The 72,089-nt window shown below is 45.0% G+C and overlaps 4 protein-coding genes across 4 annotated transcripts; all 4 read left to right on the forward strand.

The window, feature by feature from the left end:
- Window positions 1-11,240: 11,240 nt before the first annotated feature.
- Window positions 11,241-12,503, forward strand: LOC103972544 (uncharacterized). The gene has a single exon (XM_065194173.1). It carries the CDS (start codon window positions 11,241-11,243, stop codon window positions 12,501-12,503), a length of 1,263 nt encoding a protein of 420 aa, XP_065050245.1.
- An 11,791-nt stretch (window positions 12,504-24,294) lies between these two features.
- LOC135680292 (uncharacterized) lies at window positions 24,295-25,050 on the forward strand. Its single transcript, XM_065194174.1, has one exon. It carries the CDS (start codon window positions 24,295-24,297, stop codon window positions 25,048-25,050), a length of 756 nt encoding a protein of 251 aa, XP_065050246.1.
- A 9,264-nt stretch (window positions 25,051-34,314) lies between these two features.
- LOC103995026 (uncharacterized) lies at window positions 34,315-36,774 on the forward strand. The gene has a single exon (XM_065194175.1). The coding sequence runs from the start codon at window positions 34,315-34,317 to the stop codon at window positions 36,772-36,774; it is 2,460 nt and encodes an 819-aa protein (XP_065050247.1).
- Window positions 36,775-50,010: 13,236 nt separating this feature from the next.
- On the forward strand, window positions 50,011-52,399 carry LOC135587558 (amine oxidase [copper-containing] gamma 1-like). The gene is made up of 5 exons (XM_065079117.1): window positions 50,011-50,496; window positions 50,580-50,693; window positions 51,178-51,627; window positions 51,705-51,802; window positions 51,895-52,399. Exons 1-5 carry the CDS (start codon window positions 50,104-50,106, stop codon window positions 52,106-52,108), a joined length of 1,269 nt encoding a protein of 422 aa, XP_064935189.1. The 5' UTR covers window positions 50,011-50,103; the 3' UTR covers window positions 52,109-52,399.
- Window positions 52,400-72,089: the final 19,690 nt, after the last annotated feature.

Below are 72,089 nucleotides of genomic sequence, written 5' to 3' on the forward strand. Positions count from 1 at the left end.
CCCTACGGCAGTTCGGTTCTCCACGCAACGTCAATAGCAATGTCAGACACAATCTGAGGTACGATCCTACCTCCCGTAGGCAGGCACATCAGGTAATACTAAACTGCCCTATAAATACCCCCGAGTTCTAAACGAGGAGGGGACACTTCTTCACTAAGAAAAATTGCTTCCACATCATCTAACTTGATCGTCGGAGGGGTCGGGCCGAGCTTCCGACCCGACCTGTGTGCAGGAACAAGGGCGAGGTTGCACCTTCCCAGCGCCGCGGCGAGGCTTCACTCCCGACTACAACGTCCTGACCGGACCACCGTAACCGGCCACCCCAACTGTCCCGAGGAACGCCGCGCAAGATCCTCGCGCATTCGGACCCGAACCAAGCCGCGTCGGCCCTGAGGCCATGGCATACAGTTGTTTCCCGCAAAATTTTGGCGCTAGAAGGAGGGCCCCGAATGTCGAGCGATCAGCAGATCCACTCTAGCGAACCCGCAGCTATGGGGTTGCATCAGGTCAACACCCCAGAATAACATCCCCTACGTGATGAACCCCGAGACGAACGCCCCGCCACAACGTCGAAGCGCTACTGGCGGCTGTTCAACGACCCGGGTTTGTCGCCACCCGACGCCCCCGTCGGCCCGCCGCCTGTCTCGCCCGAAGCCTTCCACGATCTCGCTCACCAAGTCCGAGCACTGGCGGGCGTGGTGCAGACTATCATCCCACTTGTCTCCCAACCGACGCCCCCGCATGCAACCCAGCCTTTGCAACAGCGTGAGCCCCCTGCCCGGACGCATGCGCCGCTCCCCGAGCGCCCTATTTCGCCTCGAAACCAAACGGCCCAGCCCGGGGATTGAGAGGCGGAATGCACGTCGAGTCGCCCAGAGCCCGAGGCGCTATCCGCGGACTCGACGAACGCCCTGCGAGCCCGGTTGCGCCTCTTCAATCAACGCCTCGACGAAGTACAGCAGGAGGTTCGCAGGTCAAAGGGGGAGCTCGGAGCGGACGGACACCAAGGGTCCCTGTTTGCACCCGAAATACAAGATCAAGTGATTCCACCACACTTCCGACTCCTGTCGCTGGACGCCTATGACGGCGCCACTGACCCCGCGGATCACGTAGCTACATTTCGCGCCCAAATGGCGCTATATGGGACTTCTGACGCCTTGATGTACAGGGCGTTCCCAACGACCTTGAGGGGACCGGCCCGCGCGTGGTACAGCGGCCTGAAGACCGGGACCATCTCTTCCTTCGATCAGCTCGCCTGAGACTTCGAGCTCAACTTCCTGGCCTACGCCCGTCCGAAGCCATCCTTGGTGTTGCTCCTCGGACTCAATCAAAGGGAGGATGAGCCCCTCTCCTATTTTGTGAACCATTTTACGATGCAGATCCGAGGGTTCTAAGACGCTCACCCTTCTCTATTGATGCAGGCATTCATGATAGGCCTATGGCCTTCCTGTCACGCCCCCCTGAATTATCGCATTCAGGAAGTGTGACCCTGTCTAAAAATCAATAATATTATAATTGATCATCAATTCAATCCAGGATCCAATCTAACAATTTGAGGATACTAAGAATCATTCAAAAATCAATATTCACAATTCATAAACATGTACATTACATAAATCATAATCCACTTCACTTAGAGATTCACAAAATCCAAAGACAAGTCAACTAAACATCAACCACAACACAAATCCATAATTATAGAAGTATATACAATCACAAAAAGATAATTATTTACCATGAGTTCTTATCCTTACACATCTTAAACTTATCATTCCATACACATGAGCGGTCCTTTGACATTTTACAACACATAAGTATCAACAGATCCTTAACATTACATCAGAAGTAAAGTTTACTATACAACAAAAACCATCATCCAACAAAGATTAGCTTAAACATCTTCTAGCCTTTCACTGCTTTAACCCAATTCTAGCTTTTCAGTGCGTGACAAGCTACCCTGAAAAATTTATATAGCAACGGGGTGAGCATAAAGAGCTCAGCAAGCGTCTAACATATCCATGGCAATAGGAGAAGTTCAAGCAAGCTTAGTATCAAGATACAAAAGTATAAATACAAGTGTTCATTTGAAGTCATCTCTTTTGATATAAAATCACAAAGGTTTACCTCGTTCAAAAACAGGCATTAGACATAACAATAGGAGAAAGGAAATTAGAGCATTTCATTGGCAAAGGAAGCATTTAGGCATGTATCAAATGGCACATGAAGTATTTAGGTGCATATCCAAAGGTATAAGAGTGTTTGGGGGCATAATAATAACAAACGAAACACTTCAAAGTATAACAAGTGAACCGAATAATAAACACAAGCTTGTATGTCATTCTTGATGTAGCATGCATTCCATTTTTATCCAAAGCATAATATGAACTCATAAACAAAACTTTGGATATCATATCAATGAGCATAGATGGCGCTGTGGGACCACATACATAATGTGATTCATCCATTTCTGGATGACCACCAAGCATAAGTCTCCCACGTCTGGGAGTTCCATCCACCCACGTCTGAGTGAAGTCAATGGGGCCGGCAGAGCAATCGCGGGCTCTAAGCATAACTCCCTTTACCATTTCTGGCAAAGGTTCACAATATCCCACAAGACACCAGAGTACAAAAGGGTAGTATGAACAATAACATTGACACATATCAGAAACACATGCGGAACAACGAAGATATGCATGTGCCTTATCAAACAAGGAAATGCAAACAAAGCATTACATAATAAATTTCAGTTATACAATAATTTCAGGATGAACAATACAAGAACTTCAAAGGACTAATATAAAGCTCAATTGAAGAAGAATTTAGTAGAAATCATATTTACAATAGGATGAAAATTGAATAGGCAAAACCCAACAAAGTTTTCAACTATGACAGAATTTGAATGGTACGTTTTCTGAATTGTTCGAGTGACCAAACATACTCCAAATCACTAAAAATAGGTGTCATTGGAAAGCTGTTTCAATCTATTTTCAGATAAACTCAGATTCATAATTTTTTTGAGTTCTTAACAGGAAGTTACAACAAATAGAGTAAAGGAAGGTCAGAATTGATCATCCCTGTTTTGCAGACTTGATAGAATCGATTTAAATAGAAGTTTTAGAAGGCAAACATACTTCAAAATTTCCAACTAGGTGTCAAAAGAAAGATACACGAATCTAGTTTCCAAGGAACTAAGTTTTACTTAATTCAGAATTTTCTCTAGAGAGTTATGAGCAATTTAGTAACAGAAGGTCAGAAATTTCAATCCCTATTTTGCAGAATCTGTAGGGTTAATTGAAACAGAAGTCTTAGTAGTCATTTAAACTCCGAATCATTCAATCTTAGTGTCAAAATAAAGATATTTGAGTCTACTTTCAAATGGAATAGGTTTTGTCTAAATCAGAGTTTATTACAAAATGTTATGACCGAAATATTGAATAGAGGTCAGATTACCAAAAAAATTTCAGATTCATGGATTTGTATCAAAAGGAAAGAACGGTTTGGTACTAAGCTGAAATCTTTTGCATTATGAAGAATTAAAAGGAAAACAAAGATTAGGAGTTCTGTAGGAAGAGGTTAGAACACTTGCCTTAAACAAATTTGATTCCCAAATGGGGGGAGTTGATGCAAAACCTCAATCAAATCTTCTTCTTCAATTCCTCTTCTTCTTCTTCTTCCCTTCTCTTCTCTTCTTAAACTCACGTTGGATGCATCTGAAGGTTACATTTAGTTTCTCCTTTAATCTCTTACTTAATTACTTTTTGTTAACACAAGAGTTGTAAAGTTTCAAGGTGGCAAGCATGCATGAAAAGTGCTAGGTGTCATCCTTAGAGCAAACTTAGGTGGCACCATTAGGCTAGCTAGTGACACATGTCCACTAAATTTTTTTTTTTTTTTATAACTTAAATCTGAAACTTTCATAAATCATATTAAACTTCTATTATAATATTATTTAATATAAAAAATTATTAAATAATCCTCATATTTACAAATAAGCATTTATTAAATTTTTAAAAATGGGGGATATTACACTCTCCCCTTCTTAAAAGAAAATTTAGTCCTCTAAATTTATCATACCTCATTCATCGAAAAGATGAGGATAACCTTTCTTCATTTCTTCCTCTAGCTCCCAGGTCGTTTCATTTGTAGAATGATGCTTCCAAATTACTTTAACCAGAGTAATGATTCTATTTCTTAAGATCTTCTCTTTTTTATCAATAATCCGAATGGGCTCTTCCTTGTAAAATAAGTCTTTCTCAATCACAATCGGCTCATACTCAATGACATGAGAGGGATCAGGTATATACTTTCTGAGCATTGACACATGAAATATATCATGAATATGACACATCGATGGTGGTAAGGCAATCTTGTAAGCGACAGAGCCAATTCTTTCAAGGATCTCAAAAGGTCCAATGAACCTTGGGTTTAACTTTCCTTTCTTTCCAAATCTTGCAACGCCTTTGGAAGGGGAGACCTTTAGGAATACAAAATCCCCTACTTGGAACTCGATATCTCGTCTTCTGTTATCAGCATAGCTCTTTTGCCGACTCTGAGCAGCCTTTAGCCTTTTTATGATAACCTGAATCTTTTCAGTAGTCTCTTGTACTTTATCTGGTGCTAACAACTTCCTATCACCAACTTCTTCCCAACATATAGGCGTTCTGCATTTTCGCCCATACAATGCCTCATAAGGAGCCATCTGAATGCTCGAATGGTAACTATTATTGTAAGTGAACTCAATAAGAGAAATATCTTTATCCCATTCACCTCTCCAATCTATAACATAGGCTCTAAGCAAATCCTCAAGTACTTGAATTGTTCTTTCAGATTGACCATCGGTCTGAGGGTGATAGGCAGTGCTAAACTTTACTTTGGTGCCCATAGAATCTTGTAATCTCCTCCACAATCTAGAAAGAAATCTGGAGTCTCTATCTGAGATAATCTCCTTCGGGACACCATGAAGTCTTACTATTTCATCAACATACAAATCTGCAAGCTTATCAAGAGAATAAGTCATATTGATTGGTAAGAAATGTGCAGATTTGGTTAACCTATCAACAATGATCCAAATAACATCGTGCTTTCTAGAGGTTCTGGGTAGTCCTGAAACAAAGTCCATAGTAATGCATTCCCATTTCCATTCAGGAATATCTAAGGGCTGTAACAAACCTCCAGGTCTCTGGTGTTCTGCTTTGATTTGCTGACAAGTCAAACACCTTGAAACATATATTGCAATCTCCTTCTTCATGCCTTTCCACCAATAATGACTTTGGAGATCTCTGTACATTTTTGTGCTACCAGGATGCATAGTGTACTTTGAATTGTGGCCTTCGTTCAAAATTTGGTTCTTGATATCTGAGTCATTTGGAACACATATTCTATCCCCAAATCTCAATAGGCCATCATCTGAAATTTGAAAATTCAACTTCAATCCCTTTTCAACTTCATTCCTCAAGTATATTAAATGTGGATCTCGTAGTTGTCCTTCTTTAATTTGTTGAATGAGATCAGTTTGCACCTGGATAGAGGCCATCAACATTATTGAGTCTTGCCCTTTCCTTATTACATTTGAATCATAATTTCTTTCTAATAGCTTCCATTGCTTCACAACTAGACTAGCCATAAAACTTGTAGATTTTCTACTAAGTGCATCAGCTACAACATTTGCTTTACCTGGGTGATAACGGATGGTACAATCATAATCCTTCAGAAGTTCTATCCATCTTCGCTGCCTCATATTTAACTCCTTCTGTGTAAAAATATACTTTAAACTCTTGTGATCAGTGAAGATATCAAATGTCCGCCCATACAAGTAATGTCTCCAAATCTTTAGAGCAAAGATGATTGCTGCCAATTCCAAATCATGAGTCGGATAATTCAATTCATAATTCTTTAGCTGCCTTGAAGCATAAGCAATTACTTTCCCTTCTTGCATCAAAACACTTCCAAGGCCTTTTCTTGAAGCATCAGTATAAACTACAAATCCTTCATTACCACTTGGAATAGTGAGAATAGGGGCACTAGTTAATCTTCTTTTTAATTCTTGGAAACTTTGCTCACAATCACCACTCCATTCAAATTTCGCATTCTTTTGAGTCAGTTTGGTAAGGGGATGAGCAATTTGAGAAAATCCCTCCACAAATCTCCTGTAATAACCTGCCATGCCCAAGAAACTTCTAATTTCTGTTACATTTGTTGGCACTTCCCAATTAACTACTGCTTCCACCTTCTTTGGATCAACAGATATGCCCCTTCCTGAAATCACGTGGCCTAAGAAAGCAATTTCCTTCAACCAAAATTCACATTTGCTGAACTTTGCATACAGCTTCTTTTCTCTTAGTATAGATAATACATCTCTCAAGTGTTTATCATGCTCTTGATTACTTCTTGAATATACTAATATGTCATCAATGAATACAATTACACAATCATCTAAGAGTGGCTGAAATATTCTATTCATCAGTTCCATAAAAGCTGCAGGAGCATTAGTCAAGCCAAAAGGCATAACTAAAAATTCGTAGTGACCATATCGAGTCCTAAAGGCTGTTTTTGGAATATCCTCCTTCTTGACCTTCAACTGATAGTAACCTGATCTTAGATCAATCTTGGAGAATACTTGTGCACCCTGCAATTGATCAAACAAGTCATCAATCCTGGGTAGGGGATACTTGTTTTTTATGGTCACTTGATTCAACTGTCTATAATCAATACAAAGCCTCAACGTCCCATCCTTCTTCTTAACTAATAGCACTGGAGCACCCCACGGTGAGACGCTGGGTCGAATGAAACCCTTATCTAACAATTCTTGTATTTGCTTCTTCAATTCCTCGAGCTCGAGTGGTGCCATTCTGTAGGGTGGCTTAGATATTGGGGCTGTCCCAGGGACCAAATTAATAGCAAATTCTCCCTCTCTATCTGGAGATAAACCAGGCAATTCATCTGGAAATACATCAGGGAACTCTTTGACCACTGTAATTTCATTTAGGTGAGTTTCTTGATTTGAATGCTCCTTTACACACACAATGTAACAAAAACAACCTTTCTGCATAAGACGATAAGCTTGAAGTGTTGATATCAAGCAAGGAGGCAAATCATGCCTAATACCCTCAAAGTAAAATATAGGCTGATCTGGTATGCAGAAAGTAATTATTTTTGTATAGCAATCAATACTAGCATGATAGGAAGATAGCCAATCCATGCCAAGTATAATATCAAAACCTTGGATTTCTAGGAGTATCAAATTGGCAAGGAGTTCATGTTCTCCAATAGAAATCAAACAAGATGGATAAACCAGATTTGTAGTCAAGGAATCCCCAACAGCAGTAGTTACGTGTAGCAAATAATCTAGTGGTTTAGGTTGAATGCCCAAGTAACAAGCAAAATATTGTGAAACAAAAGACAAGTTGGAGCCAGGATCAAACAAAACTTTTGCATTTCTATTAGAAACATGTAGAATACCTTCAACCACTGATTTAGAGGCTCTGGAATCTTGTTCTGTGATAGCATATACTCTAGCATGGGCTGTCGGCTTAGGGAGTAGCGGCTCTTTCTTCTTGTTTAGTGGGCAGTCTCTGACTTTATGATCTAACTTTCCACAAGCAAAACAGGCTCCAGTCACCCGAAAACACTCACTTGTTTCATGATTACGTCCACATTTTGTACACGATAGAGTTCTTTGCGATGAAGTTCCTTCCTCAAATCTAGGTACCTTTACCTTCTTGTTACTTCTTTCTGCTTCATTTCCTCTCTTACTTTTACCAACAAACTTATCCTTGCTATTCTTGTCCCTGATTTCTTGGATCTCCTCCAAGTCTTTTTCAAGTATGAAAGCTCTTTCTACTACATCAGTGTATACTTGGAGTTTTAAAACTGATATCCGGCTTCTTATTGTCGGCCTTAATCCTCTTTCAAATCTTCTTGCTTTCCTATATTCATCATCAATCATATGTGTGGCAAATCTAGAGAGCTCGGTGAATTTAGACTCATATTTGGCTACTGTCAAATTTCCCTGGATGAGATTCAGGAATTCCAATTCTTTCTGCTCTCTGATACAATCTGGAAAATATTTATCATTGAACTTCTCTGTAAATACCTTCCAAGTGATTGGCTCCTGTCGAGCTTCAGAAATCCTCTTCATAGTTCGCCACCAGTGCTCAGCCTCTCCTTCTAGCATGAAGGTAGCAAGAGAAACCTTCTTATCATCTGGGCAATTTAAAACATCAAATATTTTCTCCATCCGCATCATCCATTGTTCTGCTACCATTGGATCAGGCTCACCACCAAAACTGGGAGGACTAAGCTTTTTAAACTGTTCAATTCCCAACCCAGTCTGGTTTGAATTCCCACCTTCATCATTTCTTCCCTGTCGGACTTGTTGTTGCATTACTTGTGTCATCGCCTCTAGAGTTTTCATAATTCTACTCAATTGATCAGAAGTAGATGCAACAGGAGAACCAGATGACCTTGTCATCCTTGCTTCCTAAAAATAACAAAAAAAAAACTTTTGATCAGTCTCTAAATAAAAATCACTAAACCTCAAAATTTATTACACATCTAGCATATCAAAATTCTTAGAAATCCTCAAATCATGCTCTGATACCAACTATGTCACGCCCCCCTGAATTATCGCATTCAGGAAGTGTGACCCTGTCTAAAAATCAATAATATTATAATTGATCATCAATTCAATCCAGGATCCAATCTAACAATTTGAGGATACTAAGAATCATTCAAAAATCAATATTCACAATTCATAAACATGTACATTACATAAATCATAATCCACTTCACTTAGAGATTCACAAAATCCAAAGACAAGTCAACTAAACATCAACCACAACACAAATCCATAATCATAGAAGTATATACAATCACAAAAAGATAATTATTTACCATGAGTTCTTATCCTTACACATCTTAAACTTATCATTCCATACACATGAGCGGTCCTTTGACATTTTACAACACATAAGTATCAACAGATCCTTAACATTACATCAGAAGTAAAGTTTACTATACAACAAAAACCATCATCCAACAAAGATTAGCTTAAACATCTTCTAGCCTTTCACTGCTTTAACCCAATTCTAGCTTTTCAGTGCGTGACAAGCTACCCTGAAAAATTTATATAGCAACGGGGTGAGCATAAAGAGCTCAGCAAGCGTCTAACATATCCATGGCAATAGGAGAAGTTCAAGCAAGCTTAGTATCAAGATACAAAAGTATAAATACAAGTGTTCATTTGAAGTCATCTCTTTTGATATAAAATCACAAAGGTTTACCTCGTTCAAAAACAGGCATTAGACATAACAATAGGAGAAAGGAAATTAGAGCATTTCATTGGCAAAGGAAGCATTTAGGCATGTATCAAATGGCACATGAAGTATTTAGGTGCATATCCAAAGGTATAAGAGTGTTTGGGGGCATAATAATGACAAACGAAACACTTCAAAGTATAACAAGTGAACCGAATAATAAACACAAGCTTGTATGTCATTCTTGATGTAGCATGCATTCCATTTTTATCCAAAGCATAATATGAACTCATAAACAAAACTTTGGATATCATATCAATGAGCATAGATGGCACTGTGGGACCACATACATAATGTGATTCATCCATTTCTGGATGACCACCAAGCATAAGTCTCCCACGTCTGGGAGTTCCATCCACCCACGTCTGAGTGAAGTCAATGGGGCCGGCAGAACAATCGCGGGCTCTAAGCATAACTCCCTTTACCATTTCTGGCAAAGGTTCACAATATCCCACAAGACACCAGAGTACAAAAGGGTAGTATGAACAATAACATTGACACATATCAGAAACACATGCGGAACAACGAAGATATGCATGTGCCTTATCAAACAAGGAAATGCAAACAAAGCATTACATAATAAATTTCAGTTATACAATAATTTCAGGATGAACAATACAAGAACTTCAAAGGACTAATATAAAGCTCAATTGAAGAAGAATTTAGTAGAAATCATATTTACAATAGGATGAAAATTGAATAGGCAAAACCCAACAAAGTTTTCAACTATGACAGAATTTGAATGGTACGTTTTCTGAATTGTTCGAGTGACCAAACATACTCCAAATCACTAAAAATAGGTGTCATTGGAAAGCTGTTTCAATCTATTTTCAGATAAACTCAGATTCATAATTTTTTTGAGTTCTTAACAGGAAGTTACAACAAATAGAGTAAAGGAAGGTCAGAATTGATCATCCCTGTTTTGCAGACTTGATAGAATCGATTTAAACAGAAGTTTTAGAAGGCAAACATACTTCAAAATTTCCAACTAGGTGTCAAAAGAAAGATACACGAATCTAGTTTCCAAGGAACTAAGTTTTGCTTAATTCAGAATTTTTTCTAGAGAGTTATGAGCAATTTAGTAACAGAAGGTCAGAAATTTCAATCCCTATTTTGCATAATCTGTAGGGTTAATTGAAACAGAAGTCTTAGTAGTCATTTAAACTCCGAATCATTCAATCTTAGTGTCAAAATAAAGATATTTGAGTCTACTTTCAAATGGAATAGGTTTTGTCTAAATCAGAGTTTACTACAAAATGTTATGACCGAAATATTGAATAGAGGTCAGATTACCAAAAAAATTTCAGATTCATGGATTTGTATCAAAAGGAAAGAACGGTTTGGTACTAAGCTGAAATCTTTTGCATTATGAAGAATTAAAAGGAAAACAAAGATTAGGAGTTCTGTAGGAAGAGGTTAGAACACTTGCCTTAAACAAATTTGATTCCCAAATGGGGGGAGTTGATGCAAAACCTCAATCAAATCTTCTTCTTCAATTCCTCTTCTTCTTCTTCTTCCCTTCTCTTCTCTTCTTAAACTCACGTTGGATGCAGCATCTGAAGGTTACATTTAGTTTCTCCTTTAATCTCTTACTTAATTACTTTTTGTTAACACAAGAGTTGTAAAGTTTCAAGGTGGCAAGCATGCATGAAAAGTGCTAGGTGTCATCCTTAGAGCAAACTTAGGTGGCACCATTAGGCTAGCTAGTGACACATGTCCACTAAATTTTTTTTTTTTTTATAACTTAAATCTGAAACTTTCATAAATCATATTAAACTTCTATTATAATATTATTTAATATAAAAAATTATTAAATAATCCTCATATTTACAAATAAGCATTTATTAAATTTTTAAAAATGGGGGATATTACACTTCCAGGTTCTTCTGGTCTCTAGTGGAGCGACCCCCCACGACGGTACCCGAGATGCTCCAGCGGGCGAGCCAGTTCGTCGCCGCAGAGACATGGATGGCCGGGAGGCGCGAAGAGCACAAGAGGGTCAAGCCGGAGCCGCCCCGGCAGCAGCAACCCGCTGCGTCTCGGCGTAGGTTGGACAGATCCGACCCGCCGACATCGAGGCCCCCTCTCCCTGCCTTGAACTCGTCCCGAACGGAAATATTCCTCCACATAAGGGAGAAGGGACTGCTCAAAGAGCCCTACCCGATGAGGAGTCCGCGGGCGCTGACGGACCAATCGAAGTACTGCCGCTTCCACCGGCAACATGGGCATGACACTGAACACTGTCGGGAGTTAAAAAGGCAGATCGAGAAGCTCATTCATAAGGGACACCTCGACCAGTACCTTCGGCCGAGTAAGGAACTTTCACCGCGCCCGGAGGGTCCCATCGAACGACACATCGACGTGATAGCTGGCGGCCCCGCATCTGGCGGGGATTCCATGACTAGAAGAAAGGCGTACGCCCAAGCTGCTCCGGCCGAAGCTCCCAGGCACGGGCCCGAGCCTGAGGTTACTTTCCCGGCCGGAACATCCGAACAAATCGAGCACGACGATGCGCTCGCGATATCGGCCAGGATTGCCAATGCACAAGTAAGAAGGATCATGGTCGATACCGGGAGCTCGGCCGACATACTCTACTTCGACGCCTTCCAAAAGCTTAGTTTATCCGGAGATAACATGAAGCCGATATTCTCGGCACTCACCAGATTCACCAGTGATTCAATCTCACCGCTGGGGGCGATCACTTTACCCTTGACCCTGGGAGCCCCACCGAGGTCGAAGACAGTGATGACCACCTTCTTAGTGATTGACCTCCCCGCTGCATACAACGTCATTCTCGGCCGGCCGACCCTCAACAAAATCAGAGTCGTCGTCTCAACCTACTACCAAACCGTGAAGTTCCTGACCCACGCCGGGACTGGGGAGGTCGCGGGAAGCCCCCGAGAATCCAGGCGCTGCTACCTGACCGTCGTCTCGTTACATAAGAGAGCAAGGGTCGAACCACCATTGGCGGACCCCCGGGAGGCGAAGAAGCCAGCCCCCTATCCTGAGCCGAGGGGGTCCACCATCGACTTGTCGCTGCTAGAGGGTCAGCCAGACCAAACGATCAAGATCGGATCGGAGCTACCCGAGCAGGAACAAAGGCAGCTCGTCGGCTTCTTGCAAGAAAACGTCGATGTCTTTGCCTGGTCACCATCAAACATGACTGGTGTCGACCCGGAGGTTGCGTAGCACCACCTCAATATCTCACCTGACGCTCGCCCGATAAAGCAAAAACCTAGACGGCAGGCCCCTGATCGGCAGCTCGCCATACGAGAAGAAGTGGGCCGACTTTTAGCGGCAGACTTCATAGAAGAAGTCAGATATCCCCGATGGCTATCCAATGTAGTCCTCGTCAAGAAACCTAATGGAAGCTGGAGGATATGCGTTGATTACACCAGTCTCAACAATGCATGCCCAAAGGATTGCTACCCCCTCCCAAAGGTCGACCAGTTGGTCGACGCTACAGCCGGACACACCCGCCTCTCATTTATGGACGCCTTCAAGGGATACAACCAGATCAGAATGGCACCCGAAGACCAAGAGCATACGACCTTTCTCACCGATCAAGGGGTTTACTTTTATAAGGTCATGCCCTTCGGATTGAAGAACGCCGGGGCTACATACCAGAGAACGGTGAACAAGATATTCGCTCACCAGATCGGGCGAAACATGGAAGTTTACGTCGACGACATGATTGTGAAAAGCCAAGAAGCAGGAGCTCATCTTACCGATCTGGCCGAGGCATTCGCCACGCTACGCGAGTTCGGCATGCGACTCAACCCCGCGAAGTGTGCCTTCGGCGTCACCTCGGGGAAGTTCCTCGGGTTCATCATACACGAGAGAGGAATTGACGCCAACCCGGAGAAAGTCCAGGCGATCATCAATATGCAGTCACCTCGGACGATCAAAGACCTACAACGCCTTAACGGGAGGCTCGTCGCCATGTCCCATTTACTTGCCCGATCAGGTGATCGCTACCTCCCCTTCTTCAGAGCACTGAAGAACCCGAAAAATTTTCAATGGACGGCAGAATGCTAGGCCTCTACCTTCAGTCCTGGTCAAGGAAGATTCCGACGAACAGCTTCCAGTCTACTACGTCAGCCACGTCTTGAACGGGCCAGAGGAACGATACCCACTGATTGAGAAGCTGGCACTTGCGCTCATGCTGTCAGCCCGGAAGCTACGCCCCTACTTCCAGGCTCACCCGATGGAGGTCATTACTGACCAGCCGCTTCGGCAGATCTTGTCTAAATTTGATGTTGCAGGACGTCTTCTCAAATGGGCGGTGGAGCTCGGCGAGCATGACATACAATACGTGCCCAGGACCGCTATCAAAGCCCAGTCCGTGGCCGACTTCATCGCAGAATTAACCCAGATCGGGGACGAGGGTCTCGAACAACCTCCCAAAGCCTGGGTCCTGCACGTCGACGGATCGGTCAACTCAAAAGGCGCTGGCGCGGGGCTAGTGCTGCAAGCTCCCGACGGGCAGTCGTTCGAACGTTCCCTCCGCTTTGGGTTCCAGGCCACTAACAACGAGGCGGAATACGAGGCGCTCCTAGCATGCCGCAGGCGGATAGACCGCGCAGGCGTGGTCGCAATGGTCATGCGGCTGAGTAGCATGACGCAGGCGGACAGACCGTGTAGGCGTGGTCGTGATGGTCATGCGGCCGAGTAGCACGACGCAGGCGGACAGACCGCGCAGGGGTGGTCGTGATGGTCATGCGGCCGAGTAGCACGACGCAGGCGGATAGACCGTGCAGGCGTGGTCTCGGGCATCATGCGGCCGAGTAGGCCGAGTAGCACGACACGGTCTAGCGGCCCGAAAAGCCACTTGTGTTTCTTTCCCTCCTTGCCTACTTAGTAGTAGCGGGAGTCGAAAAGCTATCGTATTTGATTTCCTTTCTGAGGGGACTGGTTACTTTTGCCGCATGCTTTCGGGCATTGAGATCGAGGCGCTAGGGCATTGCCGCTTCAGCGGGGCTGCCACGTCAGGCCCTCATTAAGGCGGGTCGTCTTTTGGCGTTTCTAACGTGACGATTACGCGCGTGCATGGGTGGGCTGCCGCCCATTCTCGGGAGGTGAAGGGGCGTTTGTTCTGGCGGGATATCCTCTTTAAATAGCGAACGCCCAGCTTCGCTTTTATCTTTCGCCGCTGAGTCTCCTTCTTCAAGTCTTGCCGTCCCCTTTCCAGTTTTCTTCCCCGCTTCCTGGGTCGTCCTCCCTTTCCTCATAGCTCCTCCTTGTTAAGGTCAGTGGAGATGTCATCCTCTTCTCCCTCTCCTTCTTCCCCTTCCTGTGTAGCTGAGGGGGGGCGTCCCCAACGTCTCCCGTGGAATCCTCTAACGGGGAAGCGACGCAGGCCTTGGAGGCCTTGATGTGGCCGCACGACAATGACTCCACTGTGAGTGGGTCACTGTTGGGGGGGCTCCGGGAGCGTTATAGCATCCCGGAGGACCACATCCTTAGTGCCCCTGAACTAGGACAGCGGGCATACGACCCGGTCCCGAAGGGTTTCGCGCTGACCTTAGACGCCCTGGAGGTGGGTCTGTGCTTTCCCCTCCACCCCCTCATTGTATCTTGTATCTCTTTCTGGCGAATTTCGTCGTCCCAGGTGGCGTCGAACTCCTGGCGTTACCTAGTGGTATTCCTGGGGGAATGCCACCATGCCAACATCACCCCTACCCTCAACCTATTTCTCTCCTGCTATCGCCTCTCCAAAGGTTCGGGGGGTTACTTCCTATCTGTCCAGACGGGCTTTCGAGTCGGGGGGGCTCCCTCCAATAATAAAGGATGGAAGGGGAGGTTTTTTTACATTAGCCGCGTAAAGGACTGGGGTTTTGGGGTTCGGTGGTCCGCGAGGGCGGTCAACAACACCACCCCAAGCTTGAGTGAAGCAGAGCGCCAAGACCTGGGGAGGCTCAGGGAGATTCTCCCCATCTCCCAGGCCCTCTGGAACATGACCGAGCAGTGGCTAGTTGAGGCGGGTCTCAGCCCGATGCCACTGGGTACGTCAGTAACGTTTGGTTCGGGTATTTGCGCGACTTACTCCTGGTACTAATATCTTTCCTATTTCTTGTAGAAATGGTGAACCTCCGATCGCTTCTGGGGGGTAATGTGCCGCAAGCTCCTCCCCCAGCATTGCCAGCCGACCTGTAGCTCGGCTCGAAGGACGCTCCGCTGGAGGTCGAGGCCGGGCGCCCTCGGAAGAAGACAAATGCAGCACCTTCAAAGGGGGCTGAAGCGGGCCCCCGTCGGGTCGGAGGCCGGGCCTAGTCGACGGACGGCTGGGCAGGGTCCACGCCCTTTCTCCGTACGTGACTTATGCCGGCTGCCTGCTGGGGACGAGGAGTCGTTCCTGGTGCGGCTGGTGGTCGAGATCCCGATCGGGGAGGCCAGCGACCCCTTGGTCGCCCGCTGGGGAGGCCTGTCCCGGGGGGATAGGGTGTGGGCCGGAGGAGATTCCTCCGCGACCTTCCTTCGAGGTGCGCTTCATCCTGACATGGCTCGGGATTTGTACACCCTGCCCTCGGAGGCTCTGCTCAACAAGTCCGCTTAGTCCCTGACCTGGGTAAGCGCTTCTCCTTCTTCTCGTTTGGGCTTGTTTCTCGACGCTGTTCTTCCTGACCCGTCTTTTTCTTATAGGGCCTTCACTATGCAACGGCCCTGATGGATAGGGTGCGTGACGCTGGCCGGGTCATCGGGGGCCTCGTCAGCCGTAATGCCGAGCTCCGCCGTCAGGTCGAGGAGGCCGGGGCCGGTCCGGAGGTAGTGGCGGCTGCCGAGAAGCACGCGGCGGACTTGGATGCAGAGGCGGCTCGCCTTAGGTCAGAGCTCGAGGCCTCCAAGAAATCGAGTGAGGAGCTCCAGCAGATCCTAAGGGTGGAGCGGACCGAGCTCCGTCTATTGAAGACGGAGGCGAGCGCCCTCAGCAAAAAGCTGGATGAGGCGAAGGCGGAGATGAGAGCGGCCTCGAAAACGCTGGCAGAAGAGGCGCGTCTCCGACCCATCAAGGACAGGGAGCTCATCGAGTCGTACAAGAAGTCCGAGGGGTTCGAACTCGGGCTGACGCGGACGGGGCGGGTGTCCTTTGAATACGGATACTGAATCGCCACGTCCCGCTTCCGCGCTCGTCACCCCGGCCTCGAGGTGGAGGAGGATCCCTTCACTCCCCACCCCGAGGATCTGGAGGTAGACATGCCCGAGGATGTCCCCTTTGACGACCGCCTGGACGTCCCCCTGTAACAAAGAAAAGTCCTGTATTTTTGTTTTTCTAAGGTGTTAGTCGATTTTGTAAGTCGGGGTCGAGTCTTGTAAGTTGGTTTCCTCTTGAAATAAAAGAAAACTTTTTCTCTTCTCGTGCATTGCTCAGCTTCTTTTTTTAGCGCAAGCGAAAAGCTTCTTCTTCCTTGGACGAGAAACTTCCTCTTTCCTAGACGAAAAACTTCTTTTTCCTCGGACGAAAAAACTTTTTCTTCCCTTAGGCCAAAGAAAGAAACTCCTTCAAAGAAACTCCTTTCTTAGACGAAGAATTTCTTAAGGTTCTGGACGTTCCAGGTTCTCGGTAAAGGAGAACCGTCCATTGTCACGAGCCGGTATGTACCCGGTCGGATTACCTCGACAACCCGATAAGGTCCCTCCCATTTTGGGGCCAGCTTCCCCCTCGCTCGGGTCGGGTCACTGACCTCGGTCTTGCGCAGGACTAGGTCACTTAACTTAATTGGTCGGGGTCGTACCTTCCTGTTGTTGACCCTTGCGACGGCTCTTTTATAAGAGAGGGCCTTCAAGTGTGCATCGGCGCGTCGCTCCTCGAGCACGTCGAGGCTGGCTCGAAGTCCTTCATTCGAGACTTTCTCGTCATAGCTTCTTGTCCGAAGGGTGGTAATGGCTACCTCGGGCGGCAGGACAGCTTCGGTTCCGAACGCGAGGCTGTAAGGGGACTCTCCAGTCGCGGTCTTGGGGGTGGTGCATAGTGACCATAAGATGCTCGGGAGTTCGTCCGTCCAAGCCGATCGGGCTGCGGATACTCTTCTTTTGAGCCCGTCCAGAATGGACTGATTGGTTACCTCTGCTAGCCCGTTCGTCTGAGGCTAAGCCACCGAGCTGAACTTTAGCTGGATTCTGTGGTTCGCGCAGAACTCCTAGAACCTTCTGCCGGTGAACTGGGGCCCGTTGTCTGTGATGATGGTTTTGGGCAAGCCAAACCGAGTCACCAGGTTCCTCCAGACGAACTTTTCTATTTGCCGCTCCGTGATCGTCGCCAGTGGTTCGGCCTCGACCCACTTTGTGAAATAATCCACACCTACGACGATGTACTTTCGCTATCCCGAGGCTGGGGGTAAAGGTCCGAGCAGGTCCAGACCCCATTGCGCGAACGACCATGCGCAGTCGATGGGGGTGAGCGGGACCGCGGGCTGCCGGGGCGTGCGGGCGTGTTCTTGGCACGAACTACACCGTTGCACGTGGGCCTTCACATCCCGGCACATGGTCGGCCAGTAGTAACCTTAGCGAAGTATTTTGTGTGCTAGGGTTCGCCCGTCGATGTGTTCCCCGCAGACTCCCTTATGGACCTTAGCCAGAACTGTTTGAGCTTCGTCGGGCTCCAAGCACCGTAGGAGGGGGTATGTGAAGGATCGCTTGTAGAGCCGTCCACTCACCTCGGTATACCATGCATGCGTGCGACGTAGGCGCCGAACCGTCGCTTCGTCGGGCCGCATGACCATCGCGACAACGCCCGCACGGTTTGTTCGCCCGCGTCGTGATCCTCGGCCGCATAATGCCCGAGACCACACCTGCGCGGCCAGCCCGCCTGTGTCGTGCTCCCTGGCCTCATGTTCCCGAGACACACCTGTGCGGCCAGTCCGCCTGCGTCGTGCTCCTTGGCGCCATGTTCCCGAGACACACCTGCGTGGCCAGCCCACCTACGTCGTGCTCCTTGGCCCCATGCTCCCCGAGACACGCCTGCGCAGCCAGCCCGCCTGCGTTGTGCTCCTCGGCCCTATGCTCCCTAAGACACGCCTGCGCGGCCAGCCCGCCTGCGTCGTGCTCCGCGACCCTATGCTTCCCGAGACATGCATGCGCGGTCAGCCCGCTTGCGTCGTGCTCCTCGGCTCTATGCTCCCACTTGCCCGCCCGAGGCGAGCTCGACCTCATGTCGCCTAAGACTACTGCGGCACCAAAGGACAAAGCCATGCCTCGAACTCCCCCCAATTGCAATAACCGACGCATAGCTTCTTCCGGGGGGAGAGGGGGGGGGGGAATATGATAGGGGTAATAATGGCGACATGACGTGTCGCCTCGTCGGCCTCACCTAGGCGCCACTCTGCCCAAGGAGGAGGGCAATAATGCTGACTCGACATGCGCTGACGTCATCCGCTCTCAGACAACGACTTCATCGTTGTCTGACCTCGCGCGCTTAATCGAGGCAGAGGAGGACGACGACCGATCCTCGCCTATACCTTGCGGCAGTTCGGTTCTCCACGCAACGTCAATAGCAATGTCAGACGCCATCTGAGGTACGATCCTGCCTCCCATAGGCAGGCACATCAGGTAATACTAAACTGCCCTATAAATACCCTCGAGTTCTAAACGAGGAGGGGACACTTCTTCACTAAGAAAAACTGCTTCCACATCATCTAACTTGATCGTCGGAGGGGTCGGGCCGAGCTTTCGACCCGACCTGTGTGCAGGAACAAGGGCGAGGTTGCACCTTCCCAGCACCGCGGCGAGGCTTCACTCTCGACTACAACATCCCGACCGGACCACCGTAACCGGCCACCCCAGTTGTCCCGAGGAACACCGCGCAAGATCCTCGCGCATTCGGACCTGAACCAAGCTGCGTCGGCCCCGAGGCTACGGCATATAGTTGTTTCTCGCAACAATTACAACAAGAATCGACTATAAATATAATCTAACTTGAGGTGACAATACTGTCTGGATGATTGAGAATAATCTTGTCTGGATGATTGAGAATAATCTTTTTATTGTCATTGTCTTCTTCCCTTTTCTTTTTCTCTTATTTTTCTATCCTCAATTACCATTACTGCTTTTTTCTTTTTCGCAATCACCACTACCCTTTTTTTTTTACCCTAGTCATCATACCTTTGTTAAAAGAAAAAGGAGTTTAAGTTGAAATGGGCTATGAATTATTAAAACCTATTATGGGCTGAATAATGGACTATCTGCCCAATATTTAGCACTCTTATTAAGTAAGTGAACAAATATCATATTAAACAGGACAAACAAGCATACGCGTAATGCTTGAGAAATTTGAGATATTTTTGAGATCCTTTACTTAATTTTAGTTAAGTAAATTAACTAAAATTTACTTAATTTTAGTTAAAATTAAAATTTTTAGTTACTCTCAAGAAATTTGAGATATTTTAGTTGATTTGAGAAATTAAAATTTACTTAATTTTAGAAATTAAAATTTGAGAAATTTGAGATATTTTAGTTAGTTTGAAAATTTTAAGAAATTAAAATTTACTTAATTTTTAGTTAAAATTAAAACAAGCAAACGAACTAAAATTTTAGTTACTCTCGAGAAATTTGAGATATTTTTCATGTTCGAACTAATTTCACTGACTTTAGACTCTTCCATATTGATAGCGAGGATAATAATTATGCAAATTATCTCATTAAATTCGTCAAAACCAATAGATCATCTTTTGTATGACACGATGATGAACGGTTGTGTTTCCTTGATTTATTGTGTGATGATCTCCTCGGGACAGATTGTAACTGTATTAATAGATTTACTTTAAAAAAATCTAATCTGGAGTTAATTAAATAACCCAAAACTGTGTACATTGTGAACAAATTTAAATTCGATTAATTGGATTCAAAGTCGTCGTAAAAATTGAAATAAGAGTCACACATATCGCCACATCCCACTTGCTTGCATGCATGAAACCCTTTAATTAGATGGCATTTACTGGTGCTTAGCTTCCTTAGAGTATAATAATTATTTAGAGATCCAATGAGGATATTAACTAATTTAATTGGTAAAGAATATGATAGTTTATTGTAATAATGTCTCGTAGCTTTACTAATGATTGTCGTAATCACATAAATTATTACCCAAAAAAATACAATTGTAAAATAAAATCGATTATTACCAAAGAAAATGCAATTACCAAAGCTTCTATCTAATCCGGAATTAATAAAGTAGCCCAAATTTTGAGCAAAATTAAATTCGACTAATTTGACTGAATTGTTTGCAAAAAATGGAACTAATAGTCATACATTCTGAACCATTCCTCGTGCTATAACTCGTGAATAATGCAATCGACACTTATCGTGAAAAATGAAGTGCTGGAGATCGATCATATCCGCATACACATAGGAAGAAAGAGATAGGAAATGAACGTCTCAGATCACGTTTTACAAGTGGCCGATAGTGATAGGCTTGTGCTTTCGCGGTGTGGCTCAAATCTCATGTTCCACAATTGTATCTGCATTTCTAAGAGATCACAAAGTTTTAAGAACGTGTGTGTATATATATATATATATATACAATAAATTTTAGAGAAAAACTTAATCTTTATTAAAAATTCTAACAGTATTTTTTTGTTAATACCTAAAATATTTTTAGTCGTTGAACCTTTTTTTCTCATTTTCCTATGGATTGATCTATAAAATGAAGCGGTCGAGTTATAGCACGTTACGATATTTATGATAATATAAAAATATTAGAATATAATATTTTTTGATAAATTATAATGTGTTCTTGGTATATATAGATATTATATACAGTAAATTCCGAAGAAAAGCTTAATTTTTTTAAACTAAAATTAGTAATAGTATCTTTTTTTAACTAATAAAATACCTTTAGTCATATATTTCTTTTTTCTTATTTTTATATGGATCAGTCCATAGGATGAATTGATCCAATTATAATATTTTTATACTGTATTACAATATTTTTTATAATATAAAATATTATAGTATAATATTTTGTGATAAATTATAATGTATTCTTGGTATTGCTGAAAACAATATAACATAATGTAGAAAAAACTATAACGTAGTATAAAATACTATAATACTATGTTTATGTACTAAGTCATAGTGTTTTCTCGATCTTACTTAAAACATTATAACTGGATATAGATTGGTAAAAAAGGAATAATTAATTGACTATCAAATCAAGAATATTATAAATACTAGATAAAAATGACCACATATTATTTTTTAACAAAAAAATAAATAATGTAGATACATTCGATTCGAATTCAGACCCTATAATAAAATTTCAAGTTATGTATTAGATAAGCTAATTAATATATTTTACATATATTTTTTTAACATTATAAAAAAAAATCATATATTATGCCCGTTTACTATAGGAAATTAACATGATGGAATATCATATCTTTTTAATTTGAGATTTTAAGGGGGATGTGAAAGAATTAGATGTACACAACGTGTGAGAATTCAAATGATTCCTCGGAATCGTGATCCACGTGCCTCGGCACGACGCCGTCACCGAAATCGTTGTCCCTATTGGATTATGGCACGAGTCCCAATTGCATAACCCAAAAGTCGGTTCTATAATTTCTAATGATGTCGACGGTTGAAGACTCGGTAACGAAATCGATTCCGATGCCGGACCGAATGATGAGCCTCGATCAATAGCGCTCGTGAATCTCCAACATCTCGACGATTCCACACGCCTCTCTTTTCCTTCCCCTGAGCAAATTAGGATTCCTCCGTGCCTTCTTCCCTCCCGTTTCTCCTGTCATTATATAAGCCCTCGTGCCGTGTTGCCCTCTTCGTCTTCGACACACACAGCGCTTCCTCGCCTCGACTACGCTCGTGCATACTGACCTTATGGCCGCTCCGAAAACACAGTGGTTCAGCTCTCTTATTAGCTCGACGGGGAGCTTCTTCTTCGCCGGCGAAGGGAAGGCCCGAGGAGGAGGGTTCGGGAAGAAGGACAAGGAAGAAGAGAACAGAGATGAGAGCAACGAGTCCGGCCTCGCTCCGCCGAACAATGAGTTGCAGCCGCAGCGGAGGGCAGCACGGTTTGCTGTGGAACTCGACGGGCTTAACTGCTTCGAGACCGTTGTGCTCCACTGAGGAATCAACGTTCGCAGTACAAAATCCTCGGTAGGGTAGAAGATTGTTTTACTACTTTGGCTATTATGTCATAGAAAGATGCAACCATCAGATCGATAGGAAAGTCCAATTAAGATATGCTGTTTTCTTTCTCTTCGTAATTGTCAGGCTCCTGTCGAATATGCTGCATCTGCTTTTTTTTCCCTTCTTCCATCGTCTCTTTCTTGAGGCAACCATCATTCTCGTAAAGATACCGAAATCTATACCAAATTAATAAGCAGCATAGAGTACATAACCAAAATAATTATGCTCTTGTCAATCCATCCAACCAATTAATTGGGTGGGTATGATTAGAGATTGGAAGGATACCATGTTACCTTCTTTCGAGTCCAATTCACTGGATGGGAACAGAGGAGTGGCACCCTCCTCTTAGATATCTGCTCCGTGTCGTAACGAGCTTCTTCCTTCGTCAAACATCGCCTGCACACAACGCCATGGATGGAATCACTGCCTTTAGGACTACCATTTTGTGGTTCCACTCGGAACATGTCATGGAGCAAACAGACAAAGCTGTACTGTGACTCTATTCGAGCCAAGTCATGCGATCAAACAAAGAAAGCTATATAAAGCAGAGCTTACCGTATGAAATTGTTGTCATGCATTCTCACAAACACATTGTCCCAACACAAATTCTAGCCTGTGTTTCCGATACTCTGTCATACTAACATACGTTATTCTAAGTAATATATTACACGCCTCAAGGAGGAATCTAACGCTGAGAAAATAATGACTAAAGTTCCAAACATGACATGCAGTTATCGATCGACTATAAACTCGTTAACCAATGGAAATCAAGTTGTAGGTGTGCAGTCACAACTTAATTGACCAAGCCAATAATGATTTGGAGCCGATCGAGATTTAAGTTGTGCAGTCACAACTTAATTTAGATTTGTTTCAGCTATCACCACACTCTGATGATTCCAAAATCAACCTATATACCAGTGTTATCGTCATCTTCGACGATGCCTAAGCTGTGGGGTCGAAAGGTTGGTCCTATGCTTTGAGCTGTCTTGTGAGCTTTTCACAGTGGGCTCTTAATATCATTACTCTTGTGATTAACGTCAATTATAACGTCAATGATTAGGTCATATCGAATCCAGAATATAGTGAGATCTAACTAATTTAGTTTTATGCCGAGATGTCAACCACATACTCATCACGTGGTAATGAGATACTAATCACATGGTACCAAGGTGTCAGTTATATGATGCTAAGTTGTTGACAATGTGGTGTTAAGGTATCGTCACATTCTTATCGCTCTTCATTTGCCCCACCCCCCACATACTTCTTGGCTTGTAGAGTTTGGTGAGGGCAAGTCAGGAAGTGACTCATGTTAAACAATCGATACTAAACCTAATCATAAGTTATTTAGTGCATTTGACTATCTTGGCTATGTATATCATTAAAAAATACTTTACATTGATCTGTACTTTACGTCGATACGATCGATCACGTATGTCGTCGAGATTCGTTTTAGGCCGATTAAGCTATGTCTATTGTCAAAATGAACTTTAGAATGGTTGGGTGGCACAATCATCAAAATGTACGTTAGATTAATCCGATTACGCGTGCCATCAAAATATATTTTAAATTATTCAACTGTGCATATCATTGAAATGTGTTTTAGGTTTCTTACAAAGAAAATGATTCACCAATAGTGATTCAAAAATTAATAATTCCCATGATTAGAACGTAGAGGGGCAAGTCGGAACTGCCCCGGCAACAACAACCCGCCGCATCCCGGCGTAGGTTAGATAGATCCGACCCGCCGACACCAAGGTCCCCTCTCCCTGCCTTGAACTCGTCCCGAACAGAAATATTTCTCCACATAAAGGAGAAGGGACTACTCAAATATCCTCACCCGATGAGGAGCCCGCGAGAGCTGGCAGACCGATCAAAATATTGCCGCTTCCATCGGCAGCATGGGCATGACACTGAACAGTGTCGTGAGTTAAAAAGGCAGATCGAGGAGCTCATCCATAGAGGGCATCTCGGCCAGTACCTTCGACCAGACAAGGAACTTTCGCTATGCCCGGAGGGCCCTATCGAGCGACACATCGATGTGATAGCCGACGGCACCGCGTTTGGCGGGGGCTCCATGACGGGAAGAAAGGCTTATGCTAGAGCCGCCCCGACCGAAGCTCACGGGAACGGGCTCGAACCCGAGATCACTTTCCCGACCAGAGCATCCGAACAACCCGAGCACGACGAGGCGCTTGTGATATCGGCCAGGATCGCCAACGCGCAAGTAAGGAGGATCATGGTCGATACTGGGAGCTCAGCCGACATACTTTACTACGATGTCTTCCAAAAGCTCGGCTTGGCTAGGGAGAACATGAAGCCAATGTGCTCGGTGCTCACCGGATTCACCGGAGATTCGATCTCACCGCTGGGAGCTATCACCCTGCCCTTAACCTTGGGGGCCCCGCCGAGGTCGAAGACAGTAATGACCACTTTTCTAGTGGTCGACCTCCCCACCACGTACAACGCCATCCTCGGCCGACCAACCCTCAACAAGGTCAGAGCCGTCGTCTTAACTTACTACCAAACTATTGTTGAATCTCGGATTTTGATGATGAAGTCAATTGTCATTTGTTGTCTAATCTGTATGTTGAGATAAGTGTGCAGGATTAACTACGATGAAAGTAAGACATGCAGCAGGAGTTGCACCGGAGTCATGACAATGATCACGTTGGGAGTTCGAGAGTTCGACGGAAGTTCGGACAGTCGTCGGAGGTTCTGCTGGAACAAATCCGAGAAGTCCATAAGCTTGCCAAAGAAGCTCGTCGGAACTCGCCAAGTGAATCGTCGCAAGTCCAGGAGTTTGCCGGAAGTCCGCAGGAGCATCACCGAGGGTTCATCGGATGATCGACGGAAGTTTGCCGGAAGCTCGCCGGAAGAAGCGATTGACGCACCAGAGCAAGTTGTAGTAAATGTCTTAGGGAATATCGTAGTTAGCATAATGATTAAGTTGGAAATGGGAGGTGATCCCATTAACTTAATCTTGGGGCAATTGGGCCCCTGAAAAACCCAAATTGGGTCGAATGGATCAACCCATTCGGACCCTGATTTCTACCAGGCGGTTGAACCGCCCAAGGCAGGAGGTTGCACCGCCTGGGCTCAGTCTCCGAGCGAGACTGGGAGGTGCAACCGCTCCAGCCAGGCGGTGCAACCGCCTCAGTCAGGAGGTGCAACCGCCTGAGCTCGGTCTTCGAGCACTGGCAAGAGGTGCAACCGCCCCTGACAGGAGGTAGCACCGCCCAGAGGCTCAGTCTTTGAGCTCTGTCAGGCAGTGCAACTGCTCCAGTCAGGAGGTGCAACAGCCTGATCCCGGAATTCCGGGAATTGACAGTTTTGAGCTCCAAATTTGAACTGGGTTGGGGCCTATAAATACCCTACCCATTCAGTACTGAAAGAGCATGAACTTACACTGAAATCTTGATCTTTTTCTGTGATTCTTAGAGCTCAAAATTGTTGTAAAGGCCAAAAGTTCTTCTCCCTCTTTTCTTCTAAGTTCTGAGTTGTAAAGAGAGGAGAGAAAATTCTGTAAGGGTTGTCTCCTAAGCCCGTCAAAAGGAGTGAAACTGTAAAAGGGTGGTTGGCCTTCGCCTATTGAAGGAAGGGCTCTAGTTGACGTCGGTGACCTCGTCGGTGGAGGAAGCCAAAAGTGGAGTAGGTCAAGATTGACCGAACCACTCTAAATCTCGGTTTTCATTTACTTTGAGCATCTTATCTTTACTGCAAACCTCTTCAATAGCTTACTGTCTTCTGTGTTTTTACAAACGTATTTCAAAGTTCAGTGCTTTCGGAATCAGGGTTTAAGACACAAATCAGTTTTATCGAACGAACGTCGTATTTCAATTTGCGCTTACGTTCTGATTTCCATTATAATTGCAAACTGTCTTTATATCTTTGCTTTAACTGCATCTCGCCTTATCTCAAGTTAAAGTAGTTTACGAATCAACTTTTATACCGAAATCGCTTTTATCGTACGAACGTCGTATTTCAGTTTGCGCTTATATTCTGATTTCCATCATAACTGCAAACTGCGTTCATATCTTTGCTGCGTCTCTCCTAGTCAAAAGTTGAAGTGATTTATGAATCAGCTTTCTTACCAAAATCACTTCTATCGAACGAATGCAGTTTTCGATTTTAATCGCAGAAGGTTTTCCGCTGCACTAATTCACCCCCCCCCCCTCTTAGTGCTCTTGATCCTAACAATTGGTATCAGAGCGGGGTTAACTCTCTAACGGATTAAAACCCAAGAGAGATGGCATACGCCAGAAACCAAGAGGGCCATTCTATTACACGTCCACCCATGTTCAATGGGACGGACTACACCTATTGGAAGACCCGAATGAGGATCTTTCTTATTTCTATGGATTTTGAACTTTGGAATCTTGTCGAAAACGGATTTTCGAAGTCTTCTCTTCCAATGATCGATTGGAATGAATTGGAGAAGAAGGCTTTCGCTCTTAATGCAAAGGCTATGAATGCCTTATTTTGTGCACTTGATAAAAACGAGTTTAACCGTGTTTCGACTTGTGAAACCGCATTTGATATTTGGCACACACTCGAAGTGAGTCACGAAGGCACAAGTAGAGTGAAAGAGTCAAAAATCAATCTTCTGTTACATTTGATATTTGGCGACATGTTTACCCGTTTCACGGATGTCGTCAACGGTCTAAAAGGACTCGGAAAAAGTGTTTCGGATTTTGAGCTCGTAAATAAGATTCTAAGATCCCTTCCTAAGAGTTGGGATCCTAAAGTCACTGCTATTCAAGAGGCGAAAGATCTAAGCAACTTCCCTCTTGAAGAACTAATCGAGTCATTAATGACCTACGAGATGACCTGCAAAGCTCATGAAGAGCAAGAAGACATCCTTCCAAAGAACAGGAAGGATATGACACTTAGAACTTCAGAAGACCACTTGAGAGAAAACTCAAGTGATGAGGACTGTGACGATGACTTGGCACTTCTAACAAGAAAATTTAAAAAATTCATTAAAATAAACAAGTTTAAGAATGACGCAAAAAATAAACTTGAACCCAAAAAGGACCAAGTTATTTGCTATGAGTGCAAAAAGCCGGGACACTACAAGAGTGATTGTCCCCAAGCCAAAAAGAGAACATCAAAGAAGAAGGCGCTCAAAGCAACGTGGGATGACTCGAGCGCGTCCGAAGAAGAGGAGTCCAACACCGAGCAAGTTGCTCACTACGCCTTATTGGCCATCGAGGAGGAGGTAACGAATTTAATAGATGGAGATTTATCATTTGATGAATTATTAAATGCCTTCCATGACTTATTTGATGAATGCAAGATTATTGGTAGAAAATACAAATTGCTAAAAAAGGAGCATGACAGTCTTACTTGTAATTTTGATAAGTTAAAAGCTGAATATCATGATAGTTTAGGCTCATGCATAAAATGTCATGATCTAGAAACTCTCCAAAAGGAAAACTTGCTACTTAAGGACACCTTGAAGAAATTCGAGGTTGGTAGCAAGTCATTGAACATGATCCTTGCAAACAAGGGTCACGTTCCCCAAAGAAGTGGAATTGGATTTGTAAGAAGTCCTCACCAAAATCCAACCACCTTCATAAAAGGCCCCATCTTACATGTTTGACACCAAAGCAAATACAACTTTTGTTACAAACTTGGACACAAAACGCATTATTGTCCATTCAAGAAAATTAGTCCGAATAAATTAATTTGGGTTCCTAAAGGAACCATGACAAATTCTATGCAACATGATAAACAATATAGATCTATTTTTGAGTCACCCAAAAGCAAATGGGTACCTAAAAATCATCCTTTCCTGTAAAGACATAAAAAATTATTATAAGCTGGAGCAAGAAATAATATCCTGCTCCTTGGATTCTCGATATTCATGACCCGAAGTCCAAAATGGAACTCGCAATGCTCTCTACCACAAATAACAGAAGAGGATTAGAAAATTAAAATCATAAATACGATTTGAATACAATCCTATTTGATTTCTCAGAATTGGAAACTCATGATTCCCAATTCACATATCCTCTGGATTTTTGAACCCATCAATTTCATTCGTTCGGAACTTTCGAATCTGATTCTATATTATGAACTGACTAAGTTTGTCATGAACTTGCAAGGCTTACCAACTTGAACAATCTATCACAAACATGTGTACGACATTGAGAGTATGCATCTTGATCGTGCAAAAATTCTTATTCTTACGTAATTACATAAGTGAAGTTGATTGTTCCACAAATAAAAAGTCAAAAACATTCAAGACTATGCTCACTGCCTGTAGCGGTTGAACCACCCCAACTGGAGGTAGCACCTCCAGCTGTCACGTGTTGCAAGCGGTTGCACCGCCCTAGCCAGAGGTGCAACCGCCCGCAACTCTGCCCTTTTTAACCCAAGCTAGGGCCGGCGGTGAAACCGACCCCAACTCACTCCCTTCCCCTCTTTACTCTTCCAAAGCTCCTCCATCCTCATTTCTCCCCTCATAGCATCCCAAATACTCCTCATTTCGGAGCAAAACATCAACAATCCTTCCCTCTCCTGAAGATCTCACTAAGGTATTCTCTAAGAAGCCCTTCAATTCTATTTTTGATTCATTTATTCTTGCTCATCACTATTCTTTTAAATAGCAGTAGTTATGAGATCTAGAAGATCCTCAAGGGACAAAGGGAAGAGGAGATTAGTGGAAGATTTTGATCTCACCCTTTTCGATTTAAAATACCATGCTGAAAAGTTTTCCTCTTTCGAACTTAGGAGTGTCAATAAGGGAAAACATGTAGATTTAAATGAACTAAGAGACTTAGAGACAATCCAATGGTTTGCAAATTTAGATCTACTCCCTATTTTGCAAATTAATGAACCCATCTATCCAAGACTTGTTAGATTATTTTACAATAACATACAAATAGATGAAGAAGAAAGAAAGTTTACCTATCTTTTAGGACAACACATCTCCATTACAGATAAATTCATTTGCGACATGATAGGCATTCCCATAAAAAGTAAAGGACTTTACTTTAGAGGATCATGGGATGATGAAACTGTTAGAACAACATATGTTGAAGCCTTAGGAACAATTTTCGCCAATCCCAACTTAGCATTTGTTCCTAAAAGTTGTGAACATCTACTGCCTCTAAACACTAAGGTACTTCATCATATCCTAACAAGCATCATTCTCCCTAAACAATACCATCATGATGAAGTAAGCCAATTAGAATTAGGAACTATGTATTTGATCATGAAAGGACATGACATCTGTCTTGGTTATCTTATCCAACAAAACATGTTAGAACTATCTAAGAAAGACATGGTGCTCCCATATGGTGGTATAATCACTAGAATAATGAAAGCCTATGATATTCTAATACCACCGGAAGAAGAAGTAATAAAAGTAGATAAGTTTAGCATAATAAATAAAAATCTACTTCACCGATTAAGATGTTTTTATAGAAACGGTAACTGGGTTAGAATGCCTAGAAGAACCGATCCCTCTCAACCTGAACCAGAACCGGAATCACCAGTCTTTAGGGGTACCCAATCTCCTCCGATCTGTCCCTTTGAGGAAACACATCCATTTGAGCAAACTCATACATCATCTGTCGAAGATATTTGGATTTGGATGGACTGATTCGAAAAAAGACAAGAACGGCTTGAACATCGACAAGATCAAATCCTATCTGAGCTGCAGCAAATTCATCGATAATTTGACTCTTTATTTAGGCACTTTAATTTTCCACCTCATGAATGAGCTTGTATGAACACAATCACGTGTTGTTATTATAAACTCCTTATGTTACTCACCATGATGGGCTTTGCCTTGATCCTTGATATGGTTACCTGATATATTTTTGAGCATATACAGAGTTACAAACATCTCTCATTGTTTATCTCGGATCTTACATTGAAACTAAATGTTTTGAAAACCTTGTGCCTTGATTTCCATGATAAATATAATTTGAGAAAATGATATACCAATGCAGTTGATAAGTCATACCATTGCCATGATATTAACACTAAACATCAACTAGCTGATATTTTTACAAAACCTCTAAGTGAAGAACAATTTGATTTCATAAGAAGAGAATTAGGAATGTTGATGTGTCCGAATACATAAACTAGTTAAAATTATTTTTCGAACTTTATTGAATGATCAAATCACGTGATTGTCATTACATGCCTAAATAACATGTTGTAAATTATGTGTTGAATACAAAAATGTTTTGTCTTCATGATTGTATTTGAAAATCTGTAGCATAGTCTTGTCCGAATGCATGAAAGTGTTCATTTCATTTTTGGATTTGCTTAACAATTGGAATGCTAAAAATCAGATTTTCTCATACACTCTTATGAAAAATATTTTTCTGAAATAGATTTGATGAAATGATTCCTGCTTATGAATTCCATCTTGAAATATGGATGATAGTATTTTTACTTGCAAAGAGCGGTTCCACACACATATCTTGACTCAAAGTAAACTCACAAATAGCTGGTATCACAAATGGCTTTCCTCCTTCATGCAAAAAGATTATAACAAATAAAAAGGAAGAAGTATTCAAAGCAATTTACGTATCATGCCTTCCTTTATATGCTTGATTTCTTATCACTTACTATTGAAAAATAACAGAACCCAGTAAAGGCATGAACAATTATCGCACTTATGCTCAAAATTTGTTTATATTGTTCTCTTGGTATCACAACTACCATGCTTTTTGTTGATGACAAAGGGGGAGAAATATATGAATTGATGCTATATACACTGATGCTATAATTATGCCATGCTTGCATCACCGAGAAATATATGAATTGATGCTATACACACTGATACTATGATTATGCCATGCTTGCATCACCAAGAGATATATGAACAGATGCTATGATTAATTTGCATTATGCCTTATTTGTATCGTGTCAAGATATCAAACAAAAAACTTGCATCGTAATTTTACGAGTTGATATCTTACCATGTGATGAAATGCAATACTTGTTAAAATATTTGAAATGTGTGCATCATGTAATGATATCAAAATCTTACTTCGCAGCTTTACATGTTGATATCTTACAATATGATGAATTGCTACTATTACCATCATTCAAACTTGTAATGTAAAATTTGAAAATGAATGTCAAGCCTTAACATCATCTTCAAAGAGATATATCATGATGGGAATCATGATGGGAGTATTGATAAGTTCAAATGATTTTAACTTATCAATATGTCTCTTGAATTCTTAAGTTTTGAATTCAAGAATGACTTATCTCAAGTATGGCATATAGATAGGGGGAGTTAAGGTTAACTTCATTATCAATTGATTGTCATCATCAAAAAGGGGGAGATTGTTGAATCTCAGATTTTGATGATTAAGTCAATTATCATTTGTTATCTAATCTGTATGTTGAGATAAGTGTACAGGATTAACTATGATGAAAGTAAGACATGCAGCAGGAGTTGCGCCGGAGTCATGACAATGATCACGTTCTGAGTTCGAGAGTTCGACGGAAGTTCGGACAGTCGTCGGAGGTTCTGCTGGAACAAATCCGAGAAGTCCATAAGCTTGCCAAAGAAGCTCGTCAGAACTCGCCAAGTGAATCGTCGCAAGTCCAGGAGTTTGCCGGAAGTCCGCAGGAGCATCACCGAGGGTTCATCGGATGATCGACGGAAGTTCGCCGGAAGCTCGCCGGAAGAAGCGATTGACGCACCGGAGCAAGTTATAGTAAATGTCTTAGGGAATATCGTAGTTAGCACAATGATTAAGTTGGAAATGGGAGGTGATCCCATTAACTTAATCTTGGGGCAATTGGGCCCTTGAAAAACCCAAATTGGGCAGAATGGATCAACCCATTCGGACCCTGATTTCTGCCAAGCGGTTGAACCGCCCAAGGTAGGAGGTTGCACCGCCTGGGCTCGGTCTCCAAGCCAGACTGGGCAGTGCAACCTCCCCTGACAGGAGGTGGCACCGCTTGAGCTCGGTCTTCGAGCTCTGCCAGGCGGTGCAACCGCCTCAGTCAGGAGGTGCAACCGCCTCAGTCAGGAGGTGCAATCGCCTGAGCTCGGTCTTCGAGCACTGGCAGGAGGTGCAACCGCCCCTGACAGGAGGTAGCACTGCCCAGAGGCTCAGTCTTTGAGCTCTGCTAGGCGGTGCAACCGCTCCAGTCAGGAGGTGCAACCGCCTGATCCTGGAATTCCGGGAATTGACAGTTTTGAGCTCCAAATTTGAACTGGGTTGGGGCCTATAAATACCCTACCCATTCAGCACTGAAAGAGCATGAACTTACACCGAAATCTTGATCTTTTTCTATGATTCTTAGAGCTCAAAATTGTTGTAAAGGCCAAAAGTTCTTCTCCCTCTTTTCTTCTAAGTTCTGAGTTGTAAAGAGAGGAGAGAAAATTCTGTAAGGGTTATCTCCTAAGCCCATCAAAAGGAGTGAAACTGTAAAAGGGTGGTTGGCCTTCGCCTATTGAAGGAAGGCCTCTAGTTGACATCGATAACCTCGTCGGTGGAGGAAGCCAAAAGTGGAGTAGGTCAAGATTGACTGAACCACTCTAAATCTCGGTTTGCATTTACTTTGAGCATCTTATCTTTACTGCAAACCTCCTCAATAGCTTACTGTCTTCTGTGTTTTTACGAACGTGTTTCAAAGTTCAGTGCTTTCCGAATTGGGGTTTAAGATGCAAATCAGTTTTATCGAACGAACGTTGTATTTCAGTTTGCGCTTACGTTCTGATTTCCATTATAACTACAAACTGCCATTATAACTACAAACTGCATCTCTCCGTATCTCAAGTTAAAGTAGTTTACGAATCAGCTTTTATACCGAAATCGCTTTTATCGTACGAACTTTGTATTTCAGTTTGCGCTTATATTCTGATTTCCATCATAACTGCAAACTGCGTTCATATCTTTGCTGCATCTCTCCTAGTCAAAAGTTGAAGTGATTTACGAATCGGCTTTCTTACCAAAATCACTTCTATCGAACGAACGCAGTTTTCGATTTTAATCGCAGAAGGTTTTCCGCTGCACTAATTCACCCCCCCCTCTTAGTGCTCTTGATCCTAACAACTATCAAATTCCCAACTCACGCCGGGGTCGCGGAAGTCACGGGAAGCCCCCGAGAATCCAGGCGTTGCTACTTGACCGTCGTCTCGTTAAACAAGAGGGCGAGGATCGAACCACCGCTGGAGGATCCTCGGGAGATGAAGAGACCGACCCCCCATCCCGAGCCAAGGGAATCCACCGTCGACTTGCCATTGCTAGAAGAGCGGCCGGATCAGACGGTCAAAATCAGGTTGGAGTTACCCGAGCGGGAACGAAAGCAGCTCGTCGGTCTCCTATAGGAAAATGCCAACGTCTTCGCCTGGTCGCCATCTGACATGACGTGCATCGACCCAGAGGTCGCGCAACATCGCCTCAGCATCTCACCCGACGCTCGCCCGGTAAAGCAAAAGCCCAAGCGCCAGGCCCCTGATCGGCAACTCGCCATACGAGAAGAAGTGGACCAACTTTTAGCGGTCGGCTTCATAGAAGAAGCCAGATACCCGCGATGGCTATCCAATGTAGTCCTCGTAAGGAAACACAATGGTAATTGGAGGATGTGTGTTGACTATACCAGCCTCAACAATGCATGCCCTAAAGATTGCTACCCCCTCCCAAAGATCGACCAGTTGGTAGACGCCACAACCGGACACGCCCGCCTCTCATTTATGGATGCCTTCTCAGGATACAACCAGATCAGAATGGCGCCCGAAGACCAAGAGCACACGGCCTTCCTCACCGATCAAGGGGTATACTTTTATAAAGTCATGCCTTTCGGATTGAAGAATGCCGGGGCTACGTACCAAAGAATAGTTAACAAGATGTTCGCCCACTAGATCGGGCGAAACATGGAAGTTTACGTCGACAACATGATCGTGAAAAGCCAAGAGGCAAGAACTCATCTTACCGACCTGGCCGAGACATTAGCCACGCTACGCAGGTTCGGCATGCATCTCAACCCCGCGAAGTGCGCTTTCGGCGTCACCTCGGGAAAATTCCTCGGGTTCATCATACACGAAAGAGGGATCGATGCCAACCCAGAGAAGGTCCAGGCAATTGTCAACATGCAGTCGCCTCGGACGATCAAAGACCTGCAGCGCCTTAACGGGAGACTCGTCGCCATGTCACGCTTCCTTGCCCTTTCGGTCGATCGCTGCCTCCCCTTCTTCAGGGTGCTGAAGAACCCGAAGAATTTTCAATGGATGGCGGAGTGCGAGGAAGCCTTCAAGCAAATGAAGCAACACTTGGCCAGCCTCCCCCGACTTGCCTTTGTCTCTCCTGGGGAAAAGCTCGGCCTCTACTTGGCTGCCTCCCAGCACGCAGTCAGTTCTGTTCTGATCAAAGAAAACTCCGGCGAGCAGCTACCGGTCTACTACGTCAGCCATGTCCTAAATGGGCCGGAGGAACGATACCCACCGATTGAGAAACTGGCACTGGCGCTTGTGCTATCAGCCCAGAAGCTATGCCCCTACTTCCAGGCTCACCCAGTGGAGGTCATCACCAACCAACCACTTCGACAGGTCTTGTCTAAATTTGATGTTGCAGGACGTCTTCTCAAATGGGCGGTGGAGCTCGGCGAGCATGACGTACGATACGTGCCCAGAACTGCTATCAAAGCCCAATCCATGGCCGACTTCATCGCAGAATTAACCCAGACCGAGGACACGGATCTGGAGCAACCTCCTGAACCATGGGTCCTGCACGTGGATGGGTCGGCCAACTCAAAGGGCGCCGGTGCAGGGCTAGTGCTGCGGTCTCCCGACGGACGATCATTCGAGCGCTCCCTTCGCTTCGGGTTTCAAGCCACCAACAACGAGGCGGAATACGAGGCGCTCCTAGCCGGACTCAGGTTGGCCCTCGAAATGCAAGTGGATGCCTTACACGTCCTCACCGACTCGCAGCTGGTAGCCGAACAACTCAACGGCGGATACGAGGCTCGGGACCCGGTCATGGCCAAGTACCTGGCGCAGGTAAAGAACCTGACCACTAAGTTCTCTCACTTTGCATTATCCAATGTTCCGAGGGGAGAAAACGAGCGAGCAGACGCGCTAGCTAAACTAGCGTCGAAGCCAGCCCCCGGAGTCCGGCCCGAGATCGACGAGCTCCCTGCCCGTGCCATCGAAATCGTAGCTGCGGTCTCCGACGGCGCTCCAATCATGTGGGTGCATGAGTTACTACGCTTCAAGCAGGACGGGACCCTTCCTCCCGACAAGGCTGCGGCTCGACACCTGCGTCGCACGCATGCATGGTACTTCGAGGTGAGTGGACGGCTCTATAAGCGGTCCTTCACATACCCCCTCCTACGGTGCTTGGAGCCCGACGAAGCTCAGACGGTTCTGGCTGAAGTCCACGGGGGGGTCTGCGGGGAACACATCGACGGGCGAACCCTAGCACACAAAATACTTCGCCAAGGTTACTATTGGCCGACCATGTGCCGTGACGCGAAGGCTTATGTGCAGCGGTGCAGTTCGTGCCAAGAACATGCCCGCACGCCCCGGCAGCCCACGATCCCGCTCACCCCCATCGATTGCGCATGGCCATTTACGCAGTGGGGTCTGGACCTGCTCGGGCCTTTCCCACTAGCCTCGGGACAGCGAAAGTACATCGTCGTGGGAGTGGATTATTTCACAAAGTGGGTCGAGGCCGAACCACTGGCCACGATCACGGAGCGGCAAATGGAGAAGTTCGTGTGGAGGAACCTGGTGACCCGGTTTGGCTTGCCCAAAACCATCATTACGGACAACGGGCCTCAGTTCGCCGGTAGAAGGTTCCGGGCGTTCTGCGCAAGCCATGGAATCCAACTGAGGTTTAGCTTGGTGGCTCACCCTCAGACGAATGGGCTAACGGAAGTAACCAATCGATCCATTCTAGACGGGCTCAAAAGAAGAGTGTCCGCAGCCCGATTAGCCTGGACGGACGAACTCCCGAGCGTCTTATGGTCGTTACGCACCACCGCCAAGACCGTGACTGGAGAGTCCCCCTACAGCCTCGCGTTTAGAACCGATGTCGTCCTACCACCCGAGGTAGCCATCGCCACCCTTCGGACGAGAAACTACGACGAGAAAATCACGAACGAAGGACTTCGAGCCGGCCTCGACTTGCTCGAGGAGCGGCGTGCCGACGCGCACCTGAAGGCCCTCTCTTACAAAAGAGCTGTCGCTCGGGTTTACAACCGGAAGGTACGGCCCCGACCGATTAAGTTAGACGACCTAGTCCTACGTAAGACCGAGGTCAGCGACTCGACCCGCGCGAGGGGGAAGATGGCCCCCAAATGGGAGGGACCTTATCGGGTCGACAAAATAGTCTGACTGGGTACATACCGGCTCGCGACAATGGACGGTTCTCCCTTGCCGAGAACATGGAACGTCCAGAACCTTAGGAAGTTCTTCGCTTAAATAAAGAAACTTTTCGCCTAAGGGAAGAGGAAGTTCTTCATCTAAGGAAGGAGCTTTTTCGCCCAAGGGAAGAGGAAGTCTTTTTCGCCTAAAGGAAGAAGAAGTAGACAAGCAACACACGAGAAGAAAATTTTGCTTTATATTTCAAAACTAAGAGTACAAGACTCGACCCCGACCTACAGGACTCGATCCCGACTTACAAAATTAACTAGCACCTTAAAATACAGGACCCTTCCTTATTATTACTATGGGACAACCAGGCGGTCGTCAAAGGGGACGTCCTCGGGCATGTCTACCCCTAGATCCTCGGGGTGAGGAGTGAAGGGGTCCTCCTCCACCTCGAGGCCGGGGTGATGAGCGTGGAAACGGGACGTGGCGACTCGGTATCCGTACTCAAAGGATACCCGCTCCGTCCGCGTTAGCCCGAGTTCGAACCCCTCGGACTTCTCATACGCCTCGAGGAGCTCCTTATCTTTGGTAGGTCGAAGACGGGCTTCCTCCGCCAATGCCTCCGAGGCCGCTCTCATCTCGGCCTTCACCTCCTCCAGCTTCTTGCTGAGGGCGCTCGCCTCCGTCTTCAACAGACGGAGCTCGGTCCGCTCCACCCTTATTGTTTTCTGGAGCTCCTCGTTTGCTTTCTTGGCGGCCTCGAGCTCCGACCTAAGGCGAGCCGCCTTCGCCTCAGACTCCGCCGCGCGCTTCTCGACGGCCGCAACAGCCTCCGGGTCGGCCCCGGCTCGAACCTCCTTGACCTGGCGGTGGAGCTCAGCGTTACGGTTGACGAGGCCTCCGATAACCCGGCCGGCGTCACGCACCCTGTCCATCAGGGCCGTCGCATAATGGAGGCCCTGCAAAAGGAAAGATGGGTTAGAAAGGGCAGCGTCAGACGAACAAACCCAAACAAGAAAAGAGGAGAAGTACTTACCCAGATCAAGGATTGGGCGGACTTGTTGAGCAGCACCTCCGAGGGCGGGACGTACAAATCCCGAGCCATGTCGGGATGAAGCGCGCCTCGGAGGAACGCTGCGGAGGGGTCCCCTCCGGCCCACACTCTGTCCCCCCGGGACAAGCCCCCACAGCGGGCGACCAGGGGGTCGCTGGACTCCCCGAGTGGGATCTCGCTCACCAGCCGCGTTTGGAACGGCGCCCCGTCCCCGACTGGTAGTCGGCACAGGTCACGTACGGAGGTAGGGCGCGGACCCTTCCCAGCCGCCCGCCGACTAGGCCCGGTCTCGCCCCGACTAGGGCCCGCCTCAGGCCCCTTCGAAGGTGCTGCCTTCGCCTTCTTCCGAGGGCACCCGGCCTCGACCTCCATTGGGGCATCCTCCGAGCCAGGCTGTAGGTCAGCCGGCGGAGCTGGGGGAGGAGCTTGCGACGCTTGACCCCCCAAAAGCGACCAGAGGTTCACCATTTCTACAAAAAACAAGAAAAGTGTTAGTACCATAAATGAACCACGCAAATACCCGAACCAAACGTCACTAACGTACCCAGAGGCATTGGGCTGAGACCAGCCTCGACCAGCCATTGCTCGGTCATGTTTCGGATGGCCTGCGACCTGGGGAGAATCTCTTTGAGCCTCCCCAGATCTTGGCGCTCTGCTTTACCCAAGCATGGGGTGGTATTGTCGATCGCCCTCGCGGACCACTGAACCCCAAAACTCCAGTCCCGTGCACGGTAAATGTAAAAAACCTCCCCTTCCACCCTTTATTATTGGAAGGGGCCCCTCCGACTCGAAAGCCCGTCCGGGCAGATAGGAAGTAACCCCCCGAACCCTTGGAAAGGCGGTAACAAGAAAGAACGAGATTGAGGGTAGGGGTGATATTGGCGTGGTGGCATTCCCCCAGGAATACTACTAGGTAACGCCAAGAGTTCGGTACCACTTGAGATGGAGAAATCCGCCAGAAAGACAGGCAGGACACAATGAGGGGATGAAGGGGAAAGCAAAGACCCGCCTCCAGGGCGTCCAAAGTCAGCGCAAAACCCTTTGGGACGGGGTCATACGCCCGCTGTCCCGGTTCTGGGGCACTAAGGATGTGGTCCTCCGGGATGCAATAGCACTCCCGGAGCCCCCCCAACAGAGACCCACTCACGGTGGAGTCAAAGTCATGCGGCCACATCAAGGCCTCTAGGGCCCGCACCGCTTCCCCATCAGAGGATTCTACGGGGGGCGTCGAAGGACGTGTTGGGAAATCTTGGGGGCGACATCACATGCGCAGCGGAAGAAAAAGAAAACAAAATCCCCGATTCCTAAAGAGATGTTCATCGTCGTGCGAAGATTGGTACGCAAAAATCCATGAAACATGAAACTACGTATAGAGTAGATTGTGTTACCTGGGGAGATCGTATATCCCTCTTTCCTTGCAGATCCTTAGGAGAGGGTGAAGGAGGTCAAGCGTCCTCCTCTCTAGCGGTGATCCACACAGCAGGGTTGCAACGACGCACCTCAAGACTCCAGGCCTGCAAGCAAAGACTCTAGCCTATGAGGCTCTGAATCCCTCCTATTTATAGAGATCCCCTGTCAAACCCTAATGGGTCCTCCCCTAGTGGGTATTGGATCTGCATCCAATAAGACAAGGGCTCCGTCGGATATCTTATATTTGAATCTCTACTCATCGCAATGCCTACCATATGTGTGTGACCCTCTAGGCCCAATATCGAGCTGGCCGTGAGTCATACCTGTCAGAACTCATTCTAACTCAGTGAATTATTATCTCTGTAATAATTCACTTGACTCATCGACTACGGAAGTACTAGGCCACTACGCCGTAGTCTCCAGACGATATAGGGGAATCCAATCCATTGGACCTGTCTGTCCTCAGTTACCGTGTACCTATAATCCCTCATCCATCTAATATCCCAGAGACCGTATATCGAGCATGGTGTTGTCAGACCCATACGGTTTCTACTCGAGTCTCGCTCTAATCGGATTCTCCCGGAGAACTCTTTCTCTCTCAACCCGAATGACCCTGGCCAGGGATTTGTCTGAGCAAGAACACATGGGATATTCCTCTCATGATGCCGAGAGTGGATGATCCTCTATCGACACTCAATAGCCCTCGTAAGGTCGACTACCACTCCCAATGACCAGCTGTACTAGATCTAGGACAGCCAAACCTATAAGTCTGGTATCAAAGAGTGGAGCACTCATACAGGACATCCTTGGTGTCTCAAGTCTAAGGACCAGATACACCACTAGGACTACGGAATCGCTGTCTGACAATAAGGCATCATCAACCATCCAGCATTCCGTAAGCGGATCAATCAGTGAACTCATTCTCCAATGAGCACCTGTACTATATCTCTAGTGTCCCTACACGAGCAGCTATGAGACCAGCTGCATCCATCATATGGACGGGTATACAGCACACCAGTCTATCTGGTTATCACGATGTCCCTCTTGAGTAACCTATGACCGGGATTATTTAGGATATGTGTTTAAAGGTGAATCGGTCTCATTATCATGATCTCATCACGATCCGATTCCCATTGCACAAATCCAAGGACATCACAATATATGTATGCATTTATGCAATAGTTATAAAGTGATATACGCCAAAATATAATAAGTAAAAAGATTCTGTATCAAGTCACACGTGCCATCACTCACGTGATTGGCTTGCTGGGCACCTATGACTAGCAATCTCCCACTTGACCTAAAGCCAATCACCTATGTGTCTGATCCCCATCAGACCCCTGTGACGCTCAAAGACAATATGAGACAACGGCTTTGTCAGTGGATCTGCAATGTTATCTTCGGATGAAACTCTTTCCACTGCTACATCTCCTCGGGTTACGATCTCTCTGATAAGTTGGAACCTCCTCAGAACACTTCTGATGAGACCTGGGTTCCCTTATTTGAGTAATTGCCCTGTTGTTGTCGTAATATAAGGAGATCGGCTCCTCGCTACCCGGCACGACTCCCAAATCTGTGATGAACTTCTTCACCCAGACTCCCTCCTTTGCTGCATCTGATGCAGCAATATACTCCGCCTCTGTGGTCGAGTCAGCATTGGTATCTTGCTTGGAACTCTTCCAGCACACTGCTCCTCCATTCAAGGTGTACAATTACCTTGAATTCGACTTGCTATCATCGACATCAGACTGAAAATTTTGAGTCTGTGTAGCCTTCAACCTTAAGGCTATTACCTCTATAGTAAAAGATCCTTAGTCCTTCTTAAGTACTTAAAGATACACTTTACTGCTTTCTAGTGCTCCAAGCCTAGATCTGCCTGATACCTGCTCGTGACACTTAGAGCATGCGCTATATCAAGCCTAGTACATAGCATGGCATACATGATAGACCCTTTTGCTGAGGCATAAGTTATCATATTCATGTTCGCCCTTTCTTCTGGAGTCTTTTGAGACATCCTCGTAGAAAGCGATATCCCATGTCTCATCGATATGAGACCTCTCTTAGAATTTTCCATGTTAAACCTTTTGACAATGGTTTCTATGTACCTGGACTGGGACAAGCCAAGCATCCTCTTGGATCTATCTCTATAGATTCTAATCCCCAAGATATAGGATGCTTCCCCTAAGTCCTTCATGGAGAAATGTCTAGATAACTAAGCCTTTACTGTGGATAGCATTCCTACGTCATTCCCAATGATTAGGATGTCATCCACATATAACACCAAAAAGGTGATAATGCTCCCACTTACCTTCCTGTACACACAAGGCTCATCTTCGTTCTTAACGAAGTCATAAGATCTGATTACCTCATCAAATCTTATGTTCCAACTTCGGGAAGCTTGCTTTAGTCCATAAATGGATCTAAGCAACCTACACACTTTATCTGGGCAGTTCTTGGACATGAATCCCTCAGGTTGCATCATATACATCTCCTCCTCAAGGTTCCCATTGAGGAATGTGGTTTTCATATCCATCTGCCAGATCTCATAATCATGGTGTGCTATAATAGCCAATAGAATTCTGATAGATTTTAGCATTGCTACGGGTGAGAAGGTTTCGTCGTAGTCAACACTTTGCCTTTGACGAGACCCCTTAGCCACTAGCCTTGCTTTATAAGTCTCTACCTTTCCATCTACTCCGATCTTTTTCTTAAAGATCCACTTGCAACCGATGGGTACAATACCTTCGGGTGCATCAACTAGGTTCTAAACCTTATTGGAGTACATAGAATCCATCTCAGAATTCATGGCTTCTTGCCACTTCCCGGAGTCTATATTCATAATAGCCTCCTCGTAGGTCTAAGGATCAATATCCTCAACATCCTCTCCTCTAATATGTCCCACATATCTCTCAGGAGGATGAGATACTCTATCAGACCTGCGTAAAGTTGAAAATTGTGTATTAGGTACCTGAACAGACTCGGGTTGTAGAGTGGTGCTTGAGCTTGGTTCTCCAACTTCGCTTAACTCTATCATTCTCCCACTATCTCCGCCAAGAATGTGTTCCTTCTCAAGGAACACTACTCTCTTAGCTACAAAGACCTTTTAGTCCTCGAGATGATAGAAATAATACCCACAAGTTTTCTTGGGGTATCCCACAAATTTGCATCGCTCTGTCCTTAATTCTAACTTATCGGGGTTGTGTCTTTTAATGTGGGCAGGGCAGCCCCAAATCTTAACAACCTTAAGATCAGGCTTCTTCCCTTTCCATATCTCATATGGTGTAGACACTACCGACTTAGTTGGAACTCTGTTCAGAAGGTAAGTTGCGGTCTCTAGGCCATATCCCTAGAATAAGATGGGTAGGTTAGCGAAACTCATCATGGACCGTACCATATCTAATAACGTACGATTTCTTCTTTCAAAGACACCATTGAGCTGAGGTGTGTAAGGAGGTGTCCATTGGGATAATATCCCATGGTCCTTGAGGAACTGAGTAAACTCTGTACTTAAGTACTCATCTCCTTGATCTGATCAAAGAGTTTTGATACTCTTTCTAGTCTGGTTCTCCACCTCATTCTTATACTCTCTGAATTTCTCAAAGGCCTCGGACTTGTACTTCATTAAGTACACATATCCATACCTTGAGAAATCATCAGTAAATGTAATGAAGTAGGAGTAACCTCCAATGGCATAAGTTGACATGGGTCCACATACATCACTATGTATGAGTTCCAACAACTCAGTGGCTCTCTCTCCAGTTCCACTAAATGGAGAGTTGGTCAATTTTCCACGAATGCAAGGCTCACAAGTTGCATATGACACGTAGTCGAATGGATCTAGATATCCATCATTTAGTAACTTTTGAATCCTTCTTTCATGGATGTGACCTAGCCTACAATGCCACAGGTATGCATTGTTCACCTCATCTCGTTTCCTCTTAGACACATTTACATTCATGATATATGGAGTAGTATCTAACATAAATAAACCATTATGCAATGTTCCTTTCGTGATGATCTTATCATCTAATAATATCGAACAACCATTGTTCTCAAAAACAAATTTATATCCACTAACTGTTAAACATGAAATGGAGATAATGTTTTTGATAATAGAAGGAACAAAATAACATGCATCTAATGCAATAAAAGCTCCACTAGGCAGATGTAGGGCGACCTCGCCAACAGCTACTACAGCAACTTTTGCTCCATTACCCATCTTGAGGTTCATCTCGCCTCTCTCTAGTCTCCTAGGCCTTGCCAGAACCTACAACGAATTGCATATATGATAAGCACTACCGGTATCCAATACCCATGTGTTATCATAAGAGTCTGACAAATGAAGACTGATCATGAATGTACCTGAAGTTTCATCAAGCTTTTGTTTCGCCCTTTCTGCAAGGTACTCTTTGCAGTTCGTCTTCCAGTGCCCATCTTTACCACAGTGGAAACATTGGCCTTTGTCCTTTACTGGGTCTTTCTTAGCAACCTTTGCTTTACCTGGTCTGCCCTTGCCTTTTCCCTTCTTAAGGGACCTTTCTGCTTTCCTTTTCTTTCTAGTCTTACCAGTATAGAGAACTGGCTTCTCTTTCTTAATAGTACTCTTTACCTCCCTCAACATATTGAGGAGCTCTAGGAGAGTCACCTCAAGCTTGTTCATATTAAAATTCATTATGAACTGTAAAAAGGAATCTGGTAGGGACTGAAGCACAATGTCCACACACAAGTTATCCTCTAGGACCATTCCTAGACCTGTGAGTTTCTCTATCCACTCAATCATCTTTAGGATATGGTTCTGAACTAGTGTCCCCTCAGTCATCCTAGTGCGGAAGAGGCTCTTAGATATCTCATATCGCTAAGTCCTTCCTTGTTCCTCAAACAATTTGCGGACATGTAGGAGAATGGATCTGGCATCCATCTTTTTATGTTGTCTCTGTAACTCAGGAGTCATAGAGCCCAAAATATAGCACTGAGCAAGAGTGGAGTCATCAATGTACTTCACGTAGCGAGCGATCTCATCCTCGCTTGCCCCTTCTTTGGGTGTAGGCATCACTGTATCAAGGACGTACACGATTTTCTCCGCCGTGAGAACAATTCTCAAGTTATGGAGCCAATCCGTATAATTTGGACCAGTGAGGCGGTTGACATCAAGTATGCCACGTAAGGGATTTGAAAGCGACATTTTCTGAAAATAAAGATGCAGCAGAAATGAATAACATGCAGATTTTGCAAGAAATAAACTATCAAGATATGGACTTCTATCTTAATATACTCCCACTATTTTACTAACGAATCACGCGACACCCTCAGCACGTGAAACGGAAGTCTCCGACAGACTTCTAGTGGGGATCAGGATCCAATCAGGGTCTTAGTGTAACCTCGAGGGACTCGACCAATCACACTAAGCCTAAAAGGTAGGCAACTCTTGCCGATCACAACTCCTTGTGATTCCCGTCCTGTTCGGCCTCCGAATCACCATGGTCTCGAGGGACTCGACCAACCATGTTGCTCGGTTAAGTCAACACCTTCGTTACAAGATGAGTCTGATTTGATGATATACCCTCGAGGGACTCGACCAAGCATACCATGCCCTCAGGTCACCGGTGACATCTCTATGTCGTAAGCAAGATAGCGAATCGCGATATAGGTGAGTCTCGAGGGACTCGACCAACTCAACCTACACCGGGAATCAGTTCCTACTCATAAAGATGGAAGGCCACGTGGGTCAATCTAATTGCCTCACGTTTACCGACTTAATATTATCGAGAGATGTTTCTAAGATTTGGTCTCCTAATATGACATGTCACACATATACATATTTAATATATATCTACATTGCATGCAAATATATATACTTATCTAGTATGTGTATAATCAATTACACCAGATGATCATGGACCACAACCTAATGTGATTAGGCCCGAGCCAGTAAGCCTAATCACTCAAATCAAGATCTATGTGTGCAACGGTGCATCTTCATGCCCTGTGATCGTCCATCTCGTACTCGTCGGTTCCGTCGACATCTTGATGCATCTTCATGCATCGCGATCGTCCGTCTCGTGGGTCCCGCTATTGCATCCACGCTCCTGCTGCGTCTCCTCATGTGATTACAATTTAATCATAGGCACGCAGGCCCGATAATAAACGAGAAATATAATGGAGGCTCACAGACCTCAATAATAATAATCACAAGTACACACATCACACGGTCCATGATCATCCGTCCACATATCATACATCACATGTATAAATAATCATCATCATGTAGGACTACTAGATAATAATAAAAATAATAATCAACTAAACCTTTTAATTAATTAATATTTTTTGAAATCAGGGACATGTAGGGAATGGCTGAATTTATAGGGGTATTTTCATAATTTGGACAAAAGACAGAAACTGGAATTTCTCAAATTCCGAGGGGCAAAACTATCTTTTGCCCGAAAACCCTAATGCCCTTTCCCCCTTTCGCTGCTGCCGCCGCCGCCACCCTGCCGGCGGCGGCCTGTGCGGCGGGGCGAGGGCACTGCCCTCGCCTGCAGGCGGCACGCCCGCTGGTGGCGACGCCGCTGCAGGTGGGCGCCCCCTTCGGGCGCCGTTGCCTTCGCAGGCGGTGCTGTCCCGCCGGGCGGCCGCCCTTGTGGGGGGGGGGGGGGGGGGTTTCGCCCGCGGGAGCAGCGGCGGCAGGCACCGCTTCCTTGCGGCGGCAGGCGCCGCTGCCCGTGGGCTGCCAGCCCCGCCGGCAGCAAGCCTGCTGCAAGCAGGCCGCCGGCCGGCTGCTGCAGACGCAGCCCCTGTGCTGCCCACCTTCGGCTGCGCTTCACGCACGCAGATCGAGGGCAGCAACTATTGTTGCCCTTCCTTGTTTTTGCGTCAACGATTTTGACGTCAAAATTCTTCCTTAACACAACACACGTAGTTCAAAACTAATCATTCGCACGAACAACCTGGCTCTGATACCACTGTTGGGAAATCTTGGGGGCGACATCACATGCGCAGCGGAAGAACAAGAAAACAAAATCCCCGATTCCCAAAGAGATGTTCGTCGTCGTGCGAAGATTGATACGCAAAAATCCGTGAAACATGAAACTGCGTATAGAGTAGATTGTGTTACCTAGGGAGATCGTATATCCTTATTTCCTTGCAGATCCTTAGGAGAGGGTGAAGGAGGTCAAGCGTCCTCCTCTCTAGCGGTGATCCACACAGCAGGGTTGCGACGACGCTCCTCAAGACTCCAGGCCTACAAGCAAAGACTCTAGCCTATGAGGCTCTGAATCCCTCCTATTTATAGAGGTCCCTTGTCAAACCCTAATGGGTGCTCCCCTAGTGGGTATTGGATCTGCATCTAATAAAACAAGGGCTCCGTCGGATATCTCATATCTGAACCTCTACTCATCGCAATGCCTACCATATGTGTGTGACCCTCTAGGCCCAATATCGAGCTGGCCGTGAGTCATACCTGTCAGGACTCCTTCTAACTCAATGAATTATTATCTCTGTAATAATTCACTTGACTCATCGACTACGGAAGTACTAGGCCACTAGGCCGTAGTCTCCAGACGATACAGGGGAATCCAATCCATTGGACCTGTCTGTCCTCAGTTACCGTGTACCTATAATCCCTCATCCATCTAATATCCCAGAGACCATATATCGAGCATGGTGTTGTCAGACCCATACGGTTTCTACTCGAGTCTCGCTCTAATCGGATTCTCCCGGAGAACTCTTTCTCTCTCAACCCGAATGACCCTGGCCAGGGATTTGTCTGAGCAAGAACACATGGGATATTCCTCTCATGATGCCGAGAGTGGATGATCCTCTATCGACACTCAATAGCCCTCGTAAGGTCGACTACCACTCCCAATGACCAGCTGTACTAGATTTGGGATAGCCAAACCTATAAGTCTGGTATCAAAGAGTGGAGCACTCATATAGGACATCCTTGGTGTCTCAAGTCTAAGGACCAGATACACCACTAGGACTACGGAATCGCTATCTGACAATAAGGCATCATCAACCATCCAGCATTCCGTAAGCGGATCAATCAGTGAACTCATTCTCCAATGAGCACCTGTACTGTATCCCTAGTGTCCCTACACGAGCAGCTGTGAGACCAGCTGCATCCATCATATGGATAGGTATACAGCACACCAGTCTATCCGGTTATCACGATGTCCCTCTCGAGTAACCTATGACCGGGATTATTTAGGATATGTGTTTAAAGGTGAATCGATCTCATTATCATGATCTCATCACAATCCGATTCCCATTGCAAAAATCCAAGGACATCACAATATATGTATGTATTTATGCAATAGTTATAAAGTGATATACGCCAAAATATAATAAGTAAAAAGATTCTGTATCAAGTCACACGTGCCATCACTCACGTGATTGGCTTGCTGGGCACCTATAACTAGCAGGACGTCCCCCCTCAGCTACACGGGAAGGGAGAAGAAGGGGAAGGAGGAAAGGACGACATCTCAACTAACCTTAACAAGGAGGTGCTACAGGGAAAGGGAGGACGACGCAGGAAGCAAAAGATTGGAAAGGGGACGGCAAGGCCAAAAGAGGGAGACTCAGCAGCAAAAGATAGAAGTAAAGCCGGGCATCCGCTATTTAAAGGAGATATACCACCAGAACCAGCGCCCCTTCACCTCCCGAGAGTGGGGCGGCAGCCCACCCGGGCACGTGCGTAACCGTCACGTCGCATCGAAAATGCCAAAAGGCGCCCCGCCTTAATAAAAGCCTGACATGGCAACCCCGCTGAAGCGGCAGCAGGCCGATGCCTCGATCCCAATGCTCGAAAGCATGCGACGAAAGCAACTGGTTCCCCCTTAGAAAGAAAATCAAATACGAAAGTTTTTTCGCCCCCCGCTATGGCTAAGCAGGCAAAAAGGGAAAATAGCACAAGCAGCTCCTCGGGCTTGCGCGGCCAGCCCGCTTGCGTCGTGCTCCTCGGCTTGATGCTCCCCAAGACCACACCTGCGCGGCCAGCCCGCCTGCGTCATGCTCCTCGGCTTGATGCTCCCCGAGGCCACACCTGCGCGGCCAGCCCACCTGCGTCGTGCTCCTCGGCTTGATGCTCCCCGAGGCCACACCTGCACAGCCAGCCCGCCTGCGTCGTGCCTGCGCCGTGCTCCTCGGCTTGATGCTCCCCGAGACTACACCTACACGGCCAGCCCGCCTGCGTCGTGCTCCTCGGCTTGATGCTCCCCGAGGCCACACCTGCGTAGCCAGCCCGCCTGCGTCGTGCTCCTCGGCTTGATGCTCCCCGAGGCCACACCTGCGCAGCCAGCCCGCCTGCATCGTGCCTGCATCATGCTCCTCGGCTTAATGCTCCCCGAGACCACACCTGCGCGGCCAGCCCGCTTGCGTCGTGCTCCTCGGCTTGATGCTCCCCGAGGCCACACCTGCGTGGCCAGCCCGCCTGCGTCGTGCTCCTCGGCTTGATGCTCCTCGAGGCCACACCTGCGCGGCTAGCCCGCCTGCGTCGTGCTCCTCGACTTGATGCTCCCCAAGGCCACACCTATGCAGCTAGCCCGCTTGCGTCGTGCTCCTCGGCTTGATACTCCCCGAGGCCACACCTACGCGGCCAGCCCGCCTGCGTCGTGCTCCTCGGCTTGACGCTCCCCGAGACCACACCTGCGCGGCCAGCCCGCCTGCGTCGTGTTCCTCAGCTTGATGCTCCCCGAGGCCACACCTACGTGGCCAGCCCGCTTGCATCGTGCTCCTCGGCTTGATGCTCCCCGAGGCCACACCTGCACGGCCAGCCCACCTGCGTCGTGCTCCTCGGCTTGATGCTCCCCGAGACCACACCTGCGCAGCTAGCCCGCCTGCGTCGTGCTCCTCGGCTACACGCTGCCCGAGACCACGCCTGCGCGGCTTGCCCGCCTGCGCCGTGCTCCACGGCCGCATACTGCCCGGGATCACCGCTACGCGTCCAACCCTTCTTAGCTGCTAAGCCCCGCAATTCCCACACCCCTAGCAACAGATCGGCAACCGCCCGGCAGGTATAGTTTCTTAAAGCCGAAGCCATGCCTCGGACCTCCCCTCACATCAATCGAGGCATAGCTTCCTTAGGGGGGGAATATGATAAGGACAAAAATGGCGACATGGTGCGCCATGATGTCAGCCACGCCTGGACGACATATTGCCCAAGGAAGTGAGCATTAACGTCGACTTAATGCGCACCCACGTCAACCATTCCCAAACGACCTCCTCGTCTGACCTCGCACTACCGACCGAGGTAAGGGAAAGCGTCGACCGAAGCTCACCCATACCCTGCGGCAGCTCGGTCCTCCACGCAACACCAACGGCGATGTCAGACGCTATCAGAGGTACGGTCCTGCTCCGACAGGTTGGCACATCAGGTAACACCAAACTTACCTATAAATACCCCCAGGCTCCAAACAAAATGGGGGGGAATACAAAAAAAGCACTTCCTCATCCAAAACCCCACTCCACATCACTGACTTGATCGTCGGAGGGGTCGGCCCGAACTTCCGACTCGACCTATGTGCAGGTGCTAGACCGGAGTTGTCCCTACCCGGCGCCGCGGCGAAGCTTTTCTTCCAACCAGACCACCGCGATCGGCCACCGGGAGACCCCGAGAAACGCCGCGCTAGATCCCTGTCATTCGGACCCCCGAACAAGCCGCGTCGGCCCCGAGGTCACGGCTAAAAAAGTTGTTTACACCAACAGATACCAAGGAGGTGGTGAGCATCTCCGAACAGGGGCGGGGCATCCCCATCCCCAAGTCGGCCGGCACCGACTACCGGTACGAGGCGGTGGCGGGATTTAACGATGACTCGCCGCGGTTGGGGCTGAAGCCGATATCGATCAAGCAGTCGGCGGGGCCAAGCTTCGAGGTGGAGGAGGGGGGGCACATGGTGCGGTGGGCCGGGTGGGAGTTCCACCTCAAGGTGGACGCGCGGGCCGGGGTGGTGGTGTCGCGAGTTCGGGCGAGGGACCCGGACACCGGAGAGTGGCGGGGCGTCATGCACAAGAGCTTCATGTCGGAGCTCTTCGTGCCATACATGGACCCGACTGACGCCTGGTACTTCAAGACCTACATGGACGCCGGCGAGTACGGGTTCGGCCTGCAGGCGATGCCGCTCGTGCCGCTCAACGACTGCCCCCGGAACGCGCACTACATGGATGGCGTGTTCGCCGCCGCCGACGGCCGGCCCTACGTCAGGGAGAACATGGTATGCATCTTCGAGCGGTATGCGGGCGACATCGCGTGGCGCCACTCCGAGAGTCCGATCACTGGCATGGATGTAAGCTCACAGAAGACACAATCCAAAGGCGGTCACGCCAATCTGATCGAATGAAATGCATCATTAGTGTGACTTGTGAGCAGATACGGGAGGCGAGGCCGAAGGTGACGCTCATGGCGAGGATGGCAGCGTCAGTGGCGAACTACGACTACATCATCGACTGGGAGTTCCAAACAGATGGGCTGATCCGTGTCAAGGTTTGCGTTCATGCACTCAGATCTTTTTGCTCATTTGTTCCTTTCTTCCCTCTGTTCTTCCTCTTTACGTTAGCAAGTGGCAACGTAATTCGTCTGACATAGGACATAGGACATGTTGATGGCAGGAGCCAACGACATAAGTTGACTGCATCCAACGCTTCTAGCCCGCAATTGTTGGATTTCACTAATGCAAAAAATCTTAGGCTTCCTGTCCTCGTCAGCTCCTCATCTAGGAAGTCTTGATCGCAAGGCTTCAACCGATGCCTGCATCGGAAGACAACATACAAAGATCATAGCTGTAGATTCTTCTTGTACAAATAGATGCAGAGACGTGCTCTGTTTGGTGATGCTATTTACGAGCGTATGCTTCGGCGGCGGCACTGCTTGCTCTGTTTCTTAGACGTATTGCTCTACGGCATATTGACACTATGAGAGTCTTAGTTTCGCGATGCAATGTGTTCTGTGCTTGAAATGAAACAAGCAGGTTGGGCTCAGCGGCATTCTCATGGTGAAAGGAACCCCGTTCTCGCACCTTAACCAATTCCCGCAGAACGAGGACATGTACGGCACCATCCTGTCGGAGAACGTGATCGGCGTCATCCACGACCACTACATCACCTTCCACCTCGACCTGGACGTCGACGGCGCCAACAACTCCTTCGTCAAGGTCAAGATGGCGAGAGAGGACGCCAACCCCGGGGAGTCGCCGAGGACGAGCTACATCAAGGCCACTAGGCAGGTCGCCAAGACCGAGAAGGACGCGCAGATCAAGATGAAGCTGTACGAGCCATCGGAGTTCCATGTGATCAATCCGTCCAAGACCACGAGGGTCGGCAACCCGGTCGGCTATAAGGTGGTGCCCGCTGCCACGGCGGCCAGCCTGCTCGACCACGACGATCCCCCGCAGCGAAGAGGCGCATTCACCAACAACCAGGTGATGAGGACCGTGTTTACCATGAGAACTCACAGCTTCACTTCCACGCTCGCACTGACGCCTCCTTTGGATGCTAGATATGGGTGACACCGTACAACGAGAGCGAGGAATGGGCGGGTGGGCTGTTCGTGTACCAGAGCAAAGGGGAGGACACACTGGCTGTTTGGTCTGAGAGGTAAGGAACGATGCTGCAGTACTGATGTAACGGTGAGTTGTGGGTGCTCTTCGTCTCCGAGTGAAGTGACCATGAGAGGTTGTGATGTGCAGGGACAGGGCCATCGAGAACAGGGACATCGTGCTGTGGTACACGTTGGGATTCCACCACATCCCTTGCCAGGAAGATTACCCGATCATGCCGACCGTGTCCGCCAGCTTCGACCTCAAGCCGGTGAACTTCTTCGAGAGCAATCCGACCCTAAGCGCGCCGCCAAACTTCGAGAAGGACCTCCCCGTGTGCGTGGCCGCAGCAGCATCCGCCTGAGGGCGCTCGTGCTTCCGGGGTGGGCGGTGGAGTGTTACGTGTATAGGGTGCTCTGTATTGTGTGCTTGATGGAATGGAACAGCGGGTGTTGGGATTTCCATGTCCACAAAACCTTCTCATGGCCTGTACTGTTAAGCTGCTCTTCTGTCGCATGCCATGTTCCTCCTTCGCAGACTCTTGATTTCTTCCGCTGACAAGGATCTAACGAGAGTTGGATCTAAGGTGTTGCATTGCATGATGTAAAGAGGCACTGCGAGCAGCAATAAATAATGGTTTGGTGGTGTGGAAGCACTTCGGTGTCCGACGTCATCGCCTGTGCTCCTTTCCACTCGCACAGAATTCAGTGATGGCATGCGCTGATGATTGAGACCAGCAACATCCTACATCTTTAGATGCATATTGCCATTTCATTTCACTGTAAGATAGCGAATCCACTGGGCATTCCACTAAAATAGTGACAAGATGTCATACGACTTTCATTCATGAGGTACACGGCAGTATTCAAAACTGTTCCAATCCCACGCATGGTATCTTCTTTATTAACCAAAATAAAATTTTCCACGTAGTGTGGTCTTTGTTGGGCAAAAACCATGATTGTGGAAATGAAAAATGAGGATTATGATTCATGTCCTGTGTCATCACCATTCAGAATAGCAAGAAAGAAAGTTTGAATCAAGGTGATGGGTGATCATGATCATTATTTCTCATTTCAGATCTAGATTATACTGGAACATTGGAATATATAATAGCGCCATTATTTTTATAATCACTGAATAGTTTGTGATGTGATACAATCATTTTGGTAAATATTTTAGTTAACTATCGGAAGGAATCTTAATTAAATTTAATTTTTTTAATCAGGGATTTAGGTAAGATGATTTAGTTTTAAATAAAGATTTAAGTATAAATAAATAAATAATTAAGATTTATTCTTATAAATATACATCGAGTATCAAAAATTTGAAGAAATAAATCAATAGGACGTGACGAGCAAAAGGGAGGACAAGGCTTTAATTGGACGAAAGCCGAGTAGCCATTTAGATCCATTATTACTAAAGAAACTACACTTGCCAAAAGAAATTGATTATACCAAAGAAACTGCAATTGCCCAAAAACAAAACAAATTCTGATGCAACAATACTAACACATCAAGTCATGAACTGACAACAGAAAAAATAAAGAGATAAACACTAATAGAAGTCCCTAATGGTAGCGAGATAGAACAATCAAGGGAAATGTCTTTAGTGATGTGATAAAAAAAATTATATAGTAAAATTAAATAAAAATTATAATCAAATAGGATACCAAGATTTACATTCAAAAACCTCTCCAACACGAACGGTAAAAACCATGAGATAAATAAGAAAAAAATTAATATAACAATAATGAATGTACACATCTCGGAGTTTCTTGTTTAAAACTCAAATAACAATCACAAGAGAATAATTAGGATACAAGGATTATGTTAGTGTGTACAATATCTAAAATCTCTCCAAGTGATTACAACAAGAATCGACTATAAATCTGATCTAACATGAAGTGATAATACTGTATGGATGATCGAGAACAACCTCTTCGTTGTCCTCGTCTTCTTCTATTTTCTTTCTCTCTTGTTCTTCTATCCTCAATTGCCATTGTGCTTCTTCCTTTTTCATAATCACCACTACCTTCTTTTTCTATCCTTATTCGTCACACCTTTAGATTAAAAGAAAAAAGAGTTTAAGTTAAAATAGGCTATGAATTATTAAAATCTACTATGGATTGAATAATAGACTATCTGCCCAATATTTAGCACTCTTATTAAGTAAGAGAACAAATATCCTATTAAACAAGACAAACAAGCATAGGTGTAATGCTTGAGAAATTTGAGATATTTTTTAGATTCCTTACTTAATTTTAGTTAAGTAAATTAACTAAAATTTACTTAATTTTAGTTAAAATTAAAATTTTTAGTTACTCTTGAGAAATTTGAGATATTTTAGTTAATTTGAGAAATTAAAATTTACTTAATTTTAGAAATTAAAATTTGAGAAATTAATTTGAGAAATTTGAGATATTTTAGTTAATTTGAAAATTTTGAGAAATTAAAATTTACTTAATTTTTAGTTAAACATAAAACAAGCAAACGAACTAAAATTTTAGTTACTCTCGAGAAATTTGAGGAATATCATATCTTTTTAATTTGAGATTTTAAGGGGGATGTGAAAGAATTAGATGTACACAGCGTGTGAGAATTCAAATGATTCCTCGGAATCGTGATCCACGTGCCTCGGCACGACGCCGTCACCGAAATCGTTGTCCCTATTGGATTATGGCACGAGTCCCAATTGCATAACCCAAAAGTCGGTTCTATAATTTCTAATGATGTCGACGGTTGAAGACTCGGTAACGAAATCGATTCCGATGCCGGACCGAATGATGAGCCTCGATCAATAGCGCTCGTGAATCTCCAACATCTCGACGATTCCACACGCCTCTCTTTTCCTTCCCCTGAGCAAATTAGGATTCCTCCGTGCCTTCTTCCCTCCCGTTTCTCCTGTCATTATATAAGCCCTCGTGCCGTGTTGCCCTCTTCGTCTTCGACACACACAGCGCTTCCTCGCCTCGACTACGCTCGTGCATACTGACCTTATGGCCGCTCCGAAAACACAGTGGTTCAGCTCTCTTATTAGCTCGACGGGGAGCTTCTTCTTCGCCGGCGAAGGGAAGGCCCGAGGAGGAGGGTTCGGGAAGAAGGACAAGGAAGAAGAGAACAGAGATGAGAGCAACGAGTCCGGCCTCGCTCCGCCGAACAATGAGTTGCAGCCGCAGCGGAGGGCAGCACGGTTTGCTGTGGAACTCGACGGGCTTAACTGCTTCGAGACCGTTGTGCTCCACTGAGGAATCAACGTTCGCAGTACAAAATCCTCGGTAGGGTAGAAGATTGTTTTACTACTTTGGCTATTATGTCATAGAAAGATGCAACCATCAGATCGATAGGAAAGTCCAATTAAGATATGCTGTTTTCTTTCTCTTCGTAATTGTCAGGCTCCTGTCGAATATGCTGCATCTGCTTTTTTTTCCCTTCTTCCATCGTCTCTTTCTTGAGGCAACCATCATTCTCGTAAAGATACCGAAATCTATACCAAATTAATAAGCAGCATAGAGTACATAACCAAAATAATTATGCTCTTGTCAATCCATCCAACCAATTAATTGGGTGGGTATGATTAGAGATTGGAAGGATACCATGTTACCTTCTTTCGAGTCCAATTCACTGGATGGGAACAGAGGAGTGGCACCCTCCTCTTAGATATCTGCTCCGTGTCGTAACGAGCTTCTTCCTTCGTCAAACATCGCCTGCACACAACGCCATGGATGGAATCACTGCCTTTAGGACTACCATTTTGTGGTTCCACTCGGAACATGTCATGGAGCAAACAGACAAAGCTGTACTGTGACTCTATTCGAGCCAAGTCATGCGATCAAACAAAGAAAGCTATATAAAGCAGAGCTTACCGTATGAAATTGTTGTCATGCATTCTCACAAACACATTGTCCCAACACAAATTCTAGCCTGTGTTTCCGATACTCTGTCATACTAACATACGTTATTCTAAGTAATATATTACACGCCTCAAGGAGGAATCTAACGCTGAGAAAATAATGACTAAAGTTCCAAACATGACATGCAGTTATCGATCGACTATAAACTCGTTAACCAATGGAAATCAAGTTGTAGGTGTGCAGTCACAACTTAATTGACCAAGCCAATAATGATTTGGAGCCGATCGAGATTTAAGTTGTGCAGTCACAACTTAATTTAGATTTGTTTCAGCTATCACCACACTCTGATGATTCCAAAATCAACCTATATACCAGTGTTATCGTCATCTTCGACGATGCCTAAGCTGTGGGGTCGAAAGGTTGGTCCTATGCTTTGAGCTGTCTTGTGAGCTTTTCACAGTGGGCTCTTAATATCATTACTCTTGTGATTAACGTCAATTATAACGTCAATGATTAGGTCATATCGAATCCAGAATATAGTGAGATCTAACTAATTTAGGTTTATGCCGAGATGTCAACCACGTACTCATCACGTGGTAATGAGATACTAATCACATGGTACCAAGGTGTCAGTTATATGATGTTAAGTTGTTGACAATGTGGTGTTAAGGTATCGTCACATTCTTATCGCTCTTCGTTTGCCCCACCCAATGCATGTAGAGTTTGATGAGGTCAAGTCAGGAAGTGACTCTTGTTAAACAATCGATACTAAACCTAATCATAAGTTATTTAGTGCATTTGACTATCTTGGCTATGTATATCATTAAAAAATACTTTACATTGATCTGTACTTTACGTCGATACGATCGATCATGTATGTCGTCGAGATTCGTTTTAGGCCGATTAAGCTATGTCTATTGTCAAAATGAACTTTAGAATGATTAGGCGGCACAATTATCAAAATGTACGTTAGATTAATCCGATTACGCGTGCCATCAAAATATATTTTAAATCATTCAACTGTGCATATCATTGAAATGTGTTTTAGGTTTCTTACAAAGAAAATGATTCACCAATAGTGATTCAAAAATTAATGATTCCCATGATTAGAACGTAGAGGGGCAAGTCGGAACCGCCCCGGCAGCAACAACCCATCGCATCCCGACGTAGGTTAGATAGATCCGACCCGCCGATTGTTAGGATCGGAGCGGCACTAAGAGGGGGAGGGTGAATTAGTGCAGCGGATTAAAACTTCGATTTTAATAAAATCTTTCGTACGTTAAGAACGAAACTTGAGAAATTTAACTTGAAGGCGTGTTCTTAAAGTTGCGCAGCAAGAGTAATAAGGAACTAAAGCAGTAAGAAGATTTGCAGTAATGTAAATGACAATAATAAAAAGCAAACCAGAGATTACGCCGATTTTTAGAGTGGTTCGGTCAAATGACCTACTCCACTTGTGAGGCCCCTCTTCAATGAGGCTCCCACCTTCCACTAGCAAGTCTCTTGAAATGGAAGGGTAAACACCCCTCTTACAACCTTTTACAAGCAGCTCAACCTCTTACAAATTTTCAATAAGAAAGAAGGAGGAGAACTCTCTAGCAAATTGAAAACAAGACTTGCTAAGACTTTCTAAGACTTTTCTCTCAATCAAAATGCTTCTCAAAAGTTGTAACCTCAGCTGAGATTTGAGGGGTATTTATAGGCCTCAAGAGGATTCAAATTTTGGGCTCCAAAATTTGAATTCTCTTAGGGTTCCGGTGCTGGCGGTTCCACCGCCCAGCCAGGCGGTGCCACCGCCCAGCCAAGGAGGTGTCACCGCCTAGCACTCGGGTGCTGGGCGGTTTCACCGCCCAACCAGGCGGTGCCACCGCCTGGCTCTCCAATTCATTTGTTTGGCTTAATTTTAGCCCAAAACCAAATCTGACTTTGGGCCCAGTTGGCCCCTAACCAGGATATAGGATTATTTCTTAATCCTAATCCTAATTACAGGTGAACTACATAACACACAAAAAAAAACATCCTAAGCAAGTTTTTTAACCGCGAACGTCGAGTCTTGTTCCGGCGAGCTTTCCGACGAACTTCTTTCGACGGACTCCCTGCAAGCTCCCAATCTTTGTGATGACTTTAACGAGTAGCCGAGCCTTCTTGGTGATCTCCGCGAGCCTCCGACGATTTCTTCGGCGAACTTCCGACACGTTCCCGATTTCTTCTCGGATGGTTCCGGCAGCATCTCCGATGATTCTTCGGTCTCTTAAACGTCTATCGAGCTCGACTCCGGTATTCTTGCTTTATGTTTTCTGGTTATCGTAGTTAATCCTGCATACTTAACTCAATAATATGGATTAGATCAAATAACCCACCAATTGATTACATCATCAAAATCCGAGATTCAACAATCTCCCCCTTTTTGATGATGACAATCAATTGATGACGGAGTTAAGCATAACTCCCCCTATCAATATGCCATATTATGAGAAGATAAAAAACACTTGAATTCCATCCCCTTGGATTCAAGCATAACCCGATAAGTTCTAATCGTAGAACTTATCGTTATCCTCATTAAACAATAGTAAGTACGAAACTTCGATGAAAATCATAAGTTAAATGATACGGGACGAATTTTGCTACGACAGAAGATAAAGATTTTCAATATAAATTTCATGATATCAATCTTGTGATATTTTCAAGGATTTGCAAGTCATATAAGACATTCATATCACATAAGTTTTTGTAATTCATATTAGTCATGCTATCGTTCTGGTGTAAGTCATCACTTCTCCCCCTTTGTCATCAACAAAAAGGGACAAGCCAGCTAATTGATGATCATAGAAAAAGGTTTAGCATTTATCAAATATCATCATTCAAATTTGCCAGAAATAGTTTATCCAAAAGACATCATCATCTATGCAGATTAAGACAGTAGTTATCTAAAGGAAATATCAGTTATCGTACAATCGATGACAAACATGAACTTGTTTTTAAAAGCAAACAGAACAGAATAAAAAGATACATCAATTTAATCCTTAGGAGGTAATCCACAGTGCTGATACATGATATCAATTTTTTCATTCATCTGTCGTAGTATCTTCAAAATTTCAACTTGTTGATTCTGAATTTGTTCTTGCTGTGATTTGATCTGAGATAGCTCCGCCATAATGATATCTTCAGTGGAGGAAACAGGAGCTGAAGGTGCTGCTCCAAAGGGACTAGGAGGAGGAGATTCATTTCCCATAAGAATTGGTGTTTCGGGTTGTTCTATTTGTGTAGGAATTGGATCCGTCATTCTAGGCTGCCTAACCCATATGCCATTGCTAAAAGTGCACCTAAGTTTTTTCAGCAGGTTTTTATTTATTATGTTATATCGATCATTTTGAATAGATTCTTCATCGGGTGGAATGCAAATGTCATAGGCATGAAGAATTCTAGTGATTAACCTCCCATATGGTAATATAGTATCTTTAGTCATAATTTCCTACATGTGTTGGCGAATCAAGTACCCAAAACAATTATACTAACCGGTCATAATCCAATACATGGTTCCTATCTCTAGTTGACTTACTTCGTCAAGATGAAATTGTTTGGGGAATATGATGCTTGTGATAATGTGATGAAGAATTTTAGAGTTGAAAGGCATTAAGTGTTCACAGCTCTTGGGTAGGAAGTCAAGGTTTGGATTTGCAAAAATTGTTTTCACGGCTTCGGAATAGGTTGCTCCTATTTTTTTGACGTCCCATTTACCTTTAAAATAACATCCCCTATCTTTTTCAGTTATGCCAATTAGCTCACAAATGGTGCTGTCAAGTATTCTAATGGGTGTTCCTAGAATGTAAGTGCTTAGGCTATCATTGTCTTCATATAGGTTGGCATAGAACAATCTCACTAACCGTGGATAGATTGGTTCATCTATTTGTAGTAGAGGTAGAGCTTCTAGGTGTGCAAACCACCTAATGGGTTCTAAGTCCTCTAGTTCATCCAAATCAATGTATTTTCCCTTATGGACACATCGTGTTTCAAATTTTGGAAAGCTAAGGGCTACCTCTTTTGATCTAAAAAGGTCATGGTTATATGAATCTCCTTCAATCCTTATTCCTTTTGATCTCTTAGGAGCCATTTTCTAGACAGCATGATGATGAAATTGTGAAAAATAAGCAAGAGAAAGAGAAAAGAAAAGAGGGATTTCAAGTGTTACCTCGTGGAGATTATGTTGAGAGATGGAAAGCTTGGACCACCAAGAATCCTTCTCCAATATTTCTAAGAGTTAGAATGAGGGTTAGAGGGAATGGGAGAGGGTTTTGGAGAAGTCTTTCTTCGGGTTGGGGGCGGTGCCACCGCCGGCCCTAACCCCTCGGGTTAAAAGGGTGACTCGGTCGGTGTCACTGCCAAACTGGGCGGTGTCACCGCCTGGCGCCCGAGCGCCAGTCGGTGCAACCGCCGGATCTGGCGGTGCCACCGCTGGCATCACGCGGAGGAAAGAAAAAAATTTTCTTCCTTCCTTTTGTTTAGCTTCTTCCCTCAAGATCATAATTTATACTTTAATGGATCATTTTGAATTGAAGAAGAAGGAAGAATTCAAATTAATAAACGAAGGGAAAAGAACGAGTCCTTTTTGTGAAGTTCATTTTAGGGACAATTTAGCATGCCTAATTCCCTTCGGATGAATTCAAATTGGTCTTCATTCAAAGCTTTTGTAAATATATCTGCTAATTGATGCTTTGTGTCAATGAATTCTAGAACAACATCATTGTTAAGAACATGATTGCGTATGAAATGATGCCTAACATCGATGTGCTTAGTTCTAGAGTGCTGAATTGGATTTTTAGTAAGACATATGGCACTAGTATTATCACATTTTATGGGAATATTTTTAAAGTGAATTCCATAGTCTTCTAATGTATTTTTCATCCAAATGACTTGTGCACAACATGCACTTGCAGCAATGTATTCGGCTTCCGCCGTAGATAGTGCGACTGAATTTTGTTTCTTGGAAGTCCAAGAAACAAGTGCATGTCCTAAAAATTGGCATGTTCCGGATGTACTTTTTCTATCTATCCTGCATCTGCCAAAATCGGCATCTGCATAAGCTATTAGATCGAATTTTTCAGATTTTGGATACCACAATCCTAAATTTGGAGTTCCTTTAAGATATCTAAATATTCTTTTAACACTCTTAAGATGACATAATTTAGGATTAGATTGAAACCTAGCGCAAAGTCCTACACTAAACATAATATCCGGTCTAGTCGCGGTAAGGTAGAGTAGACTACCTATCATTCCCCTATATGTTTTTTGATCGAAATTTTCACTATTTTCATCCATATCTAACTTAGTCGCAGTACTCATAGGGGTGTTTATTGCTTTTGAATTATCCATGTTAAATCATTTTAACAATTCTAATGTGTATTTAGATTGGTTAATAAATATACCATCCTTAAGTTGTTTGATTTGTAATCCTAAAAAGAAAGTTAATTCCCCCATTAAACTCATTTCGAATTCATGACTCATAGATTTGGCAAATGATTCACATAGTGATTCATCCGAAGAGCCAAAAATAATATCGTCAACATAAATTTGCACAATAAGAAAATTATTTTCAAAATGTTTAATAAACAATGTAGTATCAACCTTGCCTTTGGTAAAATTATTTAAAATAAGAAAGGAACTAAGCCTTTCATACCAAGCTCTAGGAGCTTGTTTCAAGCCATAGAGAGCCTTAGTCAATTTGAATACATGATTAGGAAAAAAAGTATTTTCAAATCCGGGAGGTTGTTCGACATATACTTCTTCGGAAATAAAACCATTCAAGAAAGCACTTTTGACATCCATTTGAAATAGTTTAAAATTATTACTACTAGCATAGGCAAGGAGCATCCTTATAGCTTCTAATCGAGCCACGGGAGCGAAGGTTTCTTCGTAATCGATACCTTCTTCTTGGTTGAAACCTTTGGCCACTAATCTAGCCTTGTTTCTAACCACGATACCATTTTCGTCTTGCTTGTTTCTAAAGATCCACTTAGTACCTATGACTAAGTGGTCACTTGGTCTAGGAACAAGCTTCCATACCTTATTCCTCTCAAATTGATTCAATTCCTCTTGCATTGCAATAACCCAAAAATCATCTTTTATGGCCTCGTCAATGCATTTAGGTTCGATTTGAGAAAGGAATGCGGCATTAGCACAAAAATTCTTGAAAGAGGAACGAGTTTGAACCCCTTTAGATGTATCCCCTATAATTAGCTCCTTTGGATGAGCATCTATATACTTCCATTCCTTAGGTAAGGAAATTTCGGAAGAAGGTGCATCCAAGTTGCTATTTTGAGGAGGGGGTTCATTCAAATTCAAATTATCAAAACCAAGATCATCATCAAAATTATTTTTCTTTAAATTTGAAACTTCATTAAAAACTACATGAATAGACTCTTCAATTACTAAATTTCTTTTATTAAAAACCCGAAAAGCTTTAGAAACGGAAGAGTAACCAAGAAAGATGCCTTCATTGGATTTAGCATCAAATTTTCCTAAGGCATCCTTTTCATTTAAAATAAAGCATTTACAACCAAAAACTTTAAAATAGGATATGTTTGGTTTTTTGTTATTCCATAATTCATAGGGAGTTTTGGATAAGGATGGTCTTATTAGGACTCTATTCATGATGTAGCAAGCCGTATTTACGGCTTCGGCCCAAAAGTACTTAGGTAAACTCTGTTCATTCAACATAGTTCTTGCCATTTCTTGTAGGTTTCTATTTTTCCTTTCAACTACTCCATTTTGTTGAGGATTTCTTGGAGTTGAGAAGTTGTGATTGTACCCATTACTTTCGCAAAAATTTTGAAAGTCACGGTTTTGGAATTCACCACCGTGATCACTCCGAATTGATGAAATCATGAAGCCTTTTTCGTTTTGAGTGAGTTTACAAAATTTAGAGAAACACTTGAAGCAATCACTTTTGTGAGCTAAGAAATAGGTCCAAGTGTATCTAGAGTAGTCATCCACAATCACAAAAGCATATTTGCTTCCACCTAGACTTGTTGTATCAATTGGTCCAAATAAGTCCAAATGAATCAATTGTAATGGTCTAGTAGTGCTAATTTGATTTTTTGGTTTGAAGCTTGTTTTTATTTGTTTGCCTAGTTGACATGCATCGCATACTTTGTCCTTAATAAACTTTATATTTGGAATTCCTCGTACTAATTCTTGAGATGAGATCTTAGATATTGTTTTCATGCTTGCATGGCCTAATCTCCTATGCCAAAGCCAAGCATCATCATTTACGGCGGAGAAGCACATTTCATTACTTAGTTCATTAAGATTGATGGTATAGACATTATTTTGTTTTAAAGCAATCATAGTCATGTTATGATTTGGTTTTTCAATAATGCACATATTTGATTCAAATCTAACGATGTAACCTTTATCGCATAGTTGACTAATACTCAAGAGATTATGTTTCAATCCATCAACTAGTAAGACATCATCAATGGAAAAATTAAATTTGTTACCAATAGTTCCCTTGCCAATGATTTTGCCCTTGTTGTTGTCTCCGAAGGTAACGTACCCTTCTTCTTTGCTAGTGAGCATAGAGAAATGAGATGGATCTCCAGTCATATGTCTTGAGCATCCACTATCGAGATACCATCTCTTGCTCCTAGCTTGTGGGTTTGTCTACAAAAGAGGATGATTTTTAGGTACCCATTTGATTTTGGGTGCCTCAAAAATTGACCCACTAACTTTGTTATTTATGATTGAATTCTTTATAGTTCCTTTATGAACCCATATTAATTTTTGTGAACTAATTTTCCTAAATGGGCATTTGTAGGCAATGTGTCCGGATTTGCAACAAAAGTTGCATTTCATATAAGAGGAAACATGTAATGTAGGTCCTTTTATGAAAGTGGTAGGATTTTGATGTAATCCTTTTACAAATCCAATTCCATTTCTATTTGCGATGTGACCCTTGTGTGCAAGGATCATATCTAATCCTTTGCTACCAACCTTAAACTTGTTTAAGGTTTCCTTAAGAAGCAAATTTTCATTTTTTATTGCTTCTAAGTGCTCACACTTAGAGCATGGAGGAGTTTGAAGACTATCAAACTTATCTTGTAGCAAAGCATGCTCTTTCTTTAAGATACTTAACTTCTTGCTAACAGTTCTACATTCATCAAATAATTCATGAAAAGCGATAGATAGTTCTTCAAAAGATAAGTCTTCATTAAATAAATCACATACCTCTTCTCCTAACGCCATTAGCGCGTAATGAGCAACTTGCTCGGTGTTGGACTCTTCTTCTTCGGATGCGCTTGAATCATCCCACGTTGCCTTGAATGCCTTCTTCTTTGATGTTCTTTTTTTGGCTTGAGGACAATCGTTCTTATAGTGTCCCGGTTTTTTGCATTCATAGCAAATTACTTGGTCCTTCTTTTGTTCAAATTTATTTTTTGTATTATTTTTAAATCTGTTCTTTCTTAAATATTTTTTAAACTTTTGAGTCAAAAGTGCAATGTCATTGTCACTGTCCTCATCACTTGATGTTCCTTTCAAGTGGTCTTCTTGTGATTTGAGTGCCATATCCTTCCTGTTCTTTGGAAGGGGGTTCTCGAGTTCGTCATGAGCTTGACATGTCATTTCGTAGGCCATTAGAGACCCAATGAGTTCTTCAAGAGGGAATGCTTTAAGGTCTTTGGCCTCTTGAATGGCCGTAACTTTTGGATCCCAACTTTTAGGGAGGGATCTTAAGATTTTAGTTACTAGTTCAAAGTTAGTAAAATCTTTACCAAGAGCTTTGAGTCCATTGATGACATCCGTAAACCGGGTGTACATGTCTCCGATGGACTCACTTGGTTTCATTCGGAAAAGTTCGTAAGAGTGCACAAGGATGTTGATTTTGGACTCTTTCACTCGGCTAGTGCCTTCATGAGTGACCTCAAGAGTTCTCCAAATATCAAAAGCCGAATCACACATTGAAACACGATTAAATTCGTTTTTGTCTAGTGCACAAAACAAGGCATTCATAGCCTTTGCATTTAAAGCAAAAACCTTCTTCTCCAATTCATCCCATTCGCTCATCGGAAGAGAAGATTTTTGAAATCCATTCTCGACAATAGACCAAAGCTCAAAGTCCATAGAAATGAGGAAGATTCTCATGCGAGTCTTCCAATATGTGTAATCCGACCCATTAAACAAAGGTAGTCGTGCAATAGAATGGCCCTCTTGCATGCCGGAGTAAGCCATCTCTCTTGGGTATTAAACCAAATATGAGAGATAACCTTGCTCTGATACCACTTGTTAGGATCGGAGCGGCACTAAGAGTGGGGGGGGGGGGGTGAATTAGTGCAGCGGATTAAAACTTCGATTTTAATAAAATCTTTCGTACGTTAAGAACGAAACTTGAGAAATTTAACTTGAAGGCGTGTTCTTAAAGTTGCGCAGCAAGAGTAATAAGGAACTAAAGCAGTAAGAAGATTTGCAGTAATGTAAATGACAATAATAAAAAGCAAACCAGAGATTACGCCGATTTTTAGAGTGGTTCGGTCAAATGACCTACTCCACTTGCGAGGCCCCTCTTCGATGAGGCTCCCACCTTCCACTAGCAAGTCTCTTGAAATGGAAGGGTAAACACCCCTCTTACAACCTTTTACAAGCAACTCAACCTCTTACAAATTTTCAATAAGAAAGAAGGAGGAGAACTCTCTAGCAAATTGAAAACAAGACTTGCTAAGACTTTCTAAGACTTTTCTCTCAATCAAAATGCTTCTCAAAAGTTGTAACCTCAGCTGAGATTTGAGGGGTATTTATAGGCCTCAAGAGGATTCAAATTTTGGGCTCCAAAATTTGAATTCTCTTAGGGTTCCGGTGCTGGCGGTTCCACCGCCCAGCCAGGCGGTGCCACCGCCCAGCGCTCGGGTGCTGGGCGGTGCAACCGCCCAGCCAAGGAGGTGTCACCGCCCAGCCAGGCGGTGCCACCGCCTGGCTCTCCAATTCATTTGTTTGGCTTAATTTTAGCCCAAAACCAAATCTGACTTTGGGCCCAGTTGGCCCCTAACCAGGATATAGGATTATTTCTTAATCCTAATCCTAATTACAGGTGAACTACATAACACACAAAAAAAAACATCCTAAGCAAGTTTTTTAACCGTGAACGTCGAGTCTTGTTCCGGCGAGCTTTCCGACGAACTTCTTCCGACGGACTCCCTGCAAGCTCCCAATCTTTGTGTTGACTTTAACGAGTAGCCGAGCCTTCTTGGTGATCTCCGCGAGCCTCCGACGATTTCTTCGGCGAACTTCCGACACGTTCCCGATTTCTTCTCGGATGGTTCCGGCAGCATCTCCGATGATTCTTCGGTCTCTTAAACGTCCATCGAGCTCGACTCCGGTATTCTTGCTTTATGTTTTCTGGTTATCGTAGTTAATCCTGCACACTTAACTCAATAATATGGATTAGATCAAATAACCCACCAATTGATTACATCATCAAAATCCGAGATTCAACACCGACACCAAGGTCCCCTCTCCCCGCCTTGAACTCGTCCCGAACAGAAATATTTCTCCACATAAAGGAGAAGGGACTACTCAAAGATCCTCACCCGATGAGGAGCCCGCGAGAGCTGGCAGACCGATCAAAATATTGCCGCTTCCATCGGCAGCATGGGCATGACACTGAACAGTGTCGTGAGTTAAAAAGGCAGATCGAGGAGCTCATCCATAGAGGGCATCTCGACTAGTACCTTCGACCAGACAAGGAACTTTCGCTGTGCCCGGAGGGCCCTATCGAGCGACACATCGATGTGATAGCCGACGGCACTGCGTTTGGCGAGGGCTCCATGATGGGAAGAAAGGCTTATGCTAGAGCTGCTAGTCATAGGTGCCCAGCAAGCCAATCACGTGAGTGATGGCACGTGTGACTTGATACAGAATCTTTTTGCTTATTATATTTTGGCGTATATCACTTTATAACTATTGCATAAATGCATATATATTGTGATGTCCTTGGATTTGTGCAATGGGAATCGGATCGTGATGAGATCACGATAATGAGATCGATTCACCTTTAAACACATATCCTAAATAATCCCGGTCATAGGTTACTCGAGAGGGACATCGTGATAACCGGATAGACTGGTGTGCTGTATACCCGTCCATATGATGGATGCAGCTGGTCTCATAGCTGCTCGTGTAGGGACACTAGGGATACAGTACAGGTGCTCATTGGAGAATGAGTTCACTGATTGATCCGCTTACGGAATGCTGGATGGTTGATGATGCCTTATTGTCAGACAACAATTCCGTAGTCCTAGTGGTGTATCTGGTTCTTAGACTTGAGACACCAAGGATGTCCTGTATGAGTGCTCCACTCTTTGATACCAGACTTATAGGTTTGGCTGTTCCCAGATCTAGTACAGCTGGTCATTGGGAGTGGTAGTCGACCTTACGAGGGCTATTGAGTGTCGATAGAGGATCATCCACTCTCGGTATCATGAGAGGAATATCCCATGTGTTCTTGCTCAGACAAATCCCTGGCCAGGGTCATTCGGGTTGAGAGAGAAAGAGTTCTCCGGGAGAATCCGATTAGAGCGAGACTCGAGTAGAAACCGTATGGGTCTGACAGCACCATGCTCGATATACGGTCTCTGGGATATTAGATGGATGAGGGACTATAGGTACATGGTAACTGAGGACAGACAGGTCCAATGGATTGGATTCCCCTGTATCGTCTGGGGACTACGGCGTAGTGGCCTAGTACTTCCGTAGTCGATGAGTCGAGTGAATTATTACAGAGATAATAATTCACTGAGTTAGAAGGAGTTCTGACAGGTATGACTCACGGCCAGCTCGATATTGGGCCTAGAGGGTCACACACATATGGTAGGCATTGCGATGAGTAGAGGTTCGGATATGAGATATCCGACGGAGCCCTTGTCTTATTGGATGCAGATCCAATACCCACTAGGGAAAGGACCCATTAGGGTTTTGACACGGGATCTCTATAAATAGGAGGGATTCACAGCCTCATAGGCTAGAGTCTTTGCTTGCCCTTCCTATTCTCCTCTCCCTCTCCACCTCAGAGTAGGCCTGGAGTTTTGAGGAGCGTCGTCGCAACCCTGCTGTGTGGATCACCGCTAGAGAGGAGGACGCTTGACCTCCTTCACCCTCTCCTAAGGATCTGCAAGGAAACAGGGATATACGATCTCCCTAGGTAACACAATCTCTATACGCAGTTTTTTGTGTTTTTGCGGATTTTGCGCACCAATCTTCGCACGACGATGAACATCTTTTGGGAATCGGGGATTTTTGTTTTCTTGTTCTTCCGCTGCGCATATGATGTCGCCCCCCCTATGATTTCCCAACAGTGGTATCAGAGCCAGGTTGTTCGTGCGAATGATTGGTTTTTGAACTGCGTGTGTTGTGTTTAGGAAGAATATTGACGTCAAAATCGTTGACGCAAAAGCAAGGAAGGGCAGCAACAGTTGCTGCCCTCGATCTGCATGCCTGCAGCCAGCCGCAGCCGCAGCCAGGCAGCACAGCGCCGGCGCATGCGCAAGCGCTGTGCCTGCAGCAGCCGGCCAGCGGTCTGCTTGCAGCAGGTTTGCTGCCGGCGGGGCTGGCAACCCACGGGCAGAGGCGCCGCAGGGCAGCGGCGCCTGCCACCGAAAGGAAGCGGCGCCTGCCGCCGCAGGGCAGCGACGCACGACGCCTGCCGCCGCTGCTCCTGCGGGCGAAACCCCCCCCACAAGGGCGGCCGCCCGGCGGGACAGCACCGCCTGCGGAGGCAGCGACGCCCGAAGGGGGAGCCCACCTGTAGCGACGCCTGCCGCCGCTACTCCCGCGGGCGAAACCCCCCCCACAGGGGCGGCCGCCTAGCAGGACAGCACCGCCTGCGGAGGCAGCGGCGCCCGAAGGGGGCGCCCACCCGCAGCGGCGTCGCCGCCAGCGGGCGTGCCGCCTGCAGGCGAGGGCAGTGCCCTCACCCCGCCGCACAGGCTCCGCCGGCAGGGTGGCGGCGACGGAAGCAGCAGAGGGAATTAGGGTTTTGGGCAAAAAGACAGTTTTGCCCCTGTGAATTTGAGAAATTCCAGTTTCTATCTTTTGTCCAAATTATGAAAATACCCTTAGGAATTGAGAAATTCCCTATATATCCCTGATTTCAGAAAATATTAATTAATTAAAAGGTTTAGTTGATTATTATTTTTATTATTATCTAGTAGTCCTACATGATGATGATTATTTATACATGTGATGTATGATGAGTGGACGGATGATCATGGACCGTGTGATGTGTGTACTTGTGATTATTATTATTGAGGTCTGCGAACCTCCATTATATTTCTCGTTTATTGTCGGGCCTGCGTGCCTATGATTAAGTTGTAATCACATGAGGAGGCGCAGCGGGAGCGTGGAAGCCATAGCGGGACCCACGAGACGGACGATCGTGATGCATGGAGATGCATCAAGATGTCGACGGAACCGACGAGGACGAGATGGACGATCACAAGGCATGGAGATGCACCGTTGCACACATAGATCTTGATGTGAGTGATTAGGCCTATTGGCTCGGGCCTAATCATATTAGGTTGTGGTCCATGATCATCTGGTGTGATTGCTTATACACATACTAGATATGTATATATATTTGCATGCGATGTAGATATATATTAAATATGTATATGTGTGACATGTCATATTAGGAGACCAAATCATAGAAACATCTCTCGATAATATTAAGTCGGTAAACGTGAGGCAATTAGATTGACCCACGTGGCCTTCCATCGTTATGAGTAGGAACCGAATCCCGGTGTAGGTTGAGTTGGTCGAGTCCCTCGAGACTCACCTATATCGCGATTCGCTATCTTGCTTACGACATAGAGATGTCACCGGTGACCTGAGGGCATGATATGCTTGGTCGAGTCCCTCGAGGGTATATCATCAAATCAGACTCATCTTGTAACGAAGGTGTTGACTTAACCGAGCATCATGGTTGGTCGAGTCCCTCGAGGCCATGGTGATTCGGAGGCCGAACAGGACGGGAATCACAAGGAGTTGTGATCGGTAAGAGTTGTCTACCTTTTAGGCTTAGTGTGATTGGTCGAGTCCCTCGAGGTTACACTAAGACGCTGATTGGATCCTGATCCCCACTAGAAGTCTGCCGGAGACTTCCGTTTCACGTGCTGAGGGTGTCGCGTGACTCGTTAGTAAAATAGTGGGAGCATATTAAGATAGAAGTCCATATCTTGATAGTTTATTTCTTGCAAAATCTGCATGTTATTCATTTTTGCTACATCTTTATTTTCAGAAAATGTCGCTTTCAAATCCCTTACGTGGCATACTTGATGTCAACCGCCTCACTGGTCCAAATTATACGGATTGGCTCCGTAACTTGAGAATTGTTCTCACAGCGGAGAAAATCGTGTACGTCCTTGATACAGTGATGCCTACGCCCGAAGAAGGGGCAAGCGAGGATGAGATCGCTCGCTACGTGAAGTACATTGATGACTCCACTCTTGCTCAGTGCTATATGTTGGGCTCTATGACTCCAGAGTTACAGAGACAACATGAAAAGATGGATGCCAGATCCATTCTCCTACATGTCCGCAAATTGTTTGAGGAACAGGGAAGGACTCAACGATATGAGATATCCAAGAGCCTTTTCCGCGCTAGGATGACTGAGGGGACACCGGTTCAGAACCATGTCCTAAAGATGATTGAGTGGATAGAGAAACTCACAGGTCTAGGAATGGTCCTAGAGGATAACTTGTGTGTGGACATTGTGCTTCAGTCCCTACCAGATTCCTTTTCACAGTTCATAATGAACTTTAATATGAACAAGCTTGAGGTGACTCTCCCAGAGCTCCTCAATATGTTGAGGGAGGCAGAGAGTACTATTAAGAAAGAGAAGCCAGTTCTCTACACTGGTGAGACCAGAAAGAAAAGGAAAGCAGAAAGGTCCCTTAAGAAGGGAAAGGGCAAGGGCAAACAAGGTAAAGCAAAGGTTGCTAAGAAAGACCCAACAAAGGACAAAGGCCAGTGCTTCCACTGTGGTAAAGATGGGCACTGGAAGAGAAACTGCAAAGAGTACCTTGCAGAAAGGGCGAAACAAAAGCTTGATGAAGCTTCAGGTACATTCATGATCAGTCTCCATTTGTCAGACTCTTATGATAACACATGGGTATTAGATACCGGTAGTGCTTATCATATATGTAATTCGTTGCAGGTTCTGGCAAGGCCTAGGAGACTAGAGAGAGGCGAGATGGACCTCAAGATGGGTAATGGAGCAAAAGTTGCTGTATTAGCTGTTGGCGAGGTCGCCCTACATCTGCCTAGTGGAGCTTTTATTGCATTAGATGCATGTTATTTTGTTCCTTCTATTATCAAAAACATTATCTCCATTTCATGTTTAACAGTTAGTGGATATAAATTTGTTTTTGAGAACAATGGTTGTTCGATATTATTAGATGATAAGATCATCACGAAAGGAACATTGCATAATGGTTTATTTATGTTAGACACCACTCCACATATCATGAATATAAATGTGTCCAAAAGGAAACGAGATGAGTTGAACAGTGCATACCTGTGGCATTGTAGGCTAGGTCACATCCATGAAAGAAGGATTCAAAAGTTGCTAAATGATGGATATCTAGATCCATTCGACTATGTGTCATATGCAACTTGTGAGCCTTGCATTCGTGGAAAACTGACCAACTCTCCATTTAGTGGAACTGGAGAGAGAGCCACTGAGTTGTTGGAACTCATACATAGTGATGTATGTGGACCCATGTCAACTTATGCCATTGGAGGTTACTCCTACTTCATTACATTTACTGATGATTTCTCAAGGTATGGATATGTGTACTTAATGAAGTACAAGTCCGAGGCCTTTGAGAAATTCGGAGAGTATAAGAATGAGGTGGAGAACCAGACTGGAAAGAGTATCAAAACTCTTCGATCAGATCGAGGAGGTGAGTACTTAAGTACAGAGTTTACTCACTTCCTCAAGGACCATGGGATATTATCCCAATGGACACCTCCTTATACACCTCAGCTCAATGGTGTCTCTGAAAGGAGAAATCGTACATTATTAGATATGGTACGGTCCATGATGAGTTTCGCTGACCTACCCATCTCATTCTGGGGATATGCCCTAGAAACCGCAGCTTACCTTCTGAACAGAGTTCCAACTAAGTCGGTGGTGTCTACACCATATGAGATATGGAAAGGGAAGAAGCCTGATCTTAAAGTAGTTAAGATTTGGGGCTGCTCTGCCCATGTTAAAAGACACAACCCCGATAAGTTAGAATCAAGGACAGGGCGATGTAAATTTGTGGGATACCCCAAGGAAACTTGTGGGTATTACTTCTATCATCTCGAGGACCAAAAGGTCTTTGTAGCTAAGAGAGCAGTGTTCCTTGAGAAGGAACACATTCTTGACGGAGACAGTGGGAGAATGATAGAATTGAGCGAGGTTGGAGAACCAAGCTCAAGCACCACTCTACAGCCCGAGTCTGTT

Source organism: Musa acuminata, chromosome BXJ1-8 (assembly GCF_036884655.1).
Source record: "Musa acuminata AAA Group cultivar baxijiao chromosome BXJ1-8, Cavendish_Baxijiao_AAA, whole genome shotgun sequence".
Taxonomy (NCBI): Eukaryota; Viridiplantae; Streptophyta; class Magnoliopsida; order Zingiberales; family Musaceae; genus Musa; species Musa acuminata.

Bases quoted from the DNA above. Each gene is read 5' to 3' on its own strand.
- LOC103972544 (XM_065194173.1), top strand. From the start codon at position 11,241: ATGCTCCAGCGGGCGAGCCAGTTCGTCGCCGCAGAGACATGGATGGCC.
- LOC135680292 (XM_065194174.1), top strand. From the start codon at position 24,295: ATGAGGAGCCCGCGAGAGCTGGCAGACCGATCAAAATATTGCCGCTTC.
- LOC103995026 (XM_065194175.1), top strand. From the start codon at position 34,315: ATGGAAGTTTACGTCGACAACATGATCGTGAAAAGCCAAGAGGCAAGA.
- LOC135587558 (XM_065079117.1), top strand. From the start codon at position 50,104: ATGGTGCGGTGGGCCGGGTGGGAGTTCCACCTCAAGGTGGACGCGCGG. The intron at 50,497-50,579 runs GTAAGCTCACAG...ACTTGTGAGCAG, and splicing joins GTCCGATCACTGGCATGGAT to ATACGGGAGGCGAGGCCGAA. The intron at 51,628-51,704 runs GTGATGAGGACC...TTTGGATGCTAG, and splicing joins GCGCATTCACCAACAACCAG to ATATGGGTGACACCGTACAA.